General features: G+C 38.3%; 2 protein-coding genes across 3 annotated transcripts in view; one reads left to right on the top strand and one right to left on the bottom strand.

The window, feature by feature from the left end:
• Nucleotides 1-1,982, top strand: part of LOC128857206 (tigger transposable element-derived protein 4-like) — a 2,004-nt gene extending 22 nt beyond the window's left edge. Inside the window, exons 1-2 of the mRNA XM_054092855.1 lie at nt 1-1,609; nt 1,667-1,982. The exon at nt 1-1,609 is cut by the window's left edge and continues 22 nt beyond it. Of these exons, the coding sequence (XP_053948830.1) occupies nt 331-1,452 (1,122 nt within the window). The 5' untranslated portion in view covers nt 1-330 and the 3' untranslated portion in view covers nt 1,453-1,609; nt 1,667-1,982. The remainder of the gene's footprint in view (nt 1,610-1,666) is intronic.
• A 19,745-nt stretch (nt 1,983-21,727) lies between these two features.
• Nucleotides 21,728-46,808, bottom strand: LOC128868662 (uncharacterized). Of its 2 annotated transcripts, none has more exons than XM_054111001.1 (5): nt 46,527-46,808; nt 33,971-34,689; nt 31,989-32,146; nt 31,788-31,901; nt 21,728-21,958 (listed from the first exon to the last, which is right to left on the bottom strand). In XM_054111001.1, exons 2-5 carry the CDS (start codon nt 34,619-34,621, stop codon nt 21,838-21,840), a joined length of 1,044 nt encoding a protein of 347 aa, XP_053966976.1. In that variant the 5' UTR covers nt 34,622-34,689; nt 46,527-46,808; the 3' UTR covers nt 21,728-21,837. The 2 variants fall into 2 exon arrangements, with proteins under 2 accessions (XP_053966976.1, XP_053966984.1); XM_054111009.1 differs by lacking the exon at nt 46,527-46,808 and adding an exon at nt 46,313-46,519.
• Nucleotides 46,809-72,089: the final 25,281 nt, after the last annotated feature.

The raw sequence follows: 72,089 nt of genomic DNA, 5'->3' as shown, positions 1-72,089 counted from the left end.
TGAAGCTCTCCTTATAATGAACTGGTTTCGAAGACACTGCTTTTTCGTTCTACTTTCGGTGTATTTTTGTCTCCTTATAATGAATTTCTATATAGTGAAGTTTTCTATATAATGAACAAATTTTACAGCTGGAAATTCAAGCGTCCTAAGTTTTTGTCTCCATATAGTGAATTTTTTCAAAAGTTTTCTGTTGCAAAAAATTACAGTTAGATGTGGAAATTAAAACAGAAAGAGCTGAGCTATTACAGTTTTATTCCGTGATTGAAGTTAAAATGATGCATCGAAGCAGCATTTCGCTTGAAAAAAAGTTATTAATGATTAACAAAGTTAATGAAGGAAAGAAAAAAAAAAGATATTGCCAATGAATTCGGAGTTCTTCCCAGCACTTTATCAAATATTTTAAAAAATAAGGAAGTGATTTTAAAAAATGCGGAGGATGTGGCAGTAAATACCAAACGCAAAAGACTTCGACCTTGTCATTTTGAGGATATTGACGAAGCAATGCTGAAATGGTTACTCGTTGCACGTGGTAAGAATCTCCCTTTATCTGGACCATTATTGAAGCAAAAGGCCAAAGATTTTGCGGAAGCACTAGGACACCACGAATTTGAGGCAAGTACAGGTTGGTTAGACAAGTTCAAAAGTCGGCATGGCGTTATTCAAAAGACATTATGTGGGGAAAGTGCTGACACCAACATAGAAAACCGTGATGAATGGGTGACGAACGTCTTACCGAAATTAATTGAAAATTACAACATTAACGACATTTTTAATGCCGACGAGACTGCTTTGTTTTTCAAATGCTTGCCAACTAAAACACTGGCATTCAAAAATGAAAAATGCTTTGGTGGGAAGCAAAGCAAGGAGAGAATAACTGTCCTGGTGGGAAGCAATATGACTGGATCAGAAAAGCTAAAATTGCTGGTAATCGGAAAGGCCAAAAATCCGAGGTACTTCAAGGGAATAAAATCTTTAGGTGTCGATTATGAGTTTAACAAAAAAGCATGGATGACCAGTGAGATTTTTACGAAATGGATTGTAAAACTCGACAAAAAATTTTGTGATCAAAACAGAAAGGTGTTGTTTTTTGTTGATAACTGCACTGCCCACCCTAAAGATGTAAGAGACAAGTTGAGAAACATTCATCTCGCTTATTTTCCTCCCAACATGACTTCGTTACTGCAACCAATGGACCAAGGCATTATCTACAACATGAAACAACATTACAGAAAACGAATTTTAACGAATATATTGACTCAAGTGGATGAGGGAAATTCTGTTATGGCCATAGACTTGCTGCAAGCAGTTCGAAATCTTAGCAATATATGGAATGTCTATGTTAAACCAGAAACAGTTGCCAACTGTTTTAAAAAGGCTGGATTTTCAAAAGATGTTATGCAGATTCCATTTGAGCATTGGGATGAAGAGGACCTTCTTTTAATATCGGATTAGGCCGCTTTACAGTCTTCATTTAAAAAAGTAGCAAATATCGAAGCATCGTTTGATGACTACGTAAATGTTGATAATGGTGTGCAGACTTGGGACAAACCATCCGAAGAAGATATTCTCAACAGCATTTTTGAAAGTCGCGGAGTTCCAGCTGAACCTGGTAAGCATTTATCTTTTTATAGTCAAACAAAAATTTAATATATAAATATTATTTCAGATAACGATGAACACGATTTGACCGTTGAAGAATTGGCAGAAACTGAGGAGGCATTACCTACGTTGATACAAGCTGCTTCATCCATTAGCGTAATTAGAGCCTTTGTGGAAATGAGGAATGACGTGCCGATTAATGTTTTCAACTCTCTACATGATTTGGAAGCTTTTATTGAAAATGAAAAATGGAAGACTGTAATTCAAACCAAACTCACTGATTATTTTAAATAAAATTACATAAAAAATCAATGTTTCTTTATAATGAAGTTTCTATATAGTGAAGTGATTTTCAGGTCCCGTGCGAATTCACTATATGGAAGTTCGACTGTAATATAATCAGATGGAGAGGAAATTTGTATCCGATAAGTTTTGTTATAAGTCCTTCTATCCATACTTGGTCAAACGCTTTTTCGATATCTAGGAAGCATGCTCCTGTGACGTATTTTTTATTCCAGTTCCAGTTTATTTCCGAGACTAGAAGGTTGATAGCATGAGTAGTCGAATGGCTATATTTAAAGCCAAATTGTTTTTCGCTGATCAGGTTGTTACTTTTGAGTATTCTATTGATGTTCATATTTATTACCACTTCGAAGACTTTGTTAATATTTGGAAGCAAGCTGATTGGCCTAAGATTTTTAATACTATTTTTTTCTTTGTCTTTTTTGGGTATAACAATCATTTTAGCCTTTTTCCAACAAGGTGGGAAATATGCATTGTTCAACATGTTGTTAAATAGAGTACAATATTCTAAAATTATCTCTGAGGGAAGATTTTTTAGAATGATATTTGGTATTTTATCTAAACCTGCTGACAATTTACTTTTTAAATTTGCAAATACCCCAGCGAGGTCATTAGGTAGAATGAAAAAGCTTTCAGTCTGTTCCTCGTGAAGGTCATTTGCTCTTTTTTCGTTGCTAAATGTTATTTTCTGCGATTCGATGTTATCAAATAAAGTTTTTGTTCTTAAAAACTCATTGAAGCATGCATCTACTTGTGAGTGAACTAGATTAGTACGCACATTCTGTTTTGAAGAGTGGATCGCTTCGAAGTGGATGCCAATCACATCAACTACGTCTTTGTTGTTTTTAATAATGTAGCTGTTGGTTGTCAGATTCTTTTCAATTAAAGAGCTATCTAGTCCCGACTCTTGTATCAGTTCGGATGAAGCAAAGGGGATAGAAAGGTGACTGATGGTTTCATCTTGATTTTTGAGAAACGATTTTTTAACAGTAGATATTTTTGAAGGATCGCTAGTATTAATGTGAGAGAGTTTATGTTCTAATTGATTGTTTATATGTATTTTGATATTTTCCTGGATAAGTTTCTTGATTAATTTTAGTTTTGTCTTTTCTTGTTGTATGTTGCTGAGAGAGCACTGTAGTTGTAACCGGTTATATTTTTTATATTAGTTAGAGTTTTGCTTTTTTCTAGAAGTAATGTTTTTAACACCGGTATTTTGGCTAGGTTATGAGTAAATATCTCTTTTCTATGGCAGTAAGTATACTATTGTTTAGCTTGTCCAAGTGGTGGTCTATCTCAATATTAGCTAGGTTTCTGTTCTCTGGTGTTCGGATTGCTTTCTGGAGTTCAGAAGTTAAGGTGCTTTTGAATTTTTTCCAATTGGTTTTTTTGTAGTCCAATGTTCCTTCTTCTGTGTTGGCCAGTAGTGTGAAAAAGTTATCGACTCTGCGAGCTATAATTTCTATGGCGTTGTGATCGCTGTCATAGTGAAGGCATTTCAAACAGTTGACGGTGTCGTTGGATTTTAATATATTTAATCTGTGGTCGGCAATGCAGACATCCAAAAATGAGCTTGCACTCATGTATGAGGGTGATACAGAGGCATACATACTGCATCTAAATTTGAACTCATTTGTAGTAAGCCAATCTTTTAAAGCTCTGCCCTTCGGATTATCTTGGGCATTTCCCCATTTTACTGTTAAGGTCCTCTGCTAATATGTAATAGTGATTGAGTTGCTCGAGATTTAAGGCTTCGAAAACTGTGTTAAACTCTGTCTTAAATGCATCGTTGTTATTTCCTGCTGGGTAATATGCTGCTATTAAATATAAAATGTTATTCGGGGGCATATGTATTTTAACTGTGCAAGTTTCAAGGTTTCAAGTTTCAATTTTGCGGTTAAAGACTTTGGTGAATTTAATGTTTTCTTTGATTAGTATTGCTGTGCCACCACCTGTCATGCCGGCCGACCTATCTTTCCTTATCAAGTTATATCCAGAAAATTTTAGTTTGTGCTTTGGGTTTAGTTTAGTTTCATTAAGTAATAATATGTCTGGGTTTTTGTTTTTCAAAAATTCACTTAAATCTAGTCTCCTGCATAAACTTATTAGAGAGTTGACGTTGAGAGAAATAATATTTAGTTGGGTTTTAGTAAAAGCCTGCGTGGGTAAAACGCTCATACTGAATTCATTAAACCACATATTGCATCGACTCTAGCCGTCTGCAACTCTAATTGTTTTTGAAGGTTTATGATTTGATTGGTTAAGGATAAAATTGTATTTTTTAATTCTACTAGGAATGAATTTTGGATATTTTGATCGTTAGTAGTGTTTAGTGCTCCGTGAGCTTCTCTAGTTACATTTGCATAGCTTAAGTTAGGGTTAGTGAATCTAATTGGGTTACTAGTCTTAATTATAGTTAGATTTTGCTTTTTCAGTCTTAACTTCTGTTGTAGCTCTTTATATCGTTCGCATCCCCTGTAAGATACGGGGTGCCCTGATTTTTTGCATAATACACAGTATAGGTTTTCCTTTCCTGTATTTTCTCCGACTGAGGAAGGGCATTCTTTGCTGTTATGTGCTCCGCTACATTTCACGCACCGCGGTGGCATATTACAGTTGGCGGCGCTATGGTAGAAGTTTTGGCAATTCCTGCTCTGTGGGATCTGAGGTCTACGTAGGTGCTCCCACTTAATGCAATGGTATAAGATACAATTGATTGCTTTCAATTCATTGATATTGTTTTCGGCGGTTACTTGGACCATGAATATTGGTAGCGATATATTTCGTTGTATTGATTTTTTAGTGGTAAATGGGCTTACTTTAAGAATTTTGAGATTGTTGTTTTGGTAGCTGCAAAGCTCGTTGAGAATTTCTTCACAGTTGGTGTTGCCGTTTAGGCCTTTCAGTAAATATGTTTTTGTTTTTAGGCATTTAGGTGTATATGAATAATATTTGGCGTTGGCTTTTTCAAGATAGCCGCGGACTCTTTTATAATCTTCGAGGTTTGTTAAGTATATCGCTAATTTATTTTGGTTATATTCTTTGATTTTAAATTGTGTTATCTTTAGACCATTTTTAATAAGTTTTATTATTTCTTTTGATTCTACATCAAATGTATTAATAGGTGGTATGTTTTTGTTATTACTCTTGCTTTTGGCATTTGTAGTTGCTGTCGATTCATTGTTTTGAGTTACACTAGCCAGTGCAGCTTCGGCTACTGCTGCGCTAGTTGATGGTTTATTGTTATTGTTTAGAGGATTATTAGCTCGTGTTTGTTCGCTCTCGTCATTTAGTTTGTGTACATATTGTTGAAATTTTTCAAATGCTTCATTACACTCTTCTAGATCATCGTCTAGTATAGCATAGTAATTGTTTTTGGAATTTTTTGACTTTGTGTTCTCGGTCATGTTGTCATTTTTCCTTTTTCTATTTAACACGCTTTTTTCAGAGTTTTTAACTTTATTAAATACAAAGTCAAGCGCATTGCGCTCGCTCATAATTCTTATTCACTATTTCTGCACGTTTGAAACCACTGCCGTTGTTTTTTATTGTAATAGTTAAGATGTATTTTTTTAATTAGGTTTTTACTTTTGCACAAGGCAGAAAAAAGTAGAGAACTATCCGATTACGTGTTGTTCGCTCCGTGTACACAATCGAACTCGTCTATGCCAATAAGTCCCAGACAATTCCAGAGTGAAGGAATAAAATCATATGCGTTATGAATGCACCGAAAATATGCCAAACTATGCGCATCCTGTGCTATCAGAGCATTTAACGGATGGTATGCTTAAGTGTTGTAAGGCCTCTTCTATTCGCCATTTCCACGCTCGCTATCTCTATGCTCGATTAACTTGGCGAAAAATTTGCATGCGAAAGCAATAACAAAGTTATCGAGTAAGATTCGCTGCTAGTGAGTATGGCTTAAGCTCATTAAGCCGCACTGCCTTACCAGCGCATGTAATTTAAGGCAGCTCTCTTCTCACGTTGCCGACATATGTATGTTCATTTGATTCACTTGCTAAGTCTTAGCGAAAAAAAGAAACCTATAGACTATAAAGCATGATGCAATAAAACACAAATAATTTCTGCAGTTTTCTTGTGCTTTATGTATAAAAGGTAATCTGCCGCCTAACTTAAGTATATATGAGTTATAAAGTTTTCTTATTAGCTTGAAGAATATGCGACAACCTTTTTGCTCACTATAGCGCCTACTTTGTGCTAGTTCTTGCATATTTCAAGGTTTATATTTGTTTTCAGTTTTCTGTGGACATTGCGTTCTTTGCATAAATACTTTGTCTGAAAATACGCATAGTCAAATATTCGGGCTAATACTTTTCTAGAATTATTCAACTACCTAGCGACCTCACAAATGCCTTTTTTAAAAAATGTGGGGAAAGCTAATAGATCAAAATTTTCTACAAAATTATTACCCTTGAAATTTTGCTATATGTATATACCCATGCTACATATTTCTCACCGATACGAGTTTTAAAAATTTTGCTCACTTTTTCTAAAAAAGCTCAGGGAAAGAACTAGATTTAATATGGTCATAAAAAAAATTGCAGCTGAGAGTGGAAAAAACATTTAGGTTTCACAATACGGTTTTAAGTCTTTAATCATGTTGTTCTCTAATAAATGTTGTTACAGTGTGCAATTAGGCCATCAAAAAAAATGCTGACTACCATGGGTCGAGTCCTTGGAGAGTTTGATATGCTCACCTGTTGGCATCGTTCTGCAAAAGAATTCTCACTCCCCAAAACTATTATTCATACAAAGTGTAAATACGAAAGGAAATTTAACTTTTCCTGATGTATTTTTTGTAATCTTATACCAGATTTGGTCAAGTTTACTTCTGAATTTAGTCGAGCATTTTTAAACGTAATGTGCGTCAAAAGTTTCCATCCTTTCCATATTCGACACAGGAATATATAGAAACATACCAACATACATACACAGATTTCAACGTGGTTACAATGCACAGGCACTTACACGCAGATCATTCTGTGAGTAAATACCTATGAGTAGGTATGTGGGTATGTTTGTAAGTATGTGTATTCAATGAATTTGCTCGCCGCTTTTTGCGTGACGTTGCGTTTTTCTACGTACCAACATCACGCCCTTTATCCACAACTCAGTAGCAAAAAACTAATTAATGAACGCATACGTTTGCACTTTACTAGCGTCCCTCCAACACACTAGCCCCCACTTCCTTACCAAGATAATACTTGTATCCCAAACAAGGTAAAACAATTCATTCAGGTTGATTTCTTTAAAGATTGTTCGTACGTTCCTAATTACTTTTCACATCAAATTCAAATTTATCGTTCATCTATACGAACAAATGCGTGCACACACGTACATTCAAACATTTCAAGCATTTTATTGACACACAGATAAGCATACATTTGCAAGCATGTGCCACACCCACTTTAACGCCACTATACCACTTATATAGCATTTCGCTTTTGTAACTCTCGGTCTTTGGTCACGTTCGGTGTTGGCATTTCCAATCTACCGAGAAACGCCTTCGTTTCACCAGCCATGTCCTTATGTTTTTCCCTGTGGTACATGTAATTAAAGAGCAACCAACCACATAATACACACACACATGTAATTAGTGCTAACTGTGTGAATATATGTTAAATACATATACATAAATATTTCCATTTACTTGTTTTTCTGATATTAGTATCTGGGTATCTCCTGAAACTGGAGATCACTTCATGCGAACATTTAATTTAAAATATTCTGATTAATTGATATCAATTTATTATTAGTAATAAAGTAACTATATGTAATTAGTTTTACAATATAATAATAAATATTACAATTAAAAGGCACTAGGCACATCAAATAAGGAAAGAAATAGTTTAGTGGGCAATTTTCTTTGCAAAGGGTGGTTAAGTTTCAAGGGCCGGTGTTAATTTTGAATAAAATACAAATTTTTTAGGAAATTATTGTCTTTTCTCTTTATTATGATAATATTGGTATGGCTCAATTACGTATGGAACAGCTCTTTTAGCTCTTGAATTGTTGCTGGCTTATCGCTTCTTCTTCGCTGGCTTCTTATAAATAATTTTTGTTATGAAGACTAACACAGTGCAAAAAGATTTTTGACGTGATAACGTCTTATAATTCGATTTAACAGGCTGCACGCACGAAAAAATGTGTCGTTACCTTGCTCATTAGTGTTACCTTGCTCATTTGTCGTTACCTTGAATGAACAGCAAGCGAAAGCGCAAATGTACATATGTATATAAATTCACATACTTGTATTTGCATATGCCTTCTTGCTGTGTGCATGGTTATGAACCAATTCTCTATTGAGAATAAACGATGATAGGAAAAATAGGAAATGAAAGGGAGTGTTTCAAGTGTAATGTGTCTTGAGAAAGTCAAATCGATGATGGTGCCTCTTAGTGTTGTTGACTTATTACCGTCTGATGCACAATCGAAATTGAAGATATCTTTCATGAATTTGATAAATGTTTCGTCATTTTTCACGTTTGTGTAAATGTAACTTGACCTATTCCATTGCAATTCCATTTACCTCCTCCTCTATATCCATACAAAATATCTATCAAACAAATAAAATTAAAATTTTGTTTTGAAAATTGCAACCATTCCATCAATATTTTCTTATGACGTTGTCACGTTAAACTATCGACAGTAAACCGACTTTACAGACAACCTCTTTTTTTTTTGTAACCAAAAAGGGGAAAACCAAAAGTTTATCAAAGTTTACGCCTGCCACAGTAAAATAAATTTTGGGGGTCACACAATTTTTTCTACCAAATAAGGATGTCATTTCTCACCATGCTTAGCATTACAAAAAAACATTAAAAACTACAATAATTGGGAGTGATGACTTAGAAGGAGGTTTTGAAAAAATTTAGATGGAATCATGTCTTTGATACAAAATAATTTACAAGAATTGTAATCAGGCCCGTGCGCAGACCCGCAGATTTAGGGGGGGTTCCAACTTTTGTTGCAGTCTGATATAAATTTGTTTTATAAATTTACAGGTATGACCAGTATACGCTTAAGTCACAGTTTTGCATATGAATCATTGATTGGTGATAAGGATAAATAATAATCAAAAAAGATTAGAATTAATTTATTATAATATGCTTTATAATAACTCATCAATGTTCTCGTGCTTTATTCGTATATGATTTGTTTTCTCTGTACATCTAATCGATCGATTTTTTTCATATCGATTCATGTCAAAAATTTTTTTAAAACTTCATCTGGGGGGGTTTGCAGTAGTCCCTCCAAGCGTATATTAGCCATGAAAAAGCCGTTCTACAAAAAACCCCATCCCTCATATAAAGTTGACGTAAAAATATTAATTCTTCTTCCGCTTTGAAAGACACCATCAGGACGCACGCCACAAATTGGAGAGAAAGTTCGGTCAAATACCTAACAAAAGACGTATTCGGCAATTATGGGTATAAAGCTTCTGTTTAAAAACTATCCACAATCTGCCTATCAAATTTATTTATTTCATTCAAAATATTAGCCAGGGAAATGGGGGTATCGACCAAATCCATGTCAAAACTAATTAGAGATGACCTCCACATAAAAGCTGGGCATCATTTGACAACGTGCTTGAAGAACATTAGGCTCGCCAGATGCAAGCAGCTTCTGCGGCGCCACGTAGTCAACGGTCATTAAAATATTCTTTTTACAAATGAGAAAATTTTCACTGTTGAAGAAGTTTTTAATAAGTAAAACGACAAAATCTACGATTAAGCTTAAAGGCGAAAAGTATGTTGTTCCAAGAGTTCAGCGTGTCTTGTGAAGGCGTTACATCTCTTCGTTTCTGCGAAGAAGGGGCAAAAGTGTCCCAGGAGGATATCTTAGAAGGCGTGGTGAAGCTGTTGAGCAGTTTTCTCTTCAGTGGAGAGTATTAGATCTTCCAGCAAAATTGCGCTCCAGCCCATCAGGCAAAAACCACCCAGCTATGAAACATTCTTAATGGCCGTCTAGAAGTCCAGATCGGAATCCGTTAGGCTACAGTTTGTGGTCAGAATTAAGGAACATAACCTGTCGAAGACATCAGAGAAATTTGGAGAGCCTCAAAAAATCTTTGGTTCGAGCAGCGACGTTAATATCCATGGAAACTGTGCGTGCTGCAAGGGCTGAATGGCCTAATGATTTGAAGGCTTGTGTAAAAGTAAATGGTGATCGTTTCGATTGAAAATTGAATTTCTTTTTAATACGAGTATTTACATGATTGAATAAAAGTAACAGCATTAAAAAAAGTCTTATAATTTCATATCTATAACGGACTTAACTTGTAAGAGAACTTATGACAGCACTAAGTATACGGCAGATGTCTAGTTCACAAGTGTCGAATATGACCGACGTACGACGCCATTTGCAAAAATTATAAGTTTTCCGATAGAGCCATTAATCTTGCGCTAAGTTTAAAACCATATATACCTCTTTTTAATATTTTATATTAAATTAATTATAAATATTTAGAATTATTTTCTGAAATATTTGGCCTTTGGTACTTTAAAGTAAAATTGATGAGAAAATAAAAAACTGTGCAGCATTGCTATACAAAAACTGTAGTTTCTATGCTTATAAAATGCTCCTTGGATACATTTTACTATCGCATGTTGTTATTTAATTTACATATATTTCATAGTTACCAATTTTAAATTACTTTCGGTGCAGTTAAGCACGCGCCTGATATTCAACACTTCCTTCCACCTTGTTGTCGCAATTTTACGATTTGCTCTTGATTAGTTCTCTCAAATTTTAACCCTTTTGTCAGCTCCAAAATAAATGGTTCATTCGTTATAAACGACTGAAGATTTACTACTTGCTTTACTCTTTCCTTCCACTGGAGCAACTTGTTTTCGTATCCTTAAGAAGCAGCGCTAATGACCAAAACTTGACATGTAGCATACACTAGCCGGCGTTAAGTTGCGAAACGCCCTTTTCACAAAAGCGACACGAAGCCAAATACGTCGTGGCGCAAGCACAGAAGCAAGTAAATGTAGCGTAAGCGCATGTAAGCGAATGTGTGCGTGCGTGAAAAGGGTGGAGAAAGTTGGAAAATTTTAATTAACTAATTTTTCTCTTTAAATACTAAATGCAAACGTAAGCACAATTCTAAACTGAAAATGCGATAGTAATGTGCGTGGAAACTTCGCTAAGCCTATAAATATGCCACGAGCAATTAATTGAGATTTGTTAAGTGTGAAATAAAATGTAATTTACTTTCATTCTGCTGGAAGGACTCGAATTAATAATCGGAATATTGCCAGCAAGAATAGCAAGGTGTATAATAAACTTAATGAAAACATGGATGTATGCATCTGCGACTAGATGCACAACAGCTCGTTTATAATCTTGCGGACAGACGCATAGATCATTGAAAAGTATTCAGGTTAAAATCCTCGTAGAGTTTGATATGTGCGTCTTGATGTTGGAATGGAGCGAATTATAAATAATTGTATGACTTCGCCGAATTGCAGATGAATTTTAGTGAGTAGCTTTTCTTAGCAAAAACAAACATTCGGAGGCCATATTAGTAGCCAAGAAGCGCTCTCTTCCTTTCTAAGTAAGGCACAAAAGATATCAAGTAGCCGCTTTTTTGGATATTTATTTTGGTCCATCGAGCGTTAGGGATTCATAGTATGCCTGATCACCATAACTGCGAAACTAGTTGACCAATTCGATTCTCACAAACTGCATTTTATGGGCTAATAATAATCGTTATATTAAATACGTGATTTCATTGAAAAGTAATGAGCCTTCCCGCGCGGAGCGTCTGCCAAGCGATCAACCGAATCGGCTGGTGGGAAAAAATGATCGTTGGACCTTCCCCTTCCACTAGAAACCGGTCCCAGTTCGCTGGCAACAGCAGTGCAGTCCACATAGCTCCTCGCGTGAAAGCTGTGTGGATTTTGCAGTGCCGAAAATGCAGCTGATCATCTTTTTCGACTCTCGAGGCATCGTCCACAAGGAGTTTGTACCTCCAGGAAGCACTGTAAACGCGGCATTTTACAAAGAAGTGCTCCTTCGACTGAAAAACCGCGTCGCCCGGGCTCGGCCCGACCTCGTCAACAATTGGACCCTTCATCACGACAATGCGCAAGCATATTGTCTTCCTCTGCACTTCTGTATTGGCCAAGATGGGGGTTCCGGTGCTTCCTCACCCTCCCTACAGCCCAGACCTGTCCCCCCCGGACTTCTTTTTGTTCCCGCGCCTGAAAAGAAAGCTGAAGGGGTGGCGTTTGGACTCTATCGAGGCGATCCAAAAAACTGTGACAGCCGAATTGAACGCGATTCCGGCGGATGAGTTTAATAAATGTTTCCTGCAGTGGAAGGACCGCTACCACCGGTGTATTGACGCTCAAAGGTCATATTTTGAAGAATATTAGTTGTATAAGCCAAAAGGTTTAATAAAACTGCTTAAAAAATATAAGGCTCATTACTTTTCAATCAAACCATGTAAAATCTATAGTCACCACCACTAGCTACTTATAAAGGGTGGTTAAATTTCAAGGGCCGATGTTGAATGTGAACCACACCTAAACGTCAACGACACCTTTGGACTACTTTCTTTGGGATTATTTGAAAGAAAAGGTGTACGTCGATAAGCCAGCAACAATTCAAGATCTAAAGGATGAGATAATTCGGCACATTAACGGCATAGAACCTCAATTATGCCTCAACGTCATCGAAAATTTGGACCATCGGATGGAGATGTGCCGCCGAGGCCGCGGCGGCCATTTGGCCAATATTTTGTTCCATACATAATTGAACTGTACCAATATTATCATAAAAAAGGGAAGTGACAATAATTTTTGAAAAAAATTGTATTTCATTCAAAATCAACACCGGCCCTTGAAACTTAACCTTTATAATGGCTTCCCATCTTCGAGTCATATTTTGTGTTAATTTCGGCGCAAATTGTGGAGGTAATCAGCTCCAAATCAATCGAATTTGCTCTGACAACGTTTTTATAGTTCATATTGATCTTCCCTTGAGTTTTTGCTTAATTATTGTTCAAACATTTTCAATAGAGTTGGCATCAGGCGATTGTGAAGGCCAAGCCAACATTTCAATCCCATTTTATTGTTTCCACTCTACACAACTTCTGCTTCGATGCTTGGGATCGTTGTCTTCTTCTTACAGTCAAGGTAGTCTAGTTCTTCTAAATATCTTCGCAGCTGAATTTTATCCATCAAAACCGCATTCAAATAGGCGGTAAGTACAAATTTCACAACGCTTATAGTGAAAAGGACAGGCATATTTAACAGCATTTAAATTTTTTTTATGACTCTAAGAAAAATTGGTTGACAGCCGTGAAAATAATTTTAAAGCAATTGTGTTCCGCTTTTGATGGCAAAGTTTTCTCTCTTTATGCCTCCCCTTCAAATCCCACTAACCAGAATCAAATGTCACGCCTAGATAAGAAAACTCATTAACTTTAGAAAGAACAACATTAAATAAAGTAAAGCCAGTTTCATATCAACTGTATAATTTTGTGAAAGTGTAATCGTAATCAGTGAGCCACACATCAGCTCAATCCAAATTTAGTACCAAATCAAAAATTGTTCAAAAAATTCGAGTTAAAAGGTGTGGAATTTCGACGAAAATGTGTTGAATTTTTTCTAAATTTGCGCAAAGTTTTAAACTGAGATGCATATGGTTTTTGCATAAGAATAAACTCAATTTTTATAACAAAAATTCCTTAATTAAATGAGGTACGAATAAATCGTTGTAATTCCATTATCACTCGTTTTTAACGCAGTTTAGTTAAAAAGTTCTTTGTCACTAGAGCAGCTGAATGGGCAGCACATATTTATGTTACTAGAGTCGTAAATTTTGAACATATTTCTAATCAAATTACAGTTTTTTTTTATTGCCATGCGACTAATTCCCTCTATTTTCTCCAATGTTATTGGGACTTCACTACAGAACTGCTCTTTTTTTTTGATTAATTATTCATTTTTTAGAACATTGCACGTTTTTTATTTCCTTTTACGTCCATGTACAAGGGGCATATGGTAGTTGAGGACAAGTTGAAAGCAAAACTAAATAGCTTTTATTTTGAACCGAATTTAATGGAACTTTATCGCTATGAACCGAGCCGCTCTATGCGCCAACCAGTTCAACCTAATGAAGCTTCACGAATTTTTTACACAACATTAACTTTTTATATATCTGTAAAATCATTCGATAAAATTTCCATGAGCTGTAAAGGCCTCCGGGGTCGGAAACGACTGTATGCCCGAATCAAATGCGCCTTACTGATATTGACCATAACAGTATTAATTGCAGTCCTCAGAGAAGAAATGGTACTATGAAGATGCTTATTGATTTCGCACTCAACTGCGCCCTATACGTACTAATCCACGGGATTAGGGTCTTGGAAATCTTTAGCCAACCACTCTTGTATCGCCATCGATTTTTGTGAAGGAACAGAGTCTTGCTGAAAGATGTATGGCCTGTACATTATCAGTTAAGGTTTTCACTGCTTCCTCTAGAACCTCAATATATGCAGGACAATCCACTCGATCCTTGAGTAAAGAATTGTGGCATGACAAGTCTTTGTTGCTCAGAACTTTTAAAACCATAACAGAGGCTGGAAAAATCGAGTACATGACATCAGGAACCTCTGTATGATTAAAGCGTAATCTTTAATTTCTGCAGTTGGTCCTTTGGTCTACGTCAATTTTTTTTTGTTTTTTGTCAGAAAGCTTCAGGCTGTTTAATTTTATTTAGAAGGCGTTTTAACCAGATAACTCGTAATTCTCGTGCTTGCTCTGACAGAAACAGCTTTCTGCTCATAACGTAGGACTTAGGCCGGAGATCTTCATGTACAACTCGACGGACCTCAGAAATAATACGCTTTCTCGTAAGGGCTCTCATTGATTTTGAAAGGCCATCGTCAATGATCGCTTGCACTTGTTGAATAAATTCTGCAGATCGGACAGTGTCAGAACGTTCTTCGTATTTTTTGTGTTTTGCAACAGATTTGGCATTCCCGCCTGATGTTTCCAATTTACGGCGAACACTATGAACGAATAAACGCGCGCACTTAAGGGGTTAAGGGTTGTCAGAATTTTTAGAACTTAATTTTTTTTTGCATTTCCTTAAAAATGTTGTGTGAAAATTTGAAGTGGTAACTTTTAAAATTATTGACATTTTTATTCAAATGTTATGCTATGTTTTTACTTTTGTAAACTGAAGCAATTGATAGATATTTCTAATTCAGTGTGATTTGCATATATAGTGCTATAGCCTCAGACTCTTCATTTCTTGAATTAAGTTAGTCCTTCATGTCTTGTCTGAAAAAGAGCAAAACTCTTGATGTTATAGCCACAAATATTCATGCCCTCAAATAGCATATGCACCCTGTATATAGATATGTGCCTGGACTTGTACGTGCATTGTAGGTAGGTAGAAGTGGCAGTATTGTATATTAAGATATAAATAAATAGAAATATTTACTTCTATATTAACATTTATGAGAGAATTTTATACAAAACGCCTTATTAAGTGTTTTAAATATAATTTTCTGCCGCACATGGTTTTTCAAAATTTATTTTTGGGAGTGAATCATACACAGTTGAAATAAACAATCTTGAGACAGATGTGTTGAAAGCTGCCCAGCTAAATTCTCCGTTCCTTAATACACACTTCAAATTCATTAAAAAGTCAGAGAATATTTAACCTTCCCACCAGCTTTTTGTAGTCATACCTCTTTTCTTGTTAAATTTCAAGTGCAATGAGCATAGAGTGGACCACAGTGATTGGGTTTCCATAAATATCTGCCAGCCTACTCATTCATATTTTGAAAATTTCAAGCTATAGAGTAAGAGCCTAAATATCTACATATTGAGAAAATTTCGCTCTGGACTTATTCGCTAACGCAAAAAATGCATTTATTAATATAGAATTCAGGGTTGGGCATAGTGCTCTAAATAATTAGTGAAATAAGCGGACTTAGCGAATTGAAGATTTAGTGATAAAGAAACCCTTATTTTAACTATCACTAAAAGTTAGTGATAGTGCAATTTAATAGTAGTGCAAAATACCCAACCCTGATAGAATGTGCAGTAATATGCATTAGCACTATACCTAGCTTCGAAGTGGGCAGAACAACAACAACCAACAATAAAATAGCAATAACCTGGCCCAGCCTAGCGGAGATTAAGGATGCAATTAAGAAGCTGAGGCTCAACAAAGCGGTGGTCGAAGATGGCATACAACCTGAACTAATAACAGCCGACCCGCAAATATCAGTGGGAATTCTTCATCCCCACATCACCGTTGTCTGGAGCAATGAAAAGCTGCCTCCGTCCTAGACAAAAGGTATCATAGTGAAGATGTCCAAGAAAGGCGACCTGCGTGACTGCGGCAACTGGTGAGGAATAACCCTACTTAACATCATCTACAAAATTGTAGCCGTAATCATACAAAGCAGGCTCAGAGATATTGAACGCTCCTTAAAAGGCGAGCAAGCTGGTTTTCGCCATCACCGAAGCTATGTTGACCAAGCCAACAATCGGTTGAGTGGCGCTGTTTCACGCTGTTACATGCTGTTCGTAGACTTTAAGAAGGCGTTCCATATTATCAAACGAAACGCAATATGGCTGGCACTGAGTAGAAAGGGAGTTCCTACCAAAATAATCCGCCTCATCAAAGCTCTCTTCGAGAACTCCGAACTGGTAGTGCTTCACAAGGGCGATATCAGCGATCCATTCACTACCAACGCAGGCGTAAGGCAAGGTACGGCAAGGTTGGCTCCTCTCGCCCCTTCTCTTCGCCATCGTCCTTGGTGACGTCATGAACCAACTGACCCTGCACAAAAAAGGCATCGTATGGAGTTTCACCAGACATCTTGAGGACCTGAACTTCGCCGATGACATCTGCCTCCTCTCTCACAAACTCTCCGACATGCAAGCGAAGGCGGACAAACTAGACGCGCTGACACGCACTGTCGGACGGGAGGTCAACATCGCTAAGACCAAGGCCATGAGAATTAACCACAACAACGCAAAGCAGATATTGCCCGGTGGAATTCGTTGAGAGTTTCTGCTACCTCGGCGACATCATCACGGCAGATGGTGGAGCAGATGAAGATGTCAACTGCAGGCCAAACAAAGCAAGGGCGGCATTAGGGCGAATGCATACGGTATGGGGGAGTTCGCAAATCTCTAGGCGCACTAATATACGAATATTCGGCTCATGTGTAAAGGCAGTATTGTTGTACGGAAGCGAAACATGGATGGTCTCTACCACCATCACACAGAGGCTACAATCCTTCATCAACAAATGCCTCCGCATCATCTGTAGAATATTCTGGCCAAACACCATCAGTAACGACGCACTGTGGAGATTAACGAACGAGGAGCCCATTCTTAGGCAAATCAAACGCAGAAAGTGGCGATGGATAGGTCACACACTGAGAAAACCACCAGATAGCATCACGAGGATGGCACTTGATTGAAACCCGCAAGGGAGCAGAGGTCGCGGTCGACCAAAAACCACTTGGAGAAGGTCGATGCTGCACGAGCTAGCAGATGCCGACATCTCATGGGACAGTGCAAAAACAACAGCACAGAACCGTGTAAGATGGAAGAGTCTTGTCGAGGCTCTATGGTCCCGAGAGGAGTGAACAAGAAAAAAAAATGCATTAGTATATACGGACTTATATAAAATAACAATAATTCGCGGGAAACCCCTTTTTGTGTCTTTGGCCGAGCTCCTCCTCCTATTTGTGGTGTGCGTCTGGATGTTGTTCCACAAATGGAGGGACTTATAGTTTCAAACCGACTCCGAACGGCAGATATTTTTTATGAGGAGCCTTTTCATGGGAAAAATACACTCGAAGGTTTGCCATTGCCTGCCGAGGGGTGACCGCTATTAGAAAAAACTTTTTCTTCACTATGGGGTTTCACCGAGATTCGAACCAACGTTCTCTCTGTGAGTTCCGAATGGTAATCACGCACCAACCCATTCGGCTACGGCGGCCACTCTGCACGCAAACATACTTACATAGAAATAAGCGCTCATTGGAATTTATCCGTTTATGCTATTACTCCTTCGCATGCATATGCAACTGTAAACAAATATGTATATGCATCCATCTGTTTCAATTATTGAACTATGTACTAATTTGAGAGTTGCAAATAAATTCATTCAGTTTTCGGACATAATTTAATGAATTGCACAGTCCAACTAATAAATTTTCGTTTGATTAATTCGCAGTTTGGAAAAATGCTTCCAGACCCTACATTAATATTGATCAAATATCGCATGCCCTTTATTAATTCTACAAATTTTACAACCAATGGGATGTAAAAATCTTTAGCTTTTTAAAATTTAGCAACTAAATTTAGTTTTTATGGATAGTTTAGTGCTCCGGTGGCATTGATTTATACTAAAATCTTTACATAAGTATAAATGTATGCCCGCTTGCCTTTTAAAATATACAAATACAAAGCTTCCTAGCAAATATCCACAATTTTCAACTGCACTTGTAAACACGCATACACACACCCATCCACACATCATCCATGAGCTCTGTTTATTTTCAATCAATTACTGTTTCGCACATAAAAATAAAATTTTCCAACAGTCATCATTTTAATTTGTTATTTTGCCCAAAGGCATATTTATACATACGAGATGCCTATGTGAAATACGAGTAATAATTCAAAAATCCATAACAATATCCGCAAAGCAATGTCTGCGTTGACCTTCGAACCTTCGCACATGCACCGACATTCACCGAACCGCACAAATAATTAACAAACATCTATTTACATTCAATTACAACGCCAACACATTCACACACACACAAACTCATCCAGCGCCTACAAATAGCCTAGAAATTTTATAATTCAAGAGAGTGATTAAAAATAACAGAACATATAATAGATGTTTACAGCACGCACACATGCTCGTATGTGTATGTGTGTAACTCTGTTGATTTATCACATCAATTTCTGATGAAAATATGGAAAATTATTTTTTTTCTTTCAAAAATAACAATTTATTGCAACAAAATGGATTGCATGTTGACAAACAAGCGCGCACATACGCGTATACATATACAGGGTAGTCCATCTAGCATTTGGGATTTAATTATTATAATTTTTTTATTTTGAAAATTACAAAAAATACAATTTGGTATGGTTGCTACTCCTAAAGGCTATCAGAACTTAAACTAACTCGACTATAAATAAATGGGGCAAGCATATTTCTCAATGCATTTTGTTATTTTCTATTCTTGTTTTTTTTTTGTTCTCTTTTCATAGGAAAAACTAAACCGCGCCATTTAATATTTTTATTCAACTGACTTCTACGTCTGGCCTTCGAGTAGCTCATTCTTTCGACTAAATTTTTCAGCATATTTTCGAGAGTTTCGACACTTACCTCACCAATGACGACTTTGATTTCCCGTTTCAACTTTTAAATCGTCTCTGAATTGTTGCCGTAATTACTTTTTCCTTAGCAGCGCTAAAGGAGTCAAATCACAGCTTCTGGGCGGCCAGTTGACATCACCATTTTGGCGAATTATGCGATTCGATTAACCTTCCTACGGTCTTCAAATTAACTGACGCGGACTGACTTCGGGTCAAATTTGACCCAATACTATGTTTTCAAGGTTTATACTTGGTTTTTGATTATTTTTACTGTTAGGTTTTTTCCATTAAATGGGTATCTTAAATAAAAATGAAAATCCAAATATATTTATTCCATTATCATATTTTTTTATTAATATATTTATGAAATTTTTATTTTATTTTTATGTGAATAATACAAACTTTAACAAAAATGTTTATTCAATAACAAAAAGATATTCATGAATAACGAAAACTTTAAATAAAAAGTGTATTTAATAATGAAAAAAAAAGAAATAAATCATTTCAGACAGTTTGTACACAAAGTAATAGTTTTAGAATGTGGTTTACATATATTATATATTTATTACAAATGTCGCAAACTAATCCTGTTTTGTTATCAGTTTTTGGGCATAGTTGTCATCGACTTCTTTTAGTTATTTTCTTTTCCGACGTGTTTCCAAATTGACCTGATGATGATGGTTGTGCATCCAGTTGAGAATCCTTTCGTATTTATTTGGTAATTTCAAGTGGAAAATGTGCTCGTGGTAAAATTTGTCACTTTTTTCTATAGGGTGTTACGAGCTGCATACCAACGTTTTCCAGGTAAAAACGGCGCTTTGTAAGACAGCCCCCTTTCCAGGTGTGGTTGGCGGATTTGAATAAAACGAAAGCGTTATAAGCTGAAATGTCGATTATGTTACTAAACACTACTAGAGGCCACCGTTTTGTCATTCGATTGCAAGTGTAACCGCTTACAGCTTTGTTCAATGTGTCTACACACCCTTTACATTTATTGTAGTCCAGTATTATTTCTGGCTTTTTATCCTGACGATTACTAATTTTTGAATCATGCTGTAGAGTGCTAAGTAGAATCACAGCTCTATTCTTCTTAGGTATGTACGAAACGAGAGTTGTTTGTTCGGTAAAAGCGAAGATTGATGAATTTAGTGGTCTTCTTTTTATGTTCACTAAGTCTGGTCGTAGGCGGCCGCCGTAGCCGAGTGGGTTGGTGCGTGATCACCATTCGGAATTCACAGAGAGGTCGTTGGTTCGAATCTCGGTGAAAGCAAAATTTATAAAAACATTTTTCTAATAGCGGTCGCCCCTCGGCAGGCAATGGCAAACCTCCGAGTGTATTTCTGCCATGAAAAAGCTCCTCATAAAAATATATGCCGTTCGGAGTCGGCTTGAAACTGTAGGTCCCTCCATTTGTGGAACAACATCAACACGCACACCACAAATAGGAGGAGGAGCTCGGCCAAACACCTAACAGAAGTGTACGCGCCAATTATTTATTTTTTGATTTAAGTCTGGTCGTAGTTCGGGCTTGTTTTTGCGTATTGTTCCTACTATCGTAATACGTTTCTCCAATAATTTTTGTGCCAATTGATAAGACGTGAAAAAATTGTCGGTTGGGAGGTTATGTCCTTTTAGCCCTTCAATCAAATCAAGTTCAACACGCATGCCTTGATTTTTTTCGGGGGTTCTTCCTATTGCCTTGCCAGTGTAAGGTTGGATGTTCCAAACATAGCTCGTTGTTAAATCACAAAGTACCCAAAATTTGATTCCATACTTTGCAGGCTTTGCTGGCATGTACTGGCGGAATGGACATCTTCCTCTGAAAGCTACTAATTGTTCATCGATGATCAAGTTTTCCTTTGGATTGTAAAGCTTAGGTAATATCTCAACCCATTGACTCCACAAATCACGTATAGGAGCAAATTTATCCAACGATCTTCGTTCACTTCGAGTTTCCCTGCTGTCGAATCTAATCACTCTCGATATTTTTTCGAAAGTCTTCAAAGGCATATTTGCAGCGAATATTGGTCTTCCGGTTTCATTCAAATAACGTCTGATTTATACGTTGGGTCAAATTTGACCCGAGGGTCGTAGATGTATAAAAATTTCTACGCGACAGAGCCTAAATTATTTTTCTTTTAAATTTACGCTTATTACATAAAATATAATAAATTAGAAAAAGTCACAAAACCTCAAGTCCTGAAAAAATTTGGTTCTTAAAACAACTTGATTTTTTTCCTGAAATGGGTCAAAAATGACCCGAAGACCGTAGGAAGGTTAAATATTTCACTGCCTTGCTGAAGCGAAAAAGGAATTATTTTGTATATGTCTAACTATAACTTAAATTTCTCACACATTACGAATGTCAGTTTAGTTTTCAAGGTAAAAAAAAATATAAAGTTCGATTTCCAGAAGCTTGATTCACCACCCTGTACATATTTGTTTTTATATTATTTATATATATTTACATAAAAAAGTGAATGTCTATTGTGCGAACATTATTTAGCTTATTTTTTCGTCTCTCCTTTAGTTAAACATCGTCAGTATAGGGTGATATGCTGTTGAAGCTCAATGGACAATGACTGTGCAAAATTTGCTTACAATTCTCCAACCGTAGGTAGGGCAAGTGGCGTTTGTCATGCTCCTTCAACCTGAAAAAAGGGAAATTTTGTATGATAAGTAAATAAGATTTTACTAATTTAATAGACAAATATGGTATTTATTTAAAAAATTGTAAAACATGTAAACAAAAGAGAAATTGTATATAATTTGTGACCCAGTTCTCGTCATAGTTCATTTATATTGGATGTCAAGTAGACAAATTCAACCTTGAAAACTTAAAATTGCAGCATTTTTTAGATTAATTTGAACCGCATTTTTCTTATTTTCTTTGTATTTTTCCTTTATATTCCTAATAAAAACTACTCTATCAAAGTTTTTATGACCTGAAAGAAATTCCAAAGCCATGGCAAAACCTTCACCTAACAAAGAATATATATTTAAATGTGATGAAATAACAATTCAAGTTAAAAAAATTACAGTTAAAATTTTATGCTTTTACATTGGAATCTTCATTATCATGTCTGGAAACTACGATTAGTAGAAACAGGGTTTTGTCGTTTTTGCAAGCTGGGCGATGAAACGCCAAAGCACATCCTCTGCGACTCTGCAGCTATCTCAGGACGACTACTCACTCATTTAGATGGTGTTACTCTACATCCATTGGTAATATGGAGCAAAACAAGTCAAGTGATCAAAATCATTGGAAGGCTCGCGCTCAAGCCCCATAGACCATATCATAGGTGCTCTATGCGTCAATAAAACGCACTACAATTTTATGTTTCGTCAGTGTGTAAGTCGCAAAAGTTCCACATTAACTAATTTATGCTTTCTCAGGTATCTAATAAAGTAGAAAGTTAGATACTGAATTTCGATTTCGTAAAGCTGCATGGCAGAGACGAAAGCAATTCTTTCGGTTTTTCTTTTTTTCGTGTTCTAAATAACAATGAGTTGATTTCACCGCTTTGTTTTCCAATAGGAACTTGTGATGATATTTAGACTTGAAACTGAAATTTGAAAAGGTCGAGCAAAGGAGCACCAGGAGATTTGGTGGCTCCTAAAATACTCAGGCTAAAAAGCCCATTGTATTTAAAACTCTGGAATGGGGGTAGATAGTCAAGGAGGGAAGGAGAAAAGTAGCAGGGAAAGAGATAGGAAAGAATAGAGACAGAGATAGAGATAGCTAGTCCTGTGAGAATTCCCCAGATTCTTTGGCAAATCTGTAAATATCCTCCAGTTTTAGAGAACGAATGTTACTCATTCTCGTGACATCGGAACCCACAACTCGTAACCGTGCTCTAGCAACGGCAGCACACTCACAGGGAAAGTGTTCAGAGCTATCCGCCTTCCCCAATCATGACAGGCACATTGGGTCCCCAATGATTCCAATGGTGGTCATATGCTGACCCCATGGGTTGTGTCCTGTAACGATACTGACCATCAACTGAACGCCTTTCCTTCCAAGTTTTAGTAGAAAGTTTGACAGTTTTCTGTTCGGATTTGTCACAAAACACTTTGCAGCTCTGCAGCGTTCAAGACCCGACCGTCGCTCTTTATGTAGATTGCCTACTTAATCGCTGATCCAATTCATGATTCCTGCAGAACTGATTCAGATTATTGGCTCTGGCCCCTGTGGGGGCACCGCTGATCCACGATTGACCAATTCATCGGCAGTTTCGTTTCCTAGAACACCGGAACCCATATAAGTACAAGCCTGTTTTGTCTTGCGACAGAATTAAGCCTCTTCTTATATTCTCGAACAATCGTTGAGGTTTCTTCGCGTTCTCCAGGACCTTCAGTGCAGCCTGACTGTCACTGAAGACTCCAATCTGTTTCCCGCTCCATCTCCTCTCGTTTATCCATTCGGCTACTTTTAGGATGGCAAAAACTTTCGTTTGGAAAACAGATGCCATTTCCCCCATAGCATAGTGATACTTATTACTATCGTTTAAGTACCATCCGGTTCCAGACTCTATTTCATTCTTGGACTCATCAGTAAAGAAAATATCCCTCAAACCTCTCTGCATGCATTCTGGATTGCTCCATTGTTCACGCAATGGAAATCTGAAATCAAATTTCCTTCCAAATGAAACTGTGGGTATCAGGTCTAAAGACGACCAAAAACAGTGGATATTGCTCAGATAGCAACTTAAAGATTTCTCTGTGTCCCGAAGTTCCGTCTTCGTGGCAGAGACCATATTTATGGAGTCTACACATTGCTTTTATTGCTTCCTGTTGTATCTTAAGATCCAAGGGAAGCAAATAAAGCATATCATTTAGGGTATCACCACAGGTTGTACTCATGGCATATTTAGACTTACAACATGGATATACAAAGAAACCTATTTGAAATTTTACTATTTCATATTATTATTATTACTTATTTATTTTGGTCTATAGAGAGAAGTTTTACAGTCCAATACAATTAGTCACATTTAGCGTAAAAACTTTATTAGGTATTTTACCGAGGGACCTACAGTTTTATGTCAACTTCAATTGGCAAATAATTTTTAACAGAAGCTTATTGCTAACAGAAGTAACCACAGGCGTTAGCCATTTCCTACAAGGAGAGAAAAAAAAAAGTTCTATAAATCAGTGATGTATATCCACACTAAACCTTCTAGCAGTAATAGGATTAGCTATATTTATAAAGGGTGGTTAAGTTTCAAGGGCCGGTGTTGATTTTCAATAAAATATATATTTTTTACGAAACTATTACCAACGTCCAACAGTGTCAAATCACATGTTCTTGGCGGCCAATTGACATCACCGAGACCTGAGATTATTCGGCGATCAAATTTTTCGCGCAAACGAGCCATTGTTTCGATAGCTGTGTGGCAAGTGGCACCGTCCTGTTAAAACCACATATCGTCCACATCCATATCTTCCAATTCGGGTCATAAAAAGTTCGTTATCATCTCACGATAGCGAACACTATTCACAGTAACTGCCTGACCGGCCTCATTTTGGAAAAAATACGGCCCAAAGATGCCGCCGGCCCATAAACCGCTCCAAACAGTCACTCTTTGTGGGTGCATTGCTTTTTCGGCAATCACTCTTGGATTATCATTCGCCCAAATGCGGCAATTCTACTTATTGACGAATCCACTGAGGTATTGCAGCCGCTTCTCGCGCAGTGTTCGGCTCAATCGCATCAATTGAAATAACACCAACTTGGTGCCAGCAAATACATATCATAACCTTCGCAGCATGAATATTCCGCCGAGGCGACGACGTGGAAGCATAACCGGGCAGTCCCGATGTCTTTGGATTGCTGTATTGAATCCTTTTTTCATCCCCGTCATGATGCGATGAAGAAACCTTTCCTTTTTTGCCGCTGGAGCAGTTGTTCACAGGCGAAAAAACGACGTTCAAAATCCCTTGGTGTTAACTCATAGGAAGCCCAAGTCCCCTGTTTCTGAATCATACTCAAAGCATGTAATCGCTTGAAAATGGATTGACGGGTAACTCCTAATACTGAAGCAAGCTCTTCTTGCGCTTGACATCCTCACTGAGCAATGCCTCCAACTCAGTGTCTTCGAAGGTTTTTGGCCTTCCTTCACGCGGACGGTCGTCAACATTAAAATCACCGTCTTTGAAGCGACGGAACCCATCTCGGCACATGGTTTCACTTAAAGCAGCATCTCCATAAACTTTTTGTAGCTCTCGATGCGCTTCAGCCGCCGTTTTTTCGAATGAAAGAGGAAAATCAACACTTTCCACAAATGACGATTATTCGGCACAAAATCAGACATTTTCACAAAACCAAAAGTATATGATACCAAAACAAAATCACTAATGTGTCGAAGCAGTTTGTTTACCATATGTCTAAGCTTGGTTTATGACGTTTAGGTTATGTTAGAATCGACTAGCACACACAGCTGGCGGCATCTATTGACAAACAGCGGGAACTTAGTTGCGCACCTAATACTTCTGAAGCTGCATTAGACGAAAATTAAAGTGACCGCTCTTCCCTTAAAACCATGATGTGTGCCTTTCCTTTACAAAAATTGTGTTTTATGCGCAAACGCAGATGTAGGCATCAACTAGTGTCTACTGTACCAATAAATTCACGACCCATTTAAAAACGACCGCATCAGACCTTATAAACTAAAAAAAAAAGATATATGTATATATATGATACCCAGCTTCTCGTACAACAAAATTTGCCTTATGAGCCAATTTAAAGTGCATTTGATAAATTTTTAATTACGCTCACAACAAGCAGATTGATGCAACGATTATGCTGCAATAATCGGTGCCACTGGGGTTACTTGTAATGGCACAACAACAAACACACTACCAAAAAAATGCAGGAAACAAAAACAATACCAAAAACGAAGAAGCAGCACGAAACCTTGAAATTCTTGAATGCATAAAATTCGAGAATTACACAGTTATATCTCTTCGATGTCGGAGTAACAGATAGCTGAACGAATGACGGTCGCTGAGTATAATTTGCATTGCAATATAGCCGCGCTGTCCGCAGGCAGCAGGAGTTGTAAGTCTCACATAGCAGTTACGTGTTGAATTGTGTTGTGCTAAGTTGAGTGGCTGTCGAATTTAAGAGCTTTCAACCCCCGCATCACTGGCCGCTCCCTATGCCCTTCCTACTTCGCGCTATCACCTCGATATAGTAGGAATGGCCACACACTTTGCTGTTAATACTTTACGCTTTTTCGTCCTTGCCCTGTTGAGCTGTCATTAAATTAAAATAAATTGGCTTAAATTGAAAATAAAGCGTTGCACAAAAATTCACTTTATGTAGGGGTATATCCACATTTTACGATGCCAACGACGAATTCGCAAAAAGTTGATCGGAAGAGGAGAAGGGGAGAAGGAGAATGCGCTTAACAGATTCCAGTGTATTTTTGTATTCATGTATTTTCGATAAATTTGTATGTATATAAATACGCATATATGTGTGTATGTCTGTGTGGCATACATTGGATACTTAAGCCGAAGTGTGAGTTGTAGTGGTGTTGCTACTTTTCCAGCAAGAGGAAATGCCTGTACTTCACACCCACTTTGTACTGCTTGCTTGCATACACACGGTTTATTTACATCAGTATGAGTGCATATGACGAGTTTTATTGAACAAGTAACTGTTAATGCAATATGGATGTGGAATCGGCTCTGACACTAAATAGTTGCCAACTTAATTCTTAAACGCTAAGTGGCCCTAGTTTGTAATGCTAGATTTCACCTTTTAAAGGTCCCATAAAACTTTTTGTTGGATCTGATTTGAATTTCTTGTCCATAAGTTTCGGTAAATACTTAACACTATTGCAAGCCACTATTGCGGAGAGTGAAAGTTTTTACCATCAAATTTGAGCATTGTTTCATAAAGGCTCAGAAAAATCTAGAAATGAAAGAATTAAAAAAAAAGCTTTCATGCAAAAGTATATTAAATGCATGTTTTTGTAATACAACCCCGAGTTACAAGTTTTGATTATTTAATTATTTATTTTTTAATTTAATTACTTTTTTATATAAATATAGTTCATTTTAAAGCAAGAACCATAGTAATCGAATTTTCTGATGTTGCACAAAATTTATAAAAATTATTCAAATTTTTATAAAAATTTCAAATATTTTAATCAGGATTTGGAAAAAATTTTAAAACGAAATTTTATAATCTATTCAAATTTGGAGAATATAAAAACTTGTCAATATGTAGTGCCCTTACAATAATTTCGGAGGTGTATATAAGTAATAATTGATGTGCAAAATTTCACATTCCCTGCATTACATACAAAAGTACAAGGTAGTTATCTACATATGTACATACTCATACTACATATACCTTTTGCTCAAATATGAACGAGACGTTATCAATAAAACGGTTCGCGGATGACATATGTATGGCAAAAATAAATTTTTTGTTTTTTGGTAGGACTGTTATAAGCTTACATGGCAAATTTCAGCGTGATATGTCACATAGTTTGTTTTCTGTGCTACTGTAAACAAGTCAAGCTCGAGTGTGTTCTTCGAATTTAACAATGGAAATTCAAGTTGAACAAAGAATTTGTTTGAAATTTTGTTATTCCAACAAAATTTCGGCTTCAGACGCCTTAAAAATGTTGCAGACAACCATGGGGACTCTGGTCTATCGCGTGCACGTGTTTTCCAGTGGTACAAATCGTTCAAAGAAGGCCGTACATCGGTTGAAAACTTGCCTCATGAACGTCGTCCAGCAACATCAGTAAACGACGAAAACATCGGAAAAGTAAAGGAAATTGTGCTTGAAAATCGCACAAATCGCAAAATCGGTTAACACTGAATATTATTTAGACGTTTTAAAGCGTTTGCGCGAGAACATTCGTCTTAAAAGGAAGGAATTGTGGGACAACAAGTCATGGTTCTTGCATCACGATAATGCACCAGCTCACACATCACGTCTTGTTCGCGATTATTTGAACAAAAATAATGTTAATATCGTTCCGCAAGCACCGTATTCGCCTGATATGGCTCCATGTGACTTTTTCCTGTTTCCCAAGCTCAAGTTTCCGCTCCGTGGAAGACATTTTGAGACAATTGAAGTCATAAAAGAGAATTCGAAGAACACACTCGAGCTTGACTTGTTTACAGTAGCACAGAAACAAACTATGTGACATATCACGCTGAAATTTGCCATGTAAGCTTATAACAGTCCTACCAATCAACAAAAAATTTAAATTTGCCATATGTCATCCGCGGACCGTTTTATTGATAACGTCTCGTTCATATTTGAGCAGAAGGTTTAAGTATATTCGAAGTCATATTGGATCGTGTTTTTATTTTATTTTCTCTCAAATTAAGTGAGAAAATTATGAAAATATTTCTCCGTATTTCATTAGAAAACATTCAAAGTTAAGAATTTAAATGGCAAACATTGCCCCTATAGATTTTCAACGGCAAGATTTTTGAGCAAACTCTTTTAGGTTTACATTAAATCGCCAAGTTTCAACAACCATCTTCCATCGGAAATACTAAAGACTCCTTCTCAGGAAAACATTGAGAAAATGACAGATTACTTAATTAGAGCGGATCTGAGAAAATTGATTTAAACCATAAGTCTCTTTACTTAAACATCTATAAAATTAACTCTCTAATAGCTTAACTTTTGTAGTAAAAAAATAATCTTATTAGAGTAGTGAGCCGTAAGCCCTGGCAGCTAGTGCTCCTTTTTTTATTGTAAAATAATAATTTATTGTTATTTTCCATATATTAAATAAATAAATATTTTCATATTTAAAAGAATCATATATTTGAAGATGCAATTCTTTTTTTTTCCTTGTTCACTCCACTCGGGAGCATAGGGCCTCTACAAGACTCAGTATTGTGTTGGTTTCGTTAATCTATTTTGCTTTCTGGTAGGGTAGGTGATGCAATTAAGGAGCCTTTTTTTGATACGAGTTAATTTTTTCTGATTTTTGCAGCTCATTGCGATTTTATGTTAATCTTTATATTTGAATAATATTACAAAAAGAGATCACGAACAAATTACTTAATTTTTCTTGTAATATAAATCAATATGTATCAAAATTTTCAAAAAACATATCTGCAGTGCCAAAAGATTTTTGTGTGGTACTTCGACTTTAGCGACTTTAGCGAAATCCCCGACGAAGTGCCAATCAAATGACGAAAGAATATAAAATATCTGACCGTAGCATCCGCAGCATACTGAAAAATAGTCCCAAAGTCAAGACTTACTAAATCCAAAAGGCGCATGATCTTACACCAAAGCAGCAACAAGTCAGACTTGGGAGAGCGAAGGAGTTGCTTCGCTTGGCCGAAAGCGGGCAATTTCTAAATATTGTGTTTTCTGACGAGAAAATTTTTCAAATAGAGCAATTCGTAAACTCCCAAAACGATAGGGTTTATTTGACCGACCGTTCATGCGCGAATTTGAGTCATCGATTAGCCACCAGGAGGCAGCACCCGCCACAGGTAATGTTTTGGGCTAGTGTAACCGCAGATGGGCGCTCTCCAGTCGTTTTCATCGAGCCTGGCGTCGAGGAAAATGCGCAATATTATCGGGAAAGTATTCTGGAGGTTGCTTTGAAGCCGTGGATACCTAAGGTTGGCAAAAAAGTCTTGCGGTATTTTTATTGAATTTTCAATTGTTCATAAAATTGGTTATAATAATGCGATTTAAGTCAAATATGCGCCGTTTTGTTCGATGACGAGTTCCCAACGAGATGCCAACTTCATAATGCCCCTCTTATAGAAGATCGCTTCCCTATTGTCAAAAAACTCGGAGAGCCAATTTTCACAGGACTCTCTTGTGGGCAACTTCCGACTACCAAGCTCGTTCGCATGGACAGAAATAGGTGGTAATCACTTGGTGCGAGATCCGGACTATACGGTGGATGCAAAAGAACCTCCCATCCGAGCTCCCGGAGCTTCTGGCGCGTCACCAAAGATGTGTGTGTCCTGGCGTTGTCCTGATGGAAGACAATTCGGCCCCTGTTGATCAAAGATGGCCTCTTCTGCATGAGTGCTGCATTCAAGCGGTCCAGTTGTTGGCAGTACAGGTCCGAATTGAGCGTTTGGCTATTGGGGAGCAGCTCATAGTGGATGATTCCCTGCCAATCCCACCAAACACACAGAAGAACCTTCCTGGCCGTCAATCCAGGCTTGGCCACCGTCTGGGCAGCTTCACCGCTTTTCGACCACGACCTTTTGCGCTTCACGTTGTCGTAAGTGACCCACTTTTCATCGCCAGTCACCATCCGCTTCAAAAACGGGTCGATTTTGTTACGATTTAGAAGCGATTCGCCTGCATCCATACGGGCAAAAATGTTTTTTTGCGTCAAGTCGTGTGGCACCCATACATCGAGCTTCTTTTTGAATCCAAGCTTCTTCAAATGGTTTATAACGGTTTGATGACTCATGCCCAGCTCTTGGCCGATGCTACGGCGCTACTATGCCGGTTTCTTTCTATCAATTCAGCGATTTTATCGCAATTTTTGACGACAGGCCTTCCGGACCGTGGCGCACCTCGATCACCTCTGCACCAGAACGAAAACGTTGAAACCATCGCTGTGCGGTGGAAATGGAAACTGTATCGGGTCCATAAGCTGCACAAATTTTATTGGCAGCATGAGATGCATTTTTGCCTTCATCGTAGTAGTACTGTAAAATATGCCGTATTTGCTCTTTATTTTGCTCCGTGTTTGCGACGCTATAACTCATGAACGAATAAAAGCAAACAACAATTAATCAAACACGTGTTAGCACGTGAAAAGAGCTTTCCAAAAAGCTCTAGCGTGAACCGATGCGACGAATACAACTAGAACTACGCGCTTGCAAAGACAAGCTTGCGGAAATACCGCAAGACTTTTTTGCCAACCTTTATTTCGGTGGCAGACCATGGGCGTTTCAACAGGACTCGGAACCGTCTCACAAAGCTCGAGTGAACCAAGAATGGCTAAAAAACAACGTTTCGAATTTCATAACGTCCACGCGATGGCTCTACAATTCACCAGACGCGAATCCGATGGATTTTTCTCTTTGGGCCATTTTGGAGAGCAAGATCCGAAGTAAAAGTGATGAAAAAAGGCATTGCCCGCGAGTGAGCCAAAATACCTACAAGTCACATTCGGGCAGCTTGCGATTCGATTCTGGACCGTCTCAAGGCCAGAGTCAAGGCAACAGGTGATTATATCGAGTAAAAGTAAATTGATTCTTACTTTTGTATTATATTATTTTCACAATTTTTTTTACTTTGAATTGAATAAAAGAAATTTTCCAAATTTATGGTCTTTTTAATTGGTTACACTTCGAGTGCCGGACCCTGTTGATATCGCTTTCATTTTTTACACAGCGTAAAGAAAAGCTTGTGGTAATGTGGCGTGCATATCTAAAACTTTTTTTTTTTGTTTTTGTTTATGACATTATTGAGGATAGAGAACGATATTTAGTTCATTTACTTACGTAAAAATCAGTTTCAGCATTTTGAAAAGCATGCCACCGCTGATATTTGAGTTCACATCTAAAGCGGCTGTGCAATAGGACTTCAAAATACAGGCTTGTCCATCTAAGCCATGTCTAAGGAATGAAATGAAATGAGAAAATATTTGGTACAAATTCTAGAAACAACTTTAGTCTCAAATTATTTTACATGCGTGTGCTTACCCATCAAGGACATCCACCAACGAATGTAGTACATCACGTTTGAAGAATGGGCGACGTGATTCATCGGGACCGGGAAAAGGGAAATTAACACGGAATCCGTACCCATAAGCCCAAAGGGTATTCGACTTCAAAATGTTATTTTTACCATTTGTACGCCACTTAAGTGTGTGGAAGAAAAAATTAAAAATGTGAAGAAAACACAGATATGTAAATAAAATAGGAAATGCTAAAATGAGCCGAACAATCTAGTTAGTATAAATAATCTCAGCCTACAGCTCAAAAATAATACAGTGTCTCTGGGATTATATAGTAAAATGTGATGAAAAGTCTAAGTGGAGGAGCGAGTCAGAAAGAACTCAGCAACATTGTATGTCTGCAGGAAGATCCTGGGCTGCGCATGGAGCCTATCGACACAGGCATCGCATTGAATTTTCATGGCGCTTGTTGGGGAAATACTCTTCTACGAAATATTGATCTCATCATTGGCCGCGAATAAGAATAAAGGATGCTCAAGAAGGCAACAAAACATCTACTGGTAGTCCATAATTGCTGTCGTGGGAGCTATGAAGACCACACCGGCAGCTGCGCTCTACACCATGCAGCGTATATCACCTGTTCAAAGCCAGAACACAACATACTTCCGCGAGACTTTGTATTATATAAGAATATGACAGATTGCGTTATAACTTTCCTGATCTTCGAAAGGTCTGATAAAGGTACTATAAGTATAAAAATTAATGTATGGCGCACAGACACAAAAACAGTTCTCATATCTACGGATGATTCCAGAATGGAAAACGTGGTTGAGCGGTGGTAATCCGCTATGAACTGGGAATCAGCAGGTATTTTAGGCATAAATCTTCGCCTTGCGCACAGATACACTTTTAGATCGTCTGACAAACTTTCATAAGGATATTTTTTCGTAAAACACAGATTTATTGGCTGTTGTAGATTGTGGAAGAGCCAAGGAAGTTTGGAAATGAATGAGAAAGTTGTGCATCCCTATGGAGTTCTTAGACGCGAAGGTGTGAGAGGTAAAAAATAGCAAGTGAAAAAAGCACTTAACCGGACAAAGCTCTTGCTGTGGATTGCTTAGCTCATTGAAAGTAGTTAAATGATCACTTGAGCTTCATATCTACAAACTAGCAAACACGAGGCACATGAGGATGGCCTATGGTCATAATGGGCATAACTGACGATCCGCTGCGTGCATCTTGCTTAGGCGATTAGGATAGTATAGAGCGTTTTCTCCGCCGCTGTCCAACTTTCGATAGTCTTGAATAGTATTTTTTTAGACGAGCTGCATTCTCTTTCACTAGACAAACTGCTCAGATTCTCAAAAAATTTGAGAAGTTTTCAGAGAAATAATGAATTCTCACATCACTGTCCCCTCTACATCTTATATGCTCTTTCCTGATCATGAATAAAATGGGCAATATTATCTGAGTGCTTAGCAAACATTTTTGGCCATCCGAAATTCCATTCAGCAGACTAGCCGAGGATGCAAACTCTAGAATTGGAGAAACCTTGTGTAAATCACATCAACTCCTAAAATAGAGCAGCCGAGACAATGATCTACAGACTCTTGGCAAAACACACAATTAAACTGAGCCTCACAATGGATAAGGAGAGGCTAGCTTCAGGGGCAGAACTTGGATTACTCAATAAATGTGTGAGCAGCATTCGATCAGCTCAAATTCGAACTACGCAGAGAAGAAAAGTGTCAAGGTTTGATGCCGGCCATTGATAAAGAACCGAAAAGAATACTTCAGTTCACCGGAAGGACAACAAGGAATGCACCTTGGCATTGACCCTGGTTAATGAAATTAGGGCTCAATAATCGAAACTATATATGTTACCACCATCGCCTCATACAATCCACGCAGTGTGATATACCTATTTTTGTGGCTAATTGCACCCAATTAAACTCACAAACATACACTTACTCGTTCACAAATTATGTATCGAACATTGTTGCTTACCGAGACACGAGACCCTTTGGCAAATTGCAGATACCGCTTGCCGCGTCGCAGTACGCGTTCATCGCCCGCCGCCTGCAACAATCCTTTCTGTTCGGCCACGGCTGCAATTGCCCTTTGATGACGTGGCAACGTTCTGAAAGAGCTTTGCGCTGCGTTTGAGAGGGACAGCTTGCCGCTGTAACTGTTGGGCCTTTCGATGTGCACGTTGTTATTGCTATTGTTGTTATTGCTCCAACTAATGTCAACCACTGAGTCTAATTCGGTGATTTTACTGGAGTCATGACTTGCTTCATACAGGTGATTCTTCCGCATTTCGTCATTTTTTCGACTGCGTTCGTCATTATCATCGGTACGGAGATTTCTTCCCTTGCTGGCGCTTCTATAACTGCTGATACTTGCATCCTCTTTACGATTACTGCTACTATCTTTTGTAGTCACTGCAATTGAGTTGCTATTGTTGTAATTAACATCGTCAAATGCGGTCACGATCATATGCTGTGTGTCGCATTTGTTGCCACTTCTAATATTATTTGCCGCTACATTATTTTGGTTGTCATTGTTGGTAGACAAATTAATCGCCTTCATTTTATTGCAGCTCACCCCGCCTTTGCTGCTCACCAAAAAAATCAAAGCAATCATTGGCAGCCACATAATTACAATAATATATTGCCTTTTTTACAATTTGATCACCACGGGCAATGATTTGGGCTTTGCTGAGCCTGCAAATATGTAAAATTCATAATTTTTGAGAAAGGAAGAATACTGAAACGTAATCGTCTTAAAATATGTAAGTCGCTACAACTCAGAAAATTTAATATTGTATATTCACATCAAAAAATTTTAAAAGTGACGGAGACTGAAAGCTTGAAAGCTAAACTGTGATCCTCTGTAGCTGCATTATTTTATATATAATTTTTTCTAGTTTAAAAATGATCAACCCATACTAAAGCAACTATAAAAGAAGCAGCAACTTTTCTTTCGAATGTAGTATTACTCGTTTCTGTAAAAAATCAGTATAGTCGTAGGGGAGGGGGCCCAGTTGTGACGCGGGTTTTGAAAAAAATTAAAATTTTTTCCTCAGTTACGCAAATTGAAAAATGAAGAAGTTTAACATTTAACTATTAACCAAACGCAACTTTTCTCCAAAGAAAGTATGTTTATTTGAGTTACTCAAAAAATTTTGGAACAAATTTTTTCAGGATAACTTTTTTTAGGACAAAAAAAAAGTGGCCCAGTTGTGACGCACCTCAAGAAATTTACTGGAAATGAGAAAATATGAAAGGAATGTCACACCAATTGTTGTGATTTAATGATTTATTTATTTTGAAGGCTTTCAATGGCAAAAATAATGAAAAATACAAAAGAAAATGTCCTTCAATGGCCATAAATGACAACGATTTTTATTCATCATCGTCATCTAAATATTCCTAGTCGTCGTCCACGTCACTTTCGCAGTGTTTGCAAGTGAAAAAACTTGCCTGCATGTTGGCGCACTTCAAATGAACTGGACGCTTGCATACGTTGCAATTGATCGAGTTGGCAGTTGGTTTTTTTTAAACAACAACAAAAATGTAGGAATTCGGCAGTTCTATATGATCGTAGTGCAAAAAAAAGGTGCGTCATAACTGGGCCACCCGCTGAGTCACAACCGGGTCACGATGCTATTTTGTGTATGACAAGCAAGTTTTTTATAGACACCACATAATCACATAAATCCATATAGAATCACAAAATATACGGCAAATACAATATTTTGATGCATTACACTCGCCTTTTCACTGTTAATTTCACAAAATTTTGGTACTTTGAAAAAAATAAAAATAACTTTTTCGCACGATTTTCAACACGATGTTTGGTGCGTGTATACACAATGCGACTACTAACGTTGGTGTCTGCACAAAAACTGCTGAACGTCAAACGAACATGATTGGCAGGGCTCAAACTGTCATTTTCATACCGCATGTCAAAAATATTTAGCTGCGTCACAACTGGGCCTGCGTCACAACTGGGCCCCCTCCCCTACAATTTGGTGTCTACCCCCGCGCTACTCGTGCGCCAGATTATTATAATTTTATTCACATAACTGTTGTATGTAACAGTGTATTCGGAATACTCCGTTGAAAAATTATAGAAGTACCACGTATTTCCAAGTTTTGATAGCTTAGTTTTTTCTTATTTAATTTTAATAAATTTTTTAACAAAATTTTAGTTCACTCTCCTATAAAAACACATAATTCTGCAACGGATAATTACTCTGCACTACCCATTATTAACTCCTAAGACTTTTCTTGTAAGATCATATACTATAATATGTTAAGCGCGACCCTAATGTATATGTAAAATTATATACTATGTTAAGTACAACCCTAATTCTCCACTATGTTTAACCGTTATCACTTTCCAATATTATACTGTAACCTTATGCTACTTTTGTTATTACATTTAATAAATCGTGAACCGCCTAACGTTAAACAACGTGTCTTTTGACTTCGACGAAGAGAGCTGTAAAAACACCAGAATTTTTTTTTGTTTAATTTATTTCATACCAGAACAAATTGTTGCCAAATTTTTTCAAAACTTTAAGCTTTTTAACCAGAATGCTTAGAATTTTTTCTGGGATGATAAAATAGCATTGTTGTCCTAAAATTCAATGGGCTAAAAATACATACCTAGAAAACTTAAAAAATGTTTCTTAAAAAGCTGAAAGTTTTGATGCAATATTTAAGAATTGCGTACATGGTTTCAAACTTTGCATTATATGATTTTTGTTGTGGTATGAAATATAATTTGATTTCAAAAAATAGTGGTGGCTTTATAATTTTGTAACGGAATGGTCCTGATGGCATCATTCCTGCACAACTGCAGAAATCTGTGGAGGTATCATGCCGTTGGTTGAGCCCTATCTATGCGAGCTGCGTACCCAGGGGCTATATACCGAGATCATGGAGGGCCGTGAGGGTTGTCTTTATACCCGAGGCAGGTAAGAGCTCGCATGTCTCTCTTAAGGACTTCAGGCCAATCAGTCTCTCATATTTTTTGCTGAAACCCCTTGAGAGACTGATTGACCTGCACATAGGAAGCGAAATTCCTCGGGATCGGTTGTCGCATGCCCAACAAGCTTATTGCAAGGGCAGATCGGTGGAATTTGCCCTGCACACGAGAAGGCTTTTAACAACGTCCTCCCGGAGGCAATCACCAGGCCTCTGGATAAACTGGGGGTCGAAACCGACCTTATCAGATTTATCTATAAATGCTTAGCGACAGAACTGTCGCGGCAGAATGGGGCGGCATTTCCATCCATAGGGGCACTCCGCAAGACAGTGTTCTCTCGCCTTTCCTCTGGGTTGTTGTCGTGACTTGCTGGAGGAGCTGGTGAAAGGGGGCTGCAGGGTGGTTGCCTACGCGGATGACGTGGCATTAATCGTTAGTGGAAAATTTGTGGATACTCTGTACAACTTGATGCAGGAGTATCTGAACGTAGTTGTTAGATGGGCAACAGATTGCGGCCTGTCGGTGAATCCTCTCAAGGAAATATAAAATACTTAGAGCTCAACTTCCTTCACTAGGGGCGCTCCTCTGATGCTTTCTGACAAGGTGAAGTACCTAGGTATTATCCTCACAGCAAACTTACATGGAAGCCCAATATTGAGGAAAGAGTGAGGAAGACAACAATCGCCTTGTATGGGTGCAAGGGCGCGCTTGGCAAAAAATGGGGCCTTCCGCCTAGAGTTGTTTTCTGGCTATATAATACTATTGTAAAGCCTATCTTGTTATATGGAGGCGTAGTCTGGTGGAACTCACTACAGAAGATGACATTGATGAAGAAGCTGGAGAGAGTTCAGAGGTCGGCTCTCATTGGAATCAGTGGGGCGCTTCGAACGACTCATACTCTTGCGTTCAACGCAATGTTAAATGTGGTACCCGTAGACATCGCAGGCAGAATTGCCGCTACACGTACCGCAATCAGGCTGAGGGGCTCGAACTATAAACTCAACCTCACTTATGCGCACTCAAGCATCCTTAGAAATTTCGAGTTCATCCCTCTGTCAACGATCAGTGTATACCCTCGTTCAGTCCAATCGGAACCTTCTCCACTCATATTCCCTCAAGGGAATAGTGGACGGGGGCTACACTTGGCGACAGGGCCTGGTGAACTTGTTCACGGATGGATTGAAGTTGGAAGGAAAGGTTGGCGGAGGAGTATTTTGTGAGGAGCTTCCGATCAGACTCAAATTTAGGTTACCGGACGACTGCAGTGTGTTCCAGGCGGAGGTAGCCGCAATCAAGGAGGCCGCTGATTGGCTGCTCACATGCATACTAACAGTCAAGAAAGTAAATATTTACTCCGACAGCCAAGCGGCAGTAAGGGCCTCGGGTCTATGACGGTGCATTCGGAACTGGTCAAGGAATGCTTGACCTCACTTTCGACTGCGTCTGAAATCTTTGACATAAGCCTCATCTGGGTTCCTGGTCACAGCGGCATTGCAGGAAACTGTGAGACGGATGAGCTGGCTAGACAAGGGACAAATGAGGTGATTTCCCCGCGAAGAGAGAGAAATGGGTTCCCCTGACTACCTGCGGTCTGCTCCTGGAAAGATGGGCGTTGCGCCAGCTCAGCGAGCGCTGGGCAAGTACACAAACGTGTAAGGTCGCGAAATCCCTCTGGCTACCTGTGGACCGGAGGCGCTCGGGCGAGCTTTTGAGGCTGACAAAATATTAGCTCTCAAATCTCGTGGGTTCTCTCACAGGTCACAATGCGGGAGGAATGCATGCTGCGAGACTTGGAATCCCCTTGAGTCCTTTTTGCATCCCTGCATCCCATCGGTCTTTTTCCTTTTCCCCTCACCTCCTTCATAATGGTATCACAAAGGACGCATCCTTTTCTTCGCCCAAGTGTGACCATTCCTTGGGCAAACATACCAACCTAACCCTAACCTAACGGAGTGTACATATATGAGAAGAAATCACGTTACACGAAGGATAGGAAACAATATGATTAGACAGAGGTCACGATTGATCTGGAAGGCTCCAACTAAGCGCGATCGACCTGTCTCCAAAAAAAAATTGCAAATCGGAGCACGGTGTAAAATTTCGAAAAAAACTCTTTTTTCAAAAAATGTTAATATAATCCTTAAGAATATGTAGAAAAATGTTTAGAACGTAAATTTAAGCATTTCTTATGTTATAGATCGTCAACCGTGACGACTCTATTGTTTGCGTTCGAGCGCGGGGATAGGTATAGTTATGATGAATTTTCATGTATTCAAACTTTAGACACGTTTTTCTCAAAAATATATTTTTCGAATTGGCGTACACGACAACTCGAAAAGTTATTGACTGATCTCCCTGAAATTTCGCACACATCTTTTTTATGATTTTACTTTTTATGTGAATTTACAAGTTTTCGAAAATTTTTCGAAGCAAAAATAGTAGGAAATTTTTTTTAAGCATTTTGTTCCGCGAATTTTTTTTTCATTTGTTTTTAATTCATATATCAATTATGACATTTAAAAACAAACAAATTTTTTGATGTTTGTATTAAGCTCTCTGAATCAGATGCTACAATGCCCGCCGATTGAGAAGCCCCGCTGCGACCTTCCTGGAAGAATTGAGTGTACATCGGCCATTTTAAATGATTAAAAAAAATTGATAATATTATTTATTAATTTATAAATAAACTGTATGCCAATTTTGAAAAAAAAAAAATATTGAGTTCTTCATTTTAACTAATTTTAATGAAAATCAGGGAAAATATGGCCGTTTACAGGTATCTGTCCCCTTAAAGCACCCACCAAATGCCTAACATTTATTCAATCACCGTGGTTACATTCTCCTACTACGAATAACTGACATTACAATTGCTGATATTTTGATTGTTTCGCTGGCCTTGTGCTAACACACATACATGCTTCTATGACCTTCTATTGTGCTGTTGATGCTTCGCGACCTATTTATTTACTCGCTCTAGCCATGTTAATTAAATATTTCAGCGCCAACATAAAATTACATTCACCAAAATTGTGGCAACACCAAAGGCGAAAATCCAAGCAAAAAAATTGAAATTATAAACAAAACATATGTCTATGTACGTATGTATGTGTGTGTGAGTACATATATAGAAGGGTAAGGCTAACTACAACTGCAGCAACAATAACTACAGTGGCATACCACAAAAATAATGAGCAACATAATTCTTGGCAAAAGCAACAGAGCAACAGCAGCAACAACAATAATGCGAGCAGTGGTAATGGCAACAAACGCAAAAGCAATAACAAAAAGGTGCGCGCACTCGTAATAACCGCTCGCAATAAAAAAGAAAATACTTACTATATATGTGCATACACACATACATATAAGCAAATGCAATGCATTCAAAATGAGATCATTGCAACGCCACCAACCACCCCCTGGCCACACTCAACCAAATTCACAGCTGCTAGACCGACTAACCTATTTTGCAGCCAATGCAGTCACCTAACTAACTAACGTTTCCGTCTCCGTTACCGTTCTCGTTGCCACTGGCAATGGAATAGCAAATAGCGACAACAACAAAAACAATTGTTAGCGTTAGCGCTACTACATTTGGCGTTGACGGCAACTTGAGTGCGAAAAATGCATCATATTTGATAAATTGTTGCAATTTGTCGCGTCTACAGACGGGTTGCATAAGTTGGTTTTGTTGTTGCAACATGCATTTACTTGCTGTTATTGCCCTTTACGCTTGTTTTGTTAGTGTTTTGTTTTTTTTTTTTTTGTTTTTTGTTAGATTGCATTCTACGCGCACGCGGTAATTAGCAATTTTCGTACGCTAACGTACACTCGTACACATACACACACACACACGCAGGCACCATCACTTACAACACTACACTTTGTTGCACTCGGTCGGCGCAATTTTTCACTTCACTTTTCGTATTAATTTGCTCGTTACGACAAAGGTGATGATGTTGGCATTTACTTTTGTTATTGTTGGTTATTCTGATGCTGATGGTGGACGCGGATGTAGGTGGTGAAGGTGGTGGTGGTGGTGGTAATTTTGTTGCTGTTTGCTTTATTACAATTATTTTAGCTGCCTTAATCCATGCTGTTGTTGTTGTTAAAATAGTTGTATTTTATGAAAGTTTATTGCTATTCTTATTAGAATCTGCGGGGGTCATAGACGTGACTATTTTTTATCTAAATTTAGCACTATGCTTCTTCTTGCTGCATTACTTCAGACAGCAATAAATTTTAGAGCGCAAATTATATTGAAATTATAACTGAATAATAGATACAGATGCACACAGCAAACAGATGAGCCTCTTCGTGTTTCGGGAAGTGAATTGTATCCCAGGAGGTCCAAAGTATGTATGTACATACGAAGAAAAGCATTAGTGCGAAGGGTTTGCAATGTCAAGCGTTAAGGGGTTACATAGGTTTCGTGGGTTCAAAAAATCGATTGTTTTTGGCTTATTAATTTCTACAACATCTCAAGAATATTATGCTAAATTTTCAAGTCGATCCGTATAATAGTTTCGGAGATACAGCGTTTGGAAGGTGTGCACTCCAAGCCACTTTTATTGTTACTCAAAACTTTAAACGCGTTTTTCTCGGAACCGTGTTTTCAAAGTCGGTTGTTAAATGTTCTCGAAAACTACTCAACTGACCTTGATGAAATTTGACACAGGTGTTCGAGATACAATTTACTCGTGCTTGGACGAAGAATTTTTTTTTTTTTGTTTTCAATTAAAACAATTTGAAAAAAAAAACTGTCAAGCAAATTTGACCGAAATTTTCATTTTTTTGGAAAAATGTCTCCCAAAATTTTAATTTTTAGTTTTTTTCTTTCCTTCGTTCAAACACGAGTTTATGGTCTTAACTAAAACACTTATTTTTGTTTTTTCTATTTTGATGATCCTGTCAGGAGTTATGCTGACAATGCGGACGCACCTTTTTTTCGAGGGGCCACCGGAAATGACGGCACAATGGAAGAGTTTAAATTTTTTTTTTTTGAAAATTTCAGAAATTATTCTTTAAGGGGGTAGTATGGTTAATTCGGTGTAAAACAAGCATATTTTTCGAAATTTTTTTTGTCGACACAGTTGATTTATTCAAAATTTTAAAATTACTTCATTATAAAGTCATATTTAAAGAATATTGTGTGAAATTTTCATTGATTTTTATGAAGAAATGAGTTGGTGGCAGCGAATCTTCGCGGACGTCTCATAAAAAAGTTTTATTGCGGTGTCCCTCAGAACTCATTACTGGATCAACTAAAATCAAAAAACCAAATTGATTTCATCAGCTAATAAAGTTTCGCAGGTAACAACGTCGAATTTTTTTTTTTTTTTTTTTAATCTTTTAAAGCGCTTTGAAGTCAAAACACCGATTTTTCATAAAAAAAACTTGAAAACTTTGTTGTTTTAAAATATGACAAAATTTAAAAAAAAAAAAAACTCGACGTCATTACCTCGTGAATAAAGTAAAGAAACAAAAAAACCAAATTTGAAAAGAATCGGTGCAGTAGATATGAATCTACAGTGGACACCGACCGTAAAAAAGGCAAGTGTGAGAAAAACGCGTTTAAAGATTTGTGAAGATTGTGAAATCCGGTTGGAGAGGTAGATACTTAATCCTTTGTGTCTTTGTCAATTTTACTCTAATGCACTTCAAACTTTCACGCAATAATCTTAAGATGTTATAGAATAATTTAAAAAAAAAAAAAAAAATGAAAAAAAAAATACCATACTACCCCCCTAAGTATGTATCTATAAGACAGAAAAAAGTTGGCATTAAATAAATAATTTTTTACATAGAAAAAAAACTATTGAAAATAGGCCTTTTTTTACTCGGCGAAACCCATGTAACCCCTTAAATAAATCTACCGAATCTACCATAGAAAAAACAGCGACTTAAGATGTAATCCAGAAAGGCGCTTTAACCATCAACTAAACCATGACGGCAAAGAAGGTCAATAATCTGAACTTCAAAATATTGTTTAGGCTCGAACACTAAGCTTAACTAACAAAATTGATTTTAAAGTAATCCGAGGGTTTATATTCAATATCCTTGTGTGCTCGGTATCACTTCAAACGACTTCTATTGAGAAAATGTAAGTAGAATAATGTAACAATTATATTATATGGGTGAGCTCACTTGAACTCCTGTTCGAGAACTGAATAATCCGATTTTCGCCTGTGTCGATTCTCAGTCTGTGGTTTGCGTCGTAGGGTCGCCAGCAGTATTTAACAGCTCGCCCGTTCCTGGCAGACCATCTCCCCTAAGCGATTTCTCGCCGATTTCATTATAGATACCTTCCGTAGTTCCTTCATCATTCATCTGCTCTTCGCAGTAGTCATTTATCAAACCATTAGCCCATCGTGGTTTCATGGTATCATTAGTCAATACCCCATCAGAAATAACATAACGATCGATGGGTAAAACTTTCGACACCAAATACGGTTCGTTGTAAGACGGATCCAGCTTGTGAGATATATCTACCAGTAGGTGGAGTTACGTATTCCACCACAAACAGATCTCCGCATTTTACTGCACTAGTATGTGATGCTTTGCATCGAACCGCTGCTTCCATTTAGCGCGCCCGACCTTTATTCCCAATTCCTTTGGAAGTCTTCGTGCCAAATCATCTCATATTCCGAGTTCTCTTGCTCTGCTTGAATGAACGATTCACTGTCACCTCTCACAACCGAACTATTCAGACTCTACCTTGTAAGGAGGAACTCAAACGTCTGTAAGGAGGAACTCAACATTTTGTAAGGAGGAATTCAAATGTCTCGAACATGCAAACAACATTTCCCTTATCTCGGCTCCTGGGCACAGAAATATAGAGGGAAATGAAATTGCCGGTGAGTTTGCCAGAACTCACTCGACAGAACCGGTTTTAGTTATCCCTTTCTCAGACATTGGTGTCCCCTTGAGCGTTGTTAAAGGGAAACTACACAATTTCTTTCTTAAAAAAGCGCAAGGCAGATAGAAGTCTGTCTCATCGAAAACACTATCGCCTCAATACGATATAAACAGAACGCTTGAGGTAATGGGAGTCCCCGCCATTCAATTTCCAATCTCGTTGCGGTGCTCACTGCGGAGAAGTTTGGAATTTCGTACAACCCCTATTGCAGAAGCTGTGGGGATCCTGCAGAGAAAGAGACTGTGGAACACTTTCTCTACAAATTTCCGGCTCTGGCGGCTAGGCGCTTGAGATTCCTTAGGGTACCCTTTGGGGATGGCTTAAAGAAATTATCCAGCCTAGATCCCTTTTCTCTCCTCCACTACATCTACAGCACTGGTTTGGCTGAAGATGGTTTTCCCTTCCCTACATTTTTTCGCAGGTAGTGGTCCACATTATGGTATCAAAACGGCACGTAAGTGCTACTTGTAGGGGTCTCTTGCCATCCAACCTACCTGCCTTGTTGTTGTGTTGCCTTGTTTTGGGAATTTAGGCGCCATTGAAGGTGTGGTAAAGCCTGATCAAATTCTCTATCGTTCTTTGTGCTTCATTTGAGCGATACCAAAATTGTCTTATTGACTCGCTCGGTCAGGGGCTCGTGGAGGCTAACTTAAAGAAATATATCGTACCTATCCATGAAGCTCTGAAACTCTTTTGACGTGAAAGCTTTGATATTTCCACAAATGATGGATCTACGGTTTTACTCCGCCTCCGAATAGCGGATAGTTTTTTGTAAGGGGCTTTTTTCATGCAAAAATACATTCGAAGGTTTGTCATTCTCTGTCGAGGAGCTACCGCTATTAGAAACAACTTTTTCTATCAACTGCTGATTCGTGATCGGGCACGCGAATCTGTGGACTTCCGAATGGTAGTCACATACCAACCCATTTGGCTATGGCTCACCATGCGGATTTTTCGTCAAATGTTGTTCAAAAATCCTAAAAAAAGGCAATTATTAACCGATTTCAATACTTTTTTTCGTTTGTTTTTGAATATTCTTAGGCCAAAAGTTTTCATGGCAAAAATACAGTCGGAGGTGTGCCATTGCCTGTCGCTAGGCGAGCGCTATTAGAAAAAACTGTTTATTTTTCGTGGTGCGTGACCACGATTCGTAAATTGGGAACGTAGGAAAACGTGAAACACCAAAAAAAAAAGAATAAGTTTTTTCTAATACCGGTAGTGCCTCGGAGACCTCCGAGAGTATTTGCCATGAAAAAGCTCTTCATAAAAAGTATCGGCCGTTCGGAATCGACTTAAAACTGTAGGTCCCTCGATTTGCGGAAAAAGAAAGACGCACGCCACAAATAGGAGAAGGAAAGAGTGTAAGTGCCAATTATATGTATATATTTATATATGTATGCCCAACCCTATGCATAAGTTACCACAAAGCTTACGTAATTAAGGAGAATCAGCAAATTTTTGTTAAAAACTATCGAAATATTTCACTCTACACTAATCCCTGCAAAGTGTTTTATTTTTCCTTGTTCAGTCCTCTCGGGAGCATAAGCCTCGACAAGCCTCAGTCCCGCGTTGTTTTCGTTAATCTATTTTGATTTCTGACAGGGTAGCTGATTAGCCTGCCGCTACCAATCCTAAGTAGTGGGAATGCCCACCCGTCATTGCTTAGGAACAACGCCTTCTTACTGCTTTGAGCGCCTTCTGTGTTTCAGATTTTTATGGCAGAAGGATCATACAGATGGTTGAGGGCTTCGCTAAATGTGGTGTGTCTGCGCTATTATCTCGATTGCCTGCTTCCTCTATCTGGCGCCACTGATGCATTGTGTAACTGAGTGCTTTTTCTTTGTTTTTGCTTGTTTTAGCAGCCCAATGCAAATAATGCGCTGACCATTGTGCGAGAGTAAGGATGAGAAAGATAAGTTTTTTGGGCTTGAGGAGTGAGATTGTTTTTTTTTTGTTTAGAAAGAGGGAAAGTAGGTAAATTTGGAAAAGTGGGAGGACCTTGCTTTACGTGGGACTGGAACCCACAACCTCTGGGATAGCAGGCTAGTGTACTTACGCTAGACTACCGAGGCCGCAAGGTGTAATGACCTGTATTCGTATGGAAAATTCTAAGTTCACACTCAATTGAAGTACACTCTAAACACCTGTTCAGTCATTTAGAAAATAAAAACGCAAACTTTTCTCACGGGATTTTTTTATTATTACAGAAGCGGAGCAAGCTACAAAACAAAGAAATTCGAACCATTACAATGAATGTCTGCTATGGCGAGTGTAGTATAAATACTTTGAATAATTTCTTAAAATCATCATACGACTTCGTTTCTGCGTTGATCTTAAGTTTTCTCCCTAATCACTTCACTTTCACTCAAGTTCTTTCAGCGGCAATATATTAATAACTTGGATTTCTCATAGCAAACACCTTCACTTTCACATACATTCAGTAAATTTCACCACAAATCAAAGTATTCCATTTTCCCTTAACCTTCAGCGTACACACAACACTTCACTAGGATTAATTTTCCTACTCAGCGCTTTATGCTCACTCCTTGTTTGTCACTTAAAATGATTAGTACTACACTTTGTCACTATACTAATTTGGTAACATTTGATTTGTTGTTGTAACAGCAGTTTCTTGAATTCAGTGCTCACCGTGTGTCTGCCTAACAAGCCTTGATTCGAATGTCTTGCGGCGCATTTGATTCTGTTGACAACCTTCAACTAAGGAATAATTTTTAAGCGTCAATTACCAGCAACAACTTATTCACTTATTGTGACATAAGAAATTTCCACAATATTATTTTACTTGCAACTTCTCTCCTTCCCTGTTATATTCAACCGCTAGCACTCAGCTTTAACAAGAATTCCCTGTGCATCAAACATAATTGAGATATTTCGTTACAAGTTAAACTGCGCTTTAGCACGCCCGCGCCCTCTTTTAACATACAAGTTTTATTAATTGTGCTTCACCTCATCATAAGCTACAGATAAATGTATTACAGACACGCATATCACATAATCACATACATACTTACTTTACTCACCTATGTTGGTATGTACGCTCTCCCACTTCTTTGACATCTCTTTTACTGTTAATGTCAACGTATGGTATTGACTCTCAAGTATTTTATTTGTTTTTATTGTTAACTTAAATTGTCACTCGCACTCGCTTCCTCGCTCGAGATGTCACAGTTTGTGCTTGTCATACCGATGTCAACTTTTACCCATGTTCTTCTTGCTCTACATACTCGCATGTACTTGTACGAGTACATATGTACATAGTTTCTGTTAGTTTTGCTATGCAAATGTGCGCACACAAGCCTTGACTTTTACGTCAACAGGATTGCGATTTTATATAAATTTTAATTTCTTAAAATATTTGGTGCCAACTTCTTAGAATTCGTGATCCTGCTTGAAAATTCTCAATGAAAACTTGCCATATTCAAGCTGAGGGAATATATCAAATATGGTACTGCCATCGTAAAGATTGACATTTTGCTGGGTAATCGTACCCAGAACGTTTTGTCATGTGAGCGATATTGGTAATATCTGCAGGTACTTCAGACACGCATCTTGTTCAAAATAGGTAACTAAGCCATTGGCAAAGTTCGAAAACCACGAATATTATATTCATCTTGACTCACGTCAAGATTTAACTTCGTAATTTCACAATGCCTAACAATGCTAAATGACGGTGGTAAACGGTGGTTGATTGATGGTTTTTCAAAGAACCAGCAAAACAATTGTACGTTGCCAAAATTTTCTCAACATAAACTTTAAATACAGGGGTGGACTTCTCCAGAGGGACGATCAACTTATTTCAACTACTGGAGATGAAACACAATGTCGAGCCACGGGTAGGTAGGTAGGTAGGGTGGTTGTCTTAAGACACACTTAGACCTTTCGCAGGTCCATTGTAATGCCACTGGAGCTTATCCTCACTCTACGTGTTCCTTTTCAAACCATCCGGTTGCTTTAATAAACGAGCAGAGCTTCGTTAGTTTTAGATGGGCTATGTCCGCTACATCGGTTAGAAATGCTGTATCAAGAGTGCGCAGCCTTCTCATAGCTAGGCTTTCACACTCACATAAAAGGTGTCTGACTGTTTCCTCTTCTTCTGTATTAAGACTTCTTCTACAGAAATCGAAGTACGGGAGTCCTAACCTTCTAGCGTGGCTGCCTATTACACAATGACCAGTTAATACACCTATAATTTTTCTTATAGATTCTCTGTTGAATCTTAGCAAGATCTTCGACCGACCGCTGTTCCAGTTCGGCCATGTCTGTCTGCTTAGTTCGCATGTTGTGAGGTTTTGCCAGCTTGTATTTACCTTTTTGATAGTTTCCCTGCCTATAAGTAATTTACAAGTGGCTATGGGCATGGGTATCAGCGCCTTATCCGGTTCGAGATCGAGCGTTGTACGGGTTCGTGCAAGTTCATCCGCCTTGCAGTTTCCTGCGATGTTCATGTGGCCTGGTACCCAGATAAGGTGCACCTTGTAGCACTTAGATACGTCATCTAGTAGTTTAAAACATTCTAAAACTGTTTTTGACGAGTGGGTTTTTGATTCAAGCGCTTTTATTGCTGCTTGACTGTCCGAGTAAATGAAGACTTCATTTGTGGATAATACTCTCGTTTTTATTTCTTTAAGTCCCTCTTTTATGGCAGTGACTTCCGCCTGAAATACACTGCAATGATCAAGTAATCGAAATGATTGGCATACTCCGAGTTTATCGGAGTAGACCCCTCCACCTACTTTGCTTTCCAGTTTTTACCCATCTGTGTAGATGTTTAAGTAATTTTTCTTAACAATAAGCCCGTTATCCCATTCCTCTTTGAAAGGAAATACTGTGACAAAGGATTTATTAAAATTGCTATCCTTGGTCTTACAGAAATCCGTTGTGCTGGGAATGCCGGGGAATTGTTCTAAAATTGACGAGTGTCATCTTTGGTTCGTTCTGAGTAGGCCGATTTCTCTTAGTCTGAGAGTTGCTTTGGCAGCTGTTTGCTTACCGTATAGCTCTATTGGTAAAATGTTAAGCATAATATTTAGTGCATCTGTGGGTGTGGTTCTGAGGGTTATTTATTTATAAATTTTATTATTTATTAATTTATTTATCTATCTTTTTATTTATATATTTATCTATTTATTTATTTATTTATTTATTTAATTTGCTCAGAAGGCGAAAAATCAAATCACAAACTATTTGAAATTATATTAAATTCCTTCAAAGTATCGATCTAAAGGGTGATCAGATTGGAGGTACTTTTTCCAATAGGGTTTTTTGACAGATCACGCGGGACTACTGTCAAACTAATTGCATAATTTAATTCAGTATTCATTGACATTTCATCATGGAAAGACTTACGCCTCAATAACGTTTACTAATCGTACAATTGTATTACGAAAATCGTAATAATTTCTGTGAAACGTGTTAAACGCGCGCTCAGGTCAGATTATAAAGGGTTTGATTGAAAAGTAATGGGCCTTCCCGCGCGGAGTGTCTGCCAAGCGATCAACCGAATCGGCTGGTGGGGAAAAATGATCGTTGGACCTTCCCCTTCCACTAGAAACCGGTCCCAGTTCGCTGGCAACAGTGAAAGCTGTTTTAAAACTGTGTTAGGATTTTGCAGTGGCGAATATGCAGCGATCGTTGGATCAACGTTACTCGATCAAATTTTGCGTAAAGCTAAACAAAACGAGTACCGAAACCATTGGGCTACTCAAGTAGGCTTACGGAGACCAATCTCTGTCCAATGCCCGGGTTCGGCCCGACCTCGTCAACAATTGGGCCCTGCATCACGACAATGCGCCGACGCACACTGCCTTCCTCTGCACCTCTGCATTGGCCAAGATGGGCCCATCAGCCCAGACCTGTCCCCACCGGACTTCTTCTTGTTAACGCGCCTGAAAAGAAAGCTGAAGGGAGGCGTTTCGTGACAGCCGAATTGAACGCGATTCCGGCGGATGAGTTTAAAAACTGTTTCCTGCAGTGAAAGGACCGCTCCCAGCGGTGTATTGATGTTCAAGGATCCTGTTTTGAAGAATATTAGTTGTATAAGCCAAAATTCTACCAGAAAGTTCGGCGGCTTACAGAAGGTTTTAAGACCGGGGCGTTTTCCTGCAAGAACAAAGACGGCGATCTGGTGACTGACGTACAGAGAAATCTTAAATTATGGAGGGAACACTTCTCGAACCTGTTAAACAGTGACAGCTGCGCATGTCACCGAGAAAGTGAAGATCCCGATACCCCAATCGTTGACGACGGAATTGTCGTTCCGCTACCCGATCATGACGAGGTGAGAATAGCGATAACGCGGCTAAAGGACAACAAAGCCATGGGCGCCGACGGATTGCCGGCTGAGCTATTCAAACATGGCGGCGAGGAGCTGGTAAGGTGCGTGCATCAGCTCCTATGCAAAATGTGGTCGGATGAAAGCATGCCTGCCGATTGAAATTTAAGTGTGCTCTGCCCAATCCATAAGAATCTGTTCCAATTACCGCGGGATTAGTCTTCTAAATATCGCCTATAAGGTTCTAGCGAGCGTATTGTGTGAAAGGCTGAAGCCCACCGTCAACCAACTGATTGGACCTTATCAGTGTGGCTTCAGACCTGGAAAGTCTACCATCGACCAAATATTCTCAATACGCCAAATCTTGGAAAAGGCCCATGAAAGGAGAATCGACACACACCATCTTTTCGTCGCCTTCAAAGCTGCATGATATCGATATCATCGGCCTTAACAACCGCGCTGTTAGTTCTGCCTTCTCCAAACTGGATAAAGAGGCAAAGCGAATGGGTTTGGTGGTGAACGAGGACAAAACGAAGTACCTCCTGTCTTCAAACAAACAGTCAGCGCACTCGCGTATCGGCACCCACGTCACTGCTGACAGTTATAATTTCGAAGTTGTAAAAGACTTTGTTTATTTAGGAACCGATAACAATGTCAGCCTTGAAATCCAACGTAGAATCTCTCTTGCCAACAAGTGCTACTTTGGACTAAGTAGGCAACTGAGTAGTAAAGTCCTCTCTCGACGAACAAAACTAACACTCTACAAGACTCTTATCATGCCCGTTCTGACGTATGGCGCAGAAGCTTGGACGATGACAACATCCAATGAAGCGACGCTTGGAGTGTTTGAGAGAAAGATTCTGCTTAAGATTTTTGGACCTTTGCACGTTGGCAACGGTGAATATCGTAGACGATGGAACGATGAGCTGTATGAGCTTTACGACGCGAATAAAGATCCAGCGGCTTCGTTGGCTGGTTCATGTCGTCCGAATGGATACAAACGCTCCGGCTTTGAAAGTATTCGATGCGGTACCAGCTGGTGGTAGCAGAGGAAGAGAAAGGCCTCCTCTGCGTTGGAAAGATCAGGTGGAGGAGGACTTGGCTTCACTTGATGTGTCCAATTGGCGCCGGTTAGCACGAGAAAGAAACGACTGGCGCGCTTTGTTAAGCTCAGCCAAAATCGCGTAAGCGGTTATCGCGCCAATTAAGAAGAAGAAGAAGAAGAAAAGGTTTAATAAAACTGCTTTAAAAAAATAAGGCTCATTAGTTTTCAATCAAACCCTGTAGTGTACATAACCGTCCTACGTTTTTGGCTTAATGGCTGTGTTAATAAGCAAAATTGGCGTATTTGGCTGAAGAGCAACAGCCACAGAAAACAACCGTTTGGTGCGGCCTATGGGTTAGAGCAGGGGTCGCCAAACTACGGCCCGCGGGCCAAATCCGGCCCGCAACAGCTTAAGACTAGTGTCATCAATATGGCCCTCGACAGCTAATATTTTACTGTTGTTACTATTGCTGTTATAATTTAAGTGGAGGAGAATGAAAACACAATGATAATCACACGATTTTATTTACTTGTACGGTACAACTTTACGACAGAAATATGAAGTACCTAAGCATATTAATAACTAAAAAATAACTAATTGAACTTTGTCCCAGTAATAAAAGAAAAAAATACTAACGAGATTTATGTAAAGGGTGGTTAAGTTTCAAGGGCCGGTATTGATTTTGAATAAAATACAATTTTTTTAGGAAATTACTGTCAATTATCTTCATTATGATAATACTGCTATGGCTCAATTTCGAATGCAATCAAATGGCTGCCGCGGCCTCGGCGGTACACCTCCATCCGAAGGTCCATATTTTCGATGACGCTGAGGCATAATTGAGGTTCTATGCCATTAATGTGCCGAATTATCTCATCCTTTAGCTCTTGAATTGTTGCTGGCTTATCGAGGTACACGTTTTATTTCAAATAACCCCAAAGAAAGAAGTCCAACGGTGTCAAATCATTGATGTTGGCGGCCAATTGACATCGCCGCGACGTGAGATTATTCGGCCATCAAATTTTTCGCGCAAAAGAGCCATTGTTTCGTTAGCTGTGTGACAAGTAGCACCGTCCTATTGAAACCACATATCGTCCACATCCATATCTTCCAATTCGGGCCATAAAAAGTTAGTTATCATCTCATGATAGCGAACACTATTCACAGTAACTGTCTGACCGGCCTCATTTTGGAAAAAATAATATACGTCCCAATGATGCCGCCGGCCTATAAACCGCACTAAACAGTCACTCTTTGTGGGTGCATTGGTTTTTCGGTAATTACGCTTGGATTATTATTCGCCCAAATGCGACAATTCTGTTTATTGACGAATCCACTGAAAATGCGCCTCATCACTGAAGATGATTTTCTTCGATATGCATTTTGATTTCAACGCTCGTTTTCATAATAAGCCTGAATAACTTTAACGCGTTGCTCGATTACGCATCTTTCCATGGTTCAAATTGAGTAAGTCTGAAATTGAAAAATGTCAGATGAAATACATAAAATAACTTTATATTTAGGTGTGGTTCTCATTCAGCATCGGCCCTTAAAATTAAACCTTCCTTAGTTGTGATTTTCCATCGACCATTACTTCTAGTTGTGGATTAATTTTAATATACTTGTATCAATTATTATAAGAGATTTAAGATGCTGATCGGTTAATTTAGATCTGTAAATATTCTTTTTGTATTTCATCTTGGAAAACGTTTTCTCACACAAGTTCGTAATACCAAAAACAGAAAACAATCCGCGAGCAAACTTATGCAAATTATCAAACTGTGCCAGTAGAAAATCTTATACATAAAATTCCAACAAAGATGAATTTTGTTATTTGTTCTTAAACATATCACTGCACTTTAAATCAATAATTTCCATTTGGAATTCCAATGCAATGTCAGAATCAAAAGGATTTTTAAAAGGCTTAATTTCATTCGCAATAGCATGAAAGTCCGAGGAAAGACTTTCAAAATAATTGTTCAAAGTAAGGCGTTTTTCAATAGGTGCGCTTCAACTTTTTTCCGTAGGGAGGGCGAACGACACAATATTTTTTATTTTTCGCTTGTCATTTGTAAACTTCATTAGTATACATTTCATCATGGAACGCTACACACTTGAGCAACGATTAATAGTGCAAATTTTTTATGAAAATTTATAAATTTTCCGAAAAATCATCTTCAGTGATGAAGCTCACTTTTGGCTCAATGGCTTTGTCAACAAGCGAAATATGCGTTACTGGGCAGAAAACAATCCATACGTGATTCATGAGGCACCGTTGCATCCCGAAAAAATCACTGTTTGGTGCGGTTTACATGCCGGCGGCGTAATTGGCCCATATTTTTTCGTTGACGAGAACGATCGCCACGTTACTGTGAATGGAAATCGATACGGCGACATGATAAACAATTATTTTTGGCCGCAATTGAATGGTATGGACTTAGACGACATGTGGTTTCAACAGGACGGGGCCACAAGCCACACAGCACACGCTACAATTGATTTGTTGAAGAGTAAGTACGATGAGCGCATTATTTCCAGAAATGGACCGGTCGAATGGCCGCCGCGCTCGTGTGATTTGACGCCTCTAGACTATTTTCTTTGGGGTTATGTGAAGTCATTGGTCTACAGTAACAAGCCGGCGACGATTTGTGAGCTCAGAGCCAATATTGAACGCGAAATTGCTGGAATTTCGGCCGATTTATGCAAAAGAGTGGTCGAAAATTGGGTTCAACGATTGGACTTCGTAAAACGTGCACGCGGTGGTCATGCAAAAGAAATCGAATTTCATACTTAAATGTATATGTTCAAACTCGATAATAAAAAAAAATTAGTTAAAAAAATCAAACCGTTTGTGTTTTATTCAAAAAAAAAGTTGAAGCGCTCTTACTGAAAAATGCTTTACTTAAAGTTTCGACTGCAAAATCGACGGGAAATTCTGTCTCTGTAGTGTGGCTAAATATTTCACATGTTTTAAATTATGTGAAAGATTTTTTACGTAATTGCGATTGAAATAGTATTACTTTCTGCCTGAACGATTTGATATTGGTGATAAATCATAGAGAAGCTGATTTTCTCCTTGCAATCTCAAACTCAGTTCATTCATATAATTTGTCAAATCGACATAGAATGCTAATTTCCAAAGCCATTCACTATTTCCTAATTCGACACAAGGGCAATGCTTCTCATTCAAAAAAATTTCAATCTCTGCTCGAAGTTCAAAAAAGCGCTTAAGGACATTTTCGCAACTAAGCCAGCGTACGGCAGTATGATACGGCAAGTCATTTTCTCCCATCTCTTCAATAAACTCCCGGAATTGTCGATGATTCAGCCCTGTGGATGTGATGAACAACTGATATGACTTGTTTTAGAACTTCAGACAAATCCAAACATTTTTTTTATGGCCCTAGGGTTTGAAAGTTGCGAGACCCCTGGCCCTAAGGCTTCAAAGTTTGAGGACCCCTGGGTTAGAGGAATCATCGGCCCATATTTCTTCAGAGACGAGGCAACCCCACTGCATGGGTCTAAAAGTGGGCAACAAATATTTGTTTTTATGTTGGACAAAATTAATTTCTGGATGGCTTTTTTTTGAGATATTGTCTCACATGTCTATATATATATCTTCCTTTAGGCTGCTATATGTAATCGTTAAGTGGAAAAAATGTAATACCCTGGTACAAAAGTGCATTTCAGCAGTTTCTAATAGAATATTATTTTTTTAATATTTTTTTTGACCCGCCATATTGCACATCGCTCTAATTGACCAACAAATTAATATACAAAAGCTTGTGCGCGCAAAGTGCATTAGTTTAACAGATCAGATGAAATATGCATAAATAGTTTTGCATAATTAAAACAAGCACTAAACAATGACATTAAATTAGAGCAGGTGACAATACCGCAATTTCGCGCTAAATTCTATTCTATGGAGATACACAGGAATGTGCTTGTATGTGTGCCAGAATACATTAATTTTTAAATGATTTTTGAGAAAATGTTGTGCACAAATTTATTTTGTGGAAAATGCAATAAATGTCAAATGCAGAAATATGTAGATTAACTAAACTAATATTAATGTTAATGATAATAACATGCAAGGCAATAAAATTAGTAGTAAAAACAAAGCGAACACACAACAACAACATACACAACGTAAGCAGTGTAGATGTTAGGTAATAGGGTCTGCCAAGCATTTAGCCCTATTTGTTCTTATCAAATCAATACCCATATGGCAACACCAGCTACTCACACCCTGCCACTTCATCACCTTCCCCGCGAAACAAATGTCGCTGTTAATTTGCTGTGGCCACAGTCAATCAACGTTGCAATTTGTTAGCGCAAACTATTTGCACTCTGACACAAACGGACACGCACACACAATCACACGCCAATACGCATGCATTTCGATGAATGCAGGTGAAAGCCGCACAATCACTGACTTTTCCGCCATGTACATATATTGTTTGTGTGTGTGTGTGGTTATGTATGTAGTTGTGTGCCTGGCTGCCATTGTGGTTAGCCAACCAGCTGGCAGCAGTTGTCATCGTTATTTGTCAGCATTGTCAGCTGACACAGAGAATAGCCCATGTCACCGGCAATCACCACCAATGCCAGCACCAGCGACTACACCAACGCAAATTCTAGCCAAAACAACAACAACAACAGCAACAATTATAAGCAACAGCGAAAACATCGAGGCCGAGTGTCAGCCAATTTAAGTCAGAAACCGTTATTTTCCACAATTATAGCGCTAACACGCGCCAATTTGCCAATGCAACACCGTCAAAAACATTTTATTTGGTAATTTTAATTAGTGCAACGTTAATTAGTTGGCAAATTGACTAACTGTAAAGCGAGTAAGGGTTGAAGGGTGAGACGCAAGTATTTTGGCAGTCAGCAAATTTATGTACCTTCAACTGGTTTGTTGTTGTCGTTGCTGCTGCTGCTGCTGCTACTGCTACTCTTGCCTTAAACTGCAAAATTTCTTAATTCACTTTGTTGATGTTGATTAGCATAGTCACGGGCGCTTTATTTGCCAATCAAAGTTGTTATATCCGTTGCGCGGCTCCCAGCTTAATCCGACCTTCCGCGCAGAAAAGCCTTTTGGATGTTTTAAGGGTGTTGATTTAACTTTTATGCGTCTGTAGTTTAAAGCAAAATCTTACGCTGACCTTTGTGCAAACTTATATTATATGTGACACGTGTTTGAGTTTGTTAGTTATTCTGCAAGACGGAGATTGCACTAGTGCCACATCACAGATAAAACGATAAAACGAATTTTTATTTTTTTCTAGTAAGCACAATTAACCCTCTTTCCAAACAAAAGCACTCTTTTTACAAACAAAAACAATTATTGAGAGTTCGACGACAAATACGCGAGAGGTCGCGTAGAAAGTTTTTTCCGTTATACGCGTATTTAGACGACACAATTTTTTTTAGGCCTGCTGTTTTTGCGCCGTCCCATGTGATGTCAGTAGCTCCTAGCTCACGCAACATCGATCTTCTCCAAGTATCCTTTGGCTGTCCACGACCTCTGCTCCCTTGCGAGACTGACAGTGCCACTCTGGACTGGACAGTGCCATTCTCATGATGCTATCTGGTGGTTTTCTATGCATGTGACCTATCCATCGCCACTTTCTGCGTTTGTTTCTCATAGGAAGGGTTCCTCATTCGTTAATCTCCACCGCGCGTCGTTGCAGATCATGCGGAGGCAATTATTGACGAAAGATTGTATCCTTTGTGTGATGGTGTTTCACTTCCGTACAACAATACAGACTTCATACATGAGCTTAATATTCTCTGTTTAGAGCGCCTGGAAATTTGTGAACTCGCCCATACTGGATGTATTCGCCCGAATGTCGCTCTTGTTTTGTTTAGCCTGTAGTTGAAATCTTCATCTGCTCCGCCGTCGTCGGGATAGACAGCATAGGTAGCAGAATCATTCGACGAATTCCAACGGGCACACGTCAACCATTGTGTATGTCTTGCTTTATTGTAGTCGATTCACATATCTTTGGTCTTGGCGAAGTTGATCTCCAGTCCGACAATGAGTTGGTGAGAGAGAAAGCAGATGTCATCGGCTAAGATGTCTGGCCCCCAAGATGTCTGGTGAAACTCAATACAATGCCTCATGACGTCGTCCAGCAATATAGTGAAGAGAAGGGGCGACAGGGGACAACCTTACTTTACGCCTGCGTTGATGGTGAATGGGTCGCTGATATTGCCAGTGTGAAGCACTGCCAGTTTCAAGTTTTCAGAAAGAGCTCTGATGAGGCGGATTATCTTAGCGGGAGCCGTATTGCTTATTAATTGTGCCGAATGCCTTCTTAGAGTCAACACACAGCAGTTAAAGGGGGAACCCCACTCAACTGATTGTTCTACTATGATGCGAAGAATGTTAGCTTGATCAACACCGCTTCGATAAGGGAGAAACCCAGCTTGCTCGTCTCTTAAGGAGCGCTTGATACATTGGAGTCTGGCTTGTTTGATCGTGACTACAATTTTGTAGACAGTGTAGAGCAGGAGTATTCCTCTCAGTCACGCATATCGTCTTTCATGAGCAGCTTCACATAGATGACTTTTCTCAAGGATGGAGACAGGTTTCATTGTCCCAGGCAGCGATAATGTGAGGATGAACAACTTCCACTGAAATTTGTAGATCAGCGATCAATAGATCTAGCTATATGCCATCTACGCCCACGGCATTGATCTCCGCTAGACTGGGATAGGATGTTGTTGTTTTGCTGCTGATTGTTGTGCTGCCCACTTCAAAGCAAAATTCACAGCTAGGGGCAATGCTGCTAAATGTTTCAAAGTGCTCTTTCCATCTACGGTTCTAGTCATCTTTGGAAGTCAGTAAAGCTCATACCCATCTCTGATCGGCTGATTACTAATATTATGGTCGGTTAGGCGGCTTCTATTACCGCTTCGGCATCACTAGCAAGATCTGCAATGAACTTTCTCTTATCTTATCTGGCAGATTTCTTTACTTGCTTCACCGCATCTATAAGCTGGCCGAAGGGAACCATTGCCGATAAGTTGCCTTGAAGTTCATTTCTGCGCAGAATGATGCCACAAATAGTTGATTTGATGTTGATGGCTTTTACTGTGCCAATTTTCCTTGAGCGTTTTACCCGAGCGTAGTAATGATAGCTTCCCAATCATTGCTGTTCTGGTTGGTGAACAGGTTCGCGTGACCGGTGCTAGTCATTTGGTTTATTCAGGTCGCAGGATAGCGTAGCAGGGGGACATTGACAGCAGCGAAATTTGAAAATTCTGAAAATGTCAACAATGTACACCGTTTTTGTGTGTTTGCCCGAGCTCCACCTCCTATTTGTGGCGTGCGTCTTGATGTTGGTCCACAAATAAAGGGACCTACAGTTTTAAGCCGACTCCGAATGGCAGATATTTTTCTGAAGAGCTTTTTCATGGCAGAAGCACACTCGGAGGTTTGTCATTGCCTACCGAGGGGCGACCGCTATTAGAAAAAACTTGTTCTTTATTTTGTTGTTTCAAGGAGATTCGAACCTACGTAATCCGAATTCCGAATGGTAGTCACGCATCAACCCATTCGGTTACGGCGGTCACTAGGATCGTCCCGGCGAAAAAAATTTTTTTTTTTAAATTACCTCCTTACATGGGTTACATGGGTTTCGTCGGGTAAAAAAAGGCCTATTTTCAATCTTTTTTTTTATGTTAAAAATTATTTATTTAATTCAAACTGTTTTCTGTCTTATAGATACATATTTGAAGAATAATTTCTTAAATTTTTCAAAAAAAAAATTGAAACTCTTCCATTGTGACGTGATTTCCGGTGACTTCTCGAAAATAAGGTGCGTCCGCGTTGTCAGCATAACTCCTGACAGGATCATCAAAAACGAAAAAACAAAAATAAGGATTTTAGTTAAGACCATAAATTCGTGCTTGAACGAAGGAAGGAAAAAAAGGAAAAATTGGAATTTTAGCAGACATTTTTCCAAAAAAATGAAAATTTCGGTCAAATTTGCTTGACATTTTGTTATTTAGTTTAAATATTTGGGTTTCAGCGGAAAAAAACAATATTTTTGGGAATTTTTTTCTTAAATATGGATTTAGCAAATTTATTAAAACCTTTTGTACATTATTAAGCATAATTTTAACTATATCCTGGAATTTTTTTATGCGGAAATACGTAAACATAAGCCGGTGACAGACCATGTCCGGGAACATCTTGCAAAAAAAAACATTTTGCAGTGATCACTGTATCTCGGTCGGAAATTATCTGAAACCAAAACCAATTCAAATTTAGTCCAAGTATCATTAAATCTTTCCCCCAACGTTGTCCGCTTTTTTTTTCTTCGTTTAAAAATTTTTGGCGGCGGTCTAAAGTGAAAACTTCTATTTTCAACGAAAACTTCCGCCATTTTGTGGGCGGGAAACCCCCTTCATGTCAAAAAAAAATTTAAACTAAACGTTGGGGGAGGCATTTTCAATGGAGAAAATGTGTGCCAAGTTTGGAATGAATCGGTCAAGTATATAGTTTTTAAATGGCATTGATCACCGACTTTCAAAAAGTAGTTTTCAGAAAACCGCGCAGCCTTCCCGAACGCTCGCACCTGTCAGAGCTAAGACGTGAGACTAATTGGACAGTAGCTCCAAAAGTTTTGCTCAGATCGGCTTAAAATTTTTGGAATATATTCTTGAAATGTTAAACAATAAAGTAAGACAAAAACATCGATTTTTGAAAGTGCAAACCCTTACCCCATTGTGACGAAATTTTCCACAAAAAAAGTGATCCATGGAGGTATAGAGATAGCGAAGAAATTTTGAGCATGAAACCTTCAAATATGTCTGGCTAGGAAAAGCCCCTACATAACGAAGTATGCACATTTTCAGCATTGTTTTAAATGAGTTATTTAGTGAGGTCGATTTGCCTACGGAACAAAATTTCTATATTTGATTATTACAAACAGCCTCCTAGCAGCATCACCATCGAAAGCTTAACACCGCGACAAATAAAGCTCAGCTTGAGTCGTTTGCTGATTGGCTAATGTATTTTAAATTTTGCAATTAAAATAATTATTTCGTAATGCATTTTTTTCTTCTTCAAACATTCATACAGATTCCCATTTCACCGGACAGCCGCTACACGTTGTGGGTATCTTTTGATGGACAAAAAGGATAAGCGGTAAAAGGGGCATTTTCGTCAGCTTCAGGCTTATTAATAAATACAAATTCGTGAACTGTAGCCGTAAATTACATGCAGATTAAAGATAAAAGTTAATGAATTTGACATACATTTTTTTTATTTAAGTGGGTTTGTTTGCTTAAGCCGGGATGCTAATGTTGTTATGATTTACTCACAATGTAAGCATTTTGCGTTGTATGGAGGTATTGAAATTTGATAAATAAGTGAAACTATAGTTAACACGAGGGATTTGTCAAACCACTTCAACCTGAGGTTTCACTATATCAGCTGATTACAAAAAGTACTGGATTCACTAACACTAAGTTACTTTTCTGAGAGCACCCAATTTATATACATATTTACTTACTAGTGCGCGAGGAGTGTTCAAAAAATAAGGGAATTTTTCAAATTCTATCGACTTTCGATTTTTAATTTTTTTTTTATGTTGGCACACTCGTATCTAAGATATGTTCACGGTTTTAACAATATCGCATGTTTAGTTTATTTGTCAGAGTCATAAATAAGACAAGAGTTTTGCGTGTCCGGCGATTTTTTGCTATCGAAAAAAATATATCAAGGAAGTTGCATCAAAATTTGTGTAAAAAATGCTCATATACACGTGAAATGTTGACAGTGGCAGTAGACTGGGTCAAAAAAAATGTTTACAAGTAGTAAGGCGTTTTTCAATAGGTGCGCTTCAACTTTTTTCCGATAGGGAGGGCGAACGACGCAATATTTTTTATTTTTCGCTTGTCATTTGTAAACTTCATTAGTATACATTTCATCATGGGACGCTACACACTTGAGCAACGATTGCAAATCGTGCAAATTTTTTATGAAAATAATCGTTCTGTTGCTGCTACTTTAAGAGCATTACGGCCATTTTACGGTCCATTTAACAAGCCATCCCGTTCGACAATCGACCGTCTAGTGAAAAAATTTGTATCTACGTTTTCACTACATAATGTTCCGGTGCAAGTGAGAGCAAGAAGTGCACGAAGTGTTGAAAATATTGCTTGCAAATATTGCAAAAACAACGTCCCATGAGCATCGCTCAGGAATTGTTGAATGACGTCAACGCTGATCCAGATTTGCTTAAAAGGGTCATAATTGGTGATGAATCATGGGTATATGGTTATGACATCGAAACCAAATCCCAATCGTCCCAATGACCCAAGACCAAAAAAAGCACGCCAAGTTCAATCAATTGCAAGGGTTTGCTCACTGTTTTCTTCGATTACCATGGCGCAGTGCAACAGGTGTTCATACCACAAGGTCGTACGCTGAATAGGGAGTATTACCTTGACGTTATGCGCATCTGTGGTTTTGAGAAATTATTTGGCAAAAAACAACACCGTTATCATACATCAGCCACTGTATTCATTAGATTTGGCCCCCTGCGACTTTTTGCTGTTCCCAAGATTGAAGCAACCATTTTGGGCTAATTGAGGAGGTAAAAACCGAATCGCTGAGAGAGCTCAAGGACATACCAAAAATTGTATATAAGAATTGCTTTGAGGATTGGAAAAAAGGGGACTACTCTGAAGGAAATAAAATAGAAATTGGTGAATAAATAAATATTTTTTGAGAAAAATAAAAATCACCTTATTTGTTTAACACACCTCGTATACTTATATTCCTATAGAACTATTCCATGCAATCCAATTTTTCGCGTGTTAATATTTGCTTGCCAACATAAAGTTTTCCTCCTCAATTCCTTTCAAGGTTTTTTGAACCATTTGCTTATACAGGATATTGTGAGATGCCAGAAGTTGTGTACTTAAGATTTATTAGCGCACTCGATGCAACTTGCCCCATTTCTTTCATTACCATTTCCAACGCACACCTACACTCACCCCTCCCGAGTGGCTCTGTATTTTACAAAGTTAGTATTACGTCTTCAATTAGGGTCTTATTGTGTTACTAAATATTTTATGCAAATTAAGACGGTTTTAATGGATCAGCATTTACGACAGGCAACACAGCAAATATAAACGTGCACACATTCACACAAACACTGTATGGCTTTGCATGGAAATGGTTGCGACAGGTAACGTTGACATTATTCGCTCATTCGACGCTCTACTGATCGGCTCTCTTACGTTTGCATATTGTATGCATGCATGTATGTAGGTATGTATGTATCAACGTTTTTAACGGCTAGAGTCTCAGCTTTATCCTCACGAAGCTCTACTGCTCTTTAGCGCCTTTGCCGTTGCAGCTTAATGGCACAGCTCAACGACGGCGTAGTTTATCTAGGTCGTATAAAAGAAAATATCCTCCAGCTATTGCCTGCAATGAGAATCATCTACATACCTCCGCTACGCTCCCAACGCATCAGCATACGAATTTATAGTTGCAGGCAGTCGTCAGTCATTTGGTACATTTAGTTTGACAGTCTGTTCGGCGCTTGTTTGCCTTTAACGAGCACTTCTTAAGGCTAATAAGACAAAGAGAAGAAGTGAGAAAAAAGAGAAACAATAACAAACCTGTGCAGCTGTAAATGCTGTTGTTGGTGTTATTTTATATTTTGGTAGTTGTAAAATGGTCGTAAATTACACTGGAATAAGAGAGGTGTTGGTTTAACTTAATTATGGGGAGACTAGCTGACTGCATGGCTTCCCAGCTGAAAATGTGCATACGTATGTGTATGCATGTAAATACTTTCGCAGTGATACCGTTGAAACTGTTGTGTCTGCGATTTATGACTGTTTTGTTATTCTCCATTCGTAAGACGTAATTTTCACTGATTTCAAGCATATTATTTCTAGGTTTTAAAATTTGTGACGGTTAATTTTGACAACAAAGTCATAAAAAATTTGAGCGCGCTTGTCTGATAAGAGTGTTAAACTTATTTGCATAAAATAAATATTCAGCTTTGTTTTTTTTTATATTTTATTACCTTAAAAGGGCAATTCCGCACAAAACCTATATATTTCAAAATGTTCCACAATTTGAACTATTATCAAGTTATTCATTGTAAGCTTGCATCCTTATCAATTGTTTATCACTGCAATTTGTCAGAAAGTGTGTATGGAGTAGAGGTGTACACTTCCGGAATTCTATTGATTCTAGTATCCCAGTACCCCGATTCTGTCCCGAAACCAAGACGTTTTTAATTTGTTAAACATCACATGAGCTCAGCCTGTGAACGATATGAAGCGTTACCTATTCAAAACACCATAACTTTTTTGTGTGAAATTAGTTTTTATTGATTTCAAAAACAAAATTGTTCAAAAATGATTACAATTTTAACATATATTCACTTTAGCTCGATATGACCACCTTGAGGCTTCAACCGGTCGCCGTAGCCGAATGGGTTGGTGCGTGACTACCATTCGGAATTCACAAAGAGAACGTGTGGTTCGAATCTCGGTGAAATACCAAAATTAAGAAAAACATTTTTCTAATAGCGGTCACCCCTCGGCAGTCAATAGCAAACCTCCGAGTGTATTTCTGCCATGAAAAAGCTCCTCATAAAAAAATACCTACCGTTCGGAGTCGGCTCGAAACTGTAGGTCCCTCCATTTGTGGAACAACATCAAGACGCACACCACAAATAGGAGGTGGAGCTCGGCCAAACACCCAACAAGGGTGTACACGCCAATTCTATATATATATATATATATATACATAATACATAATATAGCCTTCAAACGGTCAAAAAATGAGATGCATGCTGCACGAATGTGATCTTGAGGTATTTTGGCCCATTCTCGTATAATCGCTTTTTTCAGCGCGTCGATACTGGCATATTTTTTAGTCCTCACCTTGCTCTTAAAAATGGACCAGATGGAATAGTCCCTCAGATTTGCGTCTGGCGAATTCGAATGCCATTGTGTGGACGAAATGAAGTGTGGAACATGATTTTTAACCATTCTTGGTTCACACGAGCTTTATGAGACGGTGACGAGTCCTATTGGAACGTCCATGGTCTACGACCGAAATGTTTGCGTGTCCACGGCTCTAAAGCAGCTTCTAAAACATTTTCCCGATAATAAGTCGCATTCACTTTGACACCAGGCTCGATAAAAACGATTGAAGAGCGTCCATCAGCGGTCACTGCCGCCCAAACCATTACTTGCGATGGGAAATTGCTTGGAGTGGCCATACGTAGGCTTAAATTCTCGTATGAGCGTTCGGTCAAGTAAACTCAATCGTTCTTTTTTAGTGTTTATGAACTGCTCAATTGGGAAATTTTTTTCATCAGAAAACACAATGTTAGGAAATTCGCCACGTTCGTGCAAGCGCAACAACTCCTTTGCTCTTTCGCACTGAACTTTTTCTTGCTGTGGTGAAAGATCGTGTGCTTTTTGGAGCTTGTAAGCCTTGACCTTGAGCTCATTTTTCAATATGCGTCGAATGTTGTCTTGCGATATTTTCAGTTCTTTGGCCATTTTTCTTCCACTCGACGTGGATTTCGTTCAAGTCAAGCCTTCACTTTCCGAACCATTTCTGGCGTTGTTGCGGTTTTTTTTTTTTTTTATCCTCCTCCATAGCGTTTTGCAATGCTACCAGTATCATTGTAACGTTTTATAGTGCGATACCCAAACATTTTATTCACTTTGAGGTGACTGAACTCACGAACAATGGCTGGTTGTGATTTTCCAGCCAAATATAACGCAATCACACTATTACATTTGAATTCCATCAAAGAAAAAAAAAGTTCAACAAAACTGAGACGCAAATGCTTTTGATGGATTATAAACAATATATTGAACTGTCATTAGAACAATTTTGACGTTGATGTCATGAGCTGTTTTACAGATACAATCAGTGTGAAGTTGGTAACACTTCATATCGTTCACCCCTATTGTTTAGTATAGTATTATATATTGTAGTATTATAGTATTGTATTTTAAATCACATTTTTTATAAACATTCATTAATTCTACTACAAAACCTAATATTCTGTCAAAAAAATATCGGGAATTGTTCATTTAAAAAGCGCGCGTTGCTCATATGTCTAAATTTTGATTGCTGGAATATTGGTACAACTGTCCTCTGTAGTGTCGCAGAGTTTGAGCGTGATCTGTCAATTGGCTTGTTTTTCGCATTTAATTATATCAGTCACCCCAGGTGTGCTCTGCGACCTTCACTATGGATAATAATATCCAATAAAGAATTTATCTTAAATTTTATGTTTTGAACGGGATTTCGTGTGCCGAACCGTTGATGAAATTTTGCAAAAAGCCGATGGCGAGTGTGATTTATCCAAAACACAGCTCTACGAGTAGTATACGGCTTTTGCAGAGGGCCGAGAAATCATGGAAGATTTGCCCCGATCTGGTCGCCCATCAACGGATGAAAACGTTGACAAAGTCAAGCAAATTGTGCTGGAAAACTAATTATTCAAGTTTGTGAGAGATAGGTCGTGACCTAAGCGTGTCTGGCGAATCACCATCAAATGGGCATGAGACGCGTGGCTGCTCGACTCGTTCCAAGAGAATCTAATTTCTTTCTAGAAACTCATCGAAAGAAGGTGGCTGAAGACAGGTTTGAGCAAGTGAATTCAGACCCAACGTTTATCCAGTTTATCATAACAGGTGATGAGGCGTGGGTATGCGAGATTGAATGCAAACCAGTCAACAGACGGCTGAATGGCGCTATCCACATGAGCCGTAACCCGAAAAACCAGAAGTGAAAGTCATGCTACTCTTTTTTTTTTTATTATCATGTTGTTGCAGGTAAGATGGCAAGAGTACCCCAGGTACACTTTAAGTAGCACTTACGTGCCGTTTTGATACCACAATGTGGGCCACTACCTGTGCAAAGAAAAATTTTTGGGAGGAGAAAACCGTCTACAGCCAACCAGTGCTGTTGATGTAGTGGAGGAGAGAAAAGAGAACTAGGCTGGAGAATTTCTTTAAGCCATCCCCAAAGGGTACTCTAAGGAATCTCAAGCGCCTAGCCGCCAGAGCCGAACATTTGTAGAGAAAATGTTCCACAGTCTCTTTCTCTGCAGGATCCCCACAGCTTCTACAATAGGGGTTGTACGAAATTCCAAGCTTCTCCGCAGTAAACACTGCAATGGTTTGAAATAGAATGGCGGGGGATACCCATCACCTTAAGGGTTCTGTTTCTATCGTATTACGGCCATAGTGTTTCCGAATAGTACACGATGAGACGGACCTCCATCTGTCTTGTGCTGGTTTTAGAAAAAAATTGTGTAGTTTCTCTTTAACAACGGACAAAGGGACACCGATGTCTGAGAGGGGATAGCTGAAACCGATTCTGTCAACCCCGTCCTGGCAAGCTCGTTGGCAATTTCATTTTCCATTTTATTCCTGTGCACAGGAGTCCAGACAAGGGAAATGTTTCCTGCAAGTTCGAGACGTTTGAGGAAGATACTGGTTGTTTAGTCTTGGAAGCTTAAAAGGTGCAGGCTTGTATTTAATGGTGAATAGCATCAACTCCGTTTTGTCAGAGTTGACTCTGAGACCGCAACTGGCAGCCCAACTACTGAGTGTAGCCAGTGCACCTTCCAAAATTTCAGTCATTACTGATGGGAAGGGTCCTGGGACCTGTTTTAGTGCACTCCGAATTTATTCCAAATGGTTCTATGGTAAATAAAGAATATTATTTGGAAGTTATACGACATTTGAGAGAGAATGTAAGTAGGGAACGGCCCAATTTGTGGAAAGAAAACTCATGTATCTTGCACCATGATAACGCTAAGACGGTGCAGTGCGCTAGGGTTCATATTATAAACTTTTTTTTGACCAAAAACTCGACAACTATAATCGAACAACCACCATATTCTCCGGGTGTAGCTCCCTGTGACTTTTTGCTTTTCCCAAAACTTAAACTGCCAGTCCGCGGACGCCGAAGATCTCTTCAAACGCGTTTAAAAGGTGCTTTTATAACTGGACTTATCGTTGGCAAATGTGATTTGCTTCGAATGGAGCCTATTTTGAAGGCGACAAAATATTTTTTTATGATTCAATTCAATTATTTTGTGTTTTGATATTTTCTAGCAGAGGGTTCAAAAGACGCACAGCAAATGTAAAGAACTGATTATATCAATAAGTTAATATATATTCGCCCTCGCTATTTATAACCTCTTCCCACTCTTGATCGAAATTTTTTGATGCTGTTCCGCCAAGAATCGCCTAGTCTTGTGTCAAAGAAGTTGTTAAAACAGTTTTTAAGGACCTCTTTGTTATTGCCCTTAAAATGGCAGGGAGCGGAAAAGGTAGTAATCGGTCGATGCAAGAACCGAAGAATACGGCGGATGCTGAAGGACCTCCCATTCGAGCTCTTGGAGTGCGGTTTTGACAAATTGTGCAACATGGGAGCTAACGTTGTCGTGAAGGTGTATGGTTTGACCATGTCGATCAGGTATTTTCAGTCGAATAGCCTCATTCCACTCACCCACTCCTTCCTTTGCTTTATATTGATATCTATGTAGGCATCATATCTCATCTACTCTGACGATTCGGTACAAAAAGCGCTCTTTATGACCGCGTGTTACTCGATGGGGACCCAGAATCGTTTTTCCGCCTATTCACGACTGGTTTGGCGACCGTTCTCCTTCAAAAGTGATTTAAGACGTTCTTCAACGAATTCATAAGGCCTTCCACTGCGGGACTTCTCATGGACGTCAAAGTCGCCATTTTTGAATTTCGCATACCATTTCCGTGCTGTATACTCGCCTACTAAACCTTCTTCATACACGTCGTAAATATCCTGGGTGGCTTGGGCAACTTTTTGACCTCGGGGAAAAGCAAAAAGAGCAGGTATCGAAAATGTTGATTGTTGCCTCCGGAATATTCCATTTCTAAACCTCAAATTAAATAACTCAGAAACTGTTATATCGAATGAATACTTACCCTTTGCCAAATAGCAAACAAATCGTTGCAAAATAAAAGAAAATATATGAACGCCATGGACTTATTCCCCAACCCAATACATATTGTATATACATATGTATTCGGCAATTGTGAATAACTGAAATTCGAAAAGGTACCCAGGAACCTTCTGGCAAATAAAATTGGTTAAGAGGTAAGAAGCATCAATACTGCGTTTTTCATTCACCCATTTAGGACAAAATATTAGTTTTTTTCTGAGATCAAGACTCTTTATTTTACATATAATTTCTATACAAAGTACAATTATACAAGAGCCGAGCCAGCAGGTCATTATCAATGCAGAAATTTCGTGAATTGGTTCTTTGAACATGAGGCTGGTTTTCAACGTAAAATTATATTTCGTACAGGATGGATTCGGCGTATATGGAAAGAAGAAATCCTCAAGTAATTTTAGAAAATGTTTACTATCTCTAATCATCAGAAATGTACTGTTTGGCCCATTCTTCTTCGCGGATGAAAATGAACTGTAACTGCTCTGCTGTCAATGGGCAACTGTGTGGGCGCTATAGACAACTGAGTGAAGATTTTTTATGGCCTGAGTTTGAAGGAATAGGCATAGAAGATCTCTATTTTCAAACGGATAGAGCCACAAGTCACACAACACAGTAAAATATTGCATTATTGTGACCTAAGTTTCCCGATTGATTAATTTCACGTAATGGTGGCATAAGGTAGTAGCCCGGTGGGACGGGTTCAAAAACTCGAATTTTTTTTTACATTTTTCGGAAGACAAACATCTTAAAAATATACTATAAAAATTTCAGACAGAAATTTTAATTATTTTTAAAGTTAGCCAAAATAAGAGAGCGCGCCGTAGTGTGTATGAAAGCGTGTGACACGCCAGCAGCAGCTGCTCTGACCGTCTTTAAACGCCTTTTTCTCAAAACCATGTTTTCGAAATTTCGGGGAATCGCTGACTCAAAACTATTTAACCGATTTGGCAAAAAATTTAACCCGTTATTCTAGACACACATATCTAGATCCCGGATCTTTAAAACATTTTTTAATAATAAACTATTTAATTTAAGCAAGTTATGAAGAAAAAAAATTAGATTTTGAGAATTTTTTTCACAAGCCCGCCATTTTTTTTTTATGTATATTTTAGGTTCGGGACCTAAAATAAAGTCTACAGAATAATAATCTATTTCAATTTTTTTCTTTCAGATGACTTTGGAAGGCTGTGTGTTTCCCCGAACCAACTCATCTTTTTTTTAAGGACTCCACTTTGACGTCAAAAATTTTAAACAAATTAATATAAAATTAACTTTAAAAAATTTGTTTTATATACTTCAAAACACCAATAAAAACATGTAAACACTTTAAAACGATCGCATTTTATTTTCTTTTTACAAAAGATTCATGAAAAAACGTCAAAATGTCGGTCATTACATCGGACAACTACCATAAGCAAGACACAAACAGTTACAAAAGAATCTCGAACTTGAAAGACCCTCTACTACCCGAAAGCGGTTTGTGCCCTTTCATTAACAGTTATCCGAGACCCAAAAAAAGTATATTAATAATGCTAACGGTAACTTAAATGCGTTCTAAACACATGTTCTGTTGTTCTTCTGCTACTAAATATTTGTATACCTTACTTTCGTGCACATATTTCACGAATTATATTCTAAATTATTTATTGCACTGTGAATGTAGTTGACAGCAAAATGTTAACACAAACATTCATAATCGATTTATCTTTGTATCGAATTTATGTCAAATGCATGACGTGTTCATTGCAGAATCGTGGAACAGAACAACACGCCACTTACCACATACATGCACTTACACACACAAGCACAGCGTGGATGCCAAAAGAGCATCTCATTTTCACACCATTTGCAGTTACATTCAGATACTTTCTCGCCTTCACTTGTACTTTAGCCATGCTTTAAGAAAAATAATAAACGAAAAAGCTCGCCACGAAATGCCAAAAGCAAACAATATCTAGAATCATCTTCGTGCAGCATGTCAAATGAGAAATTGATCCGTCAGCAAAGTGCTCGAGCACGAAACACGAATAAAGCTTTAAAGGTACTACTTTTGATGTCATCCACTTTCCTGACCTCCTTACGAATTCTGTATCATTAAATACTTACATATACAGCAGTAATATTAGGATGGTCCACGAAAATTCAAAGTACAAAATATTTAATATGCCCAGAATTTTTAATTTTTCTAGGTTTAAGAAAAAAAGGCACACATTTTTTATCTAGAAACCGTTTGAAATTTATAAGTGAAGTAAGTAAATTTGTCACTATGTCGAAAGGAGTTGTTTTTTCACAATTTTCGATATGAAATCGTTTAACACATTGACTGCTGACTAGAATGAAAATACCCACCCCAGAAACTGAAATAGTTTTTTTGGAAATAATACACACTTTCGATAATATAAAACTGAAAAAACATAATATATATTTATTTAAAAACTCAAAAGTAATGTCCTTAGGGCTAGGACGCCTAAGACGCCGTCAGCCTCCTGCTAGAAATTTTTCGCTAGAGGCGGAAGACGTCTAAAGATGCCTCGCATATATAACATATTTATAAAACGAAATCTAAAAAAAAATATATATTAATTATAGCTACATGTTCTTATGAAACTTGGCGAAACAAGGCCGGCTTTCCAGGATAAGATGGACAATGAAAAACGGTTTCCCTGCGAACCTTTTTTTTTTGCAGCACTTAGTGCACTTTCGATGGGCATGTTTTTTCTTTCCTCCGGTTTGAGGATTTTTTTCTTGTACATGGTTCGTTGCACGTTGATTTTCAGCGGGGTTAGGGCTTTGTTTTTCAGGAAGTAGGTACTCAAGGACACGAAGTGTCGATATTCATTCAAGGATACTCTGGCCGTTCGTATTTTTTGAACAAAAAATAAGAATTTCCTAAAATCGAATTTTTAGAATCGTACCATCTGGCTCCTTTAGCAAATATAATTTTACTCCATATTTGGGGCGTTTATTTTTAATATATTGGAGAAAAACTAAACGCCCACGCCACAGCACCATCGATTCGACCAGCGGCAAATTTTTTCTTGGGTAATAAACTTCTTCCATTTTTGTATTAAAATATTCTATTGTATAATAGGTCTTATCTTGTATAATCTTTCCGTCGGTTTTGCATCTTCAGGTCTTGGATTTCTTGTGAAGTGTAAACATGAAGTCAAAAGGCTATGCTTTCTCCAGTAGTCTATTCAGCCTATTAGTACCCATATGAAATACAAGGCCAATAAATATTTTCAATTCCCCTCTTGTCAATTTCGACCATTGAGTTATTCGGGAATTTTGTTTAGTATTTTCCGAAAGAAAAATGGCTTCGGCATAGTTTTCAGTTTCCTGTATTATCAAATCCAGAATCAAAGAGTAAATTGAAATAATCCTTTGGCTCATTCTCTAAAACAATATAAAAAGGTTTGATAATGATCAAAAACTTAAATTAATAAATTAAATTATACCTTCAGGTTCAACTATTAGTTCTCTCTGTTTTGTGAATGGTATTTGGTTGAAATCGGAATTTACTGCATCCCAAACAACTGGATCTGCAGGAGCTTGGGCACAACTTTGTGTAGACGTTGGAGAACTTGTAGTCGTTCCTACTATGGTTGGTAAATTTACGGGAATATTACAGTCCAAATTAGCGGGAAAATTAACGTCAATAATTGTAGACAAATCTAATTCGGCCTCATCACTATCACTGGAATCGTCATAGTCGTCATCCGATTCCTCATAGTCAGGATCACCAATATCGTCATCCGAATCAAGCAAATATCGCTCTAATTCTTCCTGTGTTAAATGAACCTTTGTCTAATCGGCTTTCTGTCTAATCTAAACCGTTTCAGCCCTG

The sequence above is a fragment of the Anastrepha ludens genome, chromosome 2, assembly GCF_028408465.1.
Source record: "Anastrepha ludens isolate Willacy chromosome 2, idAnaLude1.1, whole genome shotgun sequence".
NCBI lineage: Eukaryota > Metazoa > Arthropoda > Insecta > Diptera > Tephritidae > Anastrepha > Anastrepha ludens.
Note: the sequence above shows the minus strand (reverse complement) of the source record. Positions and strands in the feature narration are given on the sequence as shown.

What these genes read in the sequence shown, in the direction of transcription:
- LOC128868662 (XM_054111001.1), bottom strand. Translation starts at nt 34,621, where the DNA reads ATGTGGCTGCCAATGATTGCTTTGATTTTTTTGGTGAGCAGCAAAGGC. An exon ending in CCAAAGGGTCTCGTGTCTCG is followed by an intron (nt 32,147 to 33,970) that starts GTAAGCAACAAT and finishes CACACACTTAAG; the next exon opens with TGGCGTACAAATGGTAAAAA. An exon ending in TTGGTGGATGTCCTTGATGG is followed by an intron (nt 31,902 to 31,988) that starts GTAAGCACACGC and finishes TTCATTCCTTAG; the next exon opens with ACATGGCTTAGATGGACAAG.